The 57,811-nt window shown below is 28.2% G+C and overlaps 3 protein-coding genes across 5 annotated transcripts; 1 reads left to right on the top strand and 2 right to left on the bottom strand.

Annotated features, from left to right (window-relative positions):
- Window positions 1–5,374: 5,374 nt before the first annotated feature.
- On the bottom strand, window positions 5,375–23,212 carry LOC107446097 (uncharacterized). 2 transcript variants are annotated; one of them, XM_016060653.5, is made up of 2 exons: window positions 23,020–23,212; window positions 5,375–8,858 (listed from the first exon to the last, which is right to left on the bottom strand). In XM_016060653.5, exon 2 carries the CDS (start codon window positions 8,853–8,855, stop codon window positions 5,532–5,534), a length of 3,324 nt encoding a protein of 1,107 aa, XP_015916139.3. In that variant the 5' UTR covers window positions 8,856–8,858; window positions 23,020–23,212; the 3' UTR covers window positions 5,375–5,531. The 2 variants fall into 2 exon arrangements, with proteins under 2 accessions (XP_015916139.3, XP_015916142.3); XM_016060656.4 differs by lacking the exon at window positions 23,020–23,212 and adding an exon at window positions 20,962–21,025.
- Window positions 23,213–30,111: 6,899 nt separating this feature from the next.
- Window positions 30,112–50,096, bottom strand: LOC107446090 (fumarate hydratase, mitochondrial). Its single transcript, XM_043051680.3, has 10 exons — window positions 49,964–50,096; window positions 48,548–48,673; window positions 46,711–46,821; window positions 45,371–45,547; window positions 41,216–41,371; window positions 37,962–38,073; window positions 37,378–37,458; window positions 32,359–32,562; window positions 31,503–31,719; window positions 30,112–30,387 (listed from the first exon to the last, which is right to left on the bottom strand). Exons 1-10 carry the CDS (start codon window positions 50,087–50,089, stop codon window positions 30,180–30,182), a joined length of 1,518 nt encoding a protein of 505 aa, XP_042907614.1. The 5' UTR covers window positions 50,090–50,096; the 3' UTR covers window positions 30,112–30,179.
- A 138-nt stretch (window positions 50,097–50,234) lies between these two features.
- On the top strand, window positions 50,235–57,384 carry LOC107446070 (ADP-ribose pyrophosphatase). Of its 2 annotated transcripts, none has more exons than XM_071179643.2 (6): window positions 50,235–50,366; window positions 51,154–51,322; window positions 53,297–53,488; window positions 54,743–54,848; window positions 55,969–56,100; window positions 56,926–57,384. In XM_071179643.2, exons 2-6 carry the CDS (start codon window positions 51,162–51,164, stop codon window positions 57,154–57,156), a joined length of 822 nt encoding a protein of 273 aa, XP_071035744.2. In that variant the 5' UTR covers window positions 50,235–50,366; window positions 51,154–51,161; the 3' UTR covers window positions 57,157–57,384. The 2 variants fall into 2 exon arrangements, with proteins under 2 accessions (XP_071035744.2, XP_042907625.2); XM_043051691.3 differs by having other exon boundaries at window positions 50,359–50,600.
- The last annotated feature ends 427 nt before the right edge of the window (window positions 57,385–57,811 follow it).

Genomic DNA, 57,811 nt, shown 5'->3' with positions numbered 1-57,811 from the left:
TAGCTCATATTTTGAGTTATATAAACAATCTTTATTTAACTAACATTAAAAACAACTAAAATCCTGAAAATACAATTAGCAACTTCCTTTAAAGGAAAAAAAAAAAAAAAAAAAAAACGCTTGCCAAAAATATGGTTCCTGCATCTTTCACAGGAAACAACGTATGTATTTTCATTCATATACTTAAAAAAATTATTTCAGTCATGAGTTAACTGAATGTTATTATGATGCTGATGCCAGCAATTGATTTGACGTGCACAACTGACGGTGGTTAGGCAAATGTATGGAAAAGTCTAATATGTCTAATGTTGATTATTATATTATGTCTAATGATGATTTAAAGGTGTTTCTAACATTGCGGAAGTTGTCAACGGATTTAAAATGTTTGGAAAGAGATTAGCTCGGTAAAACGATTTATAATTTTTGTAATTTCATAAAGTAATAATAAGTCTTTAAGAAAACATTTATCTATAAACTTATTTTTTGTTTGAGAAAGTAAAAATAAAATCTTGCGGATTTGAATGCAATGCAAAATCTAAAAACATGTAAGATACTGACAAAAATATTTATTCCTACAATCGCTGTATATTCTAACAAAATCTATTGTAAAAAAAATGCTAAGATATATATTAACATCAAAGCTAATTAATAAAATTCAGATCACATATGCGAGTTACGTGTTCTGAATTCATAAAAAACAATAACTTTTCTTTAACTCTGTTTTTCGACTATCTGTCGCCAAGGAAAATAAAAAAAAAGCTGTAGTTTAAGTGCCTTACACTTGGAGCAGTGCGATAATTTTAAACTATATATATAGAACATATATTTAGTACAGACAAATACTTTAAATATTTTATAAATTATTAAACTTTTTTAAAAATCGCCAATTTGGCGACTTTTTTCACCTAGACAAAAATTATCAAAATCACTGCCTTATTCTCAGATTTTGCAAATTTTTATGAGCCCAGGTAATGCAGCATTGCAGTAAGTTTTTAAATGTTAAAAAATTAGATCGCAAACGCTTTTCATTTTCACAAAACTGTGACTTTTCTCCATATATGAAAGTTTTGCGCCATTTTTACGATAAGCGTAGACAGCGCTGGCTTTGGATAAGTTGAACGTAACCTAACAGTTATGAGTAATAGTTGCAATTTCACAGCATTCACAAAAATAGTATATTATCCGCCAAAAAGCAACATTTCGTATCATGACGGAGCCTTCGAAAAACAACCTTAACAAAAAGTATAAAAATTACAATCAGACTATTAATATCATGATGACGTTCACTTCCTTCTTTTTCAAATTTGTTTTCTTTTGCTAAGCAATAAATTATACTCTTAGAAAAGTTGTACCCCTAAAGGATTTTGTACTTTTTTTTTTCTTTTGTACGGAAGACACTTTTTACTTTTAACGTAGAAAAATGGCACTATGGTAAAATATAGTCTATTAATTGAAAAATGTTTTGCTTTATCGAAGCAAACGAAAATAACAATAAAGAATGTATATTGCAAATAATTCGAAGCAATTGTTAGTTTACGGTCTACATATTTACTTTCTAAAATATTTGATCGAAAATTTTTGATAACTAATAGTTCTGAAAAAAATTAAAGCACACCTTCCAGGGCCAAAGCTGACTAAAAAAAATTCTCTATTAGAATTTTTTTTTTCTCCAAATATTTTGAAATTATACGATATTTTTTTTGGGATGCTCACTTTTGGGAAAAAGGAAAAAAAATATTCTGCAAACATTTAAGTTTCAATGTAAGTTCTACAATTATGTTATCAAATATTAGGAGACATTTCATGTAGGTCTAATTTGGAGTAAGCGAAGATTCGTAAAGCGAACCACATGACAAAAAATTACGGATCTAATTCCGGTTACAAGTACTGCTACCCTGAATGATGAAGCATCCGTTATATTCATTTTATTGTAAAATCCATTTTTACCGTAAAATTTTAAGTCGTAATTTCTACATTAATATTTAATTAATTCCAGTTATTCAGTGATTCACTGTAAAAACTTAGGTGTATCTAATTTTCTGTTTCGTGAAATTGTACCTTAATTTGATATGTAATTTTTTTTTTTAGTGCGGTGCATACAAGATCGTGTAGTAATCTTTGGAGATTGGCGAGCGTGTTTCTTCTGGGTTGGATCTGACTAGTGTCTAATATTCTTCAGTTAAATGCGTGTATGACAAAAGAAAGGCAATTTTTAAATTTTAAATGATGTACTAGAATCTTTTTAACCGTTATATGACAATTTTTATGAAATCAACGTTTATGCGATTTGTTATTAGTTATTCCAGTTAAACGAGCACGAATTATTAACTTTTTAAATTTTTCATCAAATTAAATAGAGTTCGTCTACATTCTTAAATTTTTTTTTTTGAAATTCGCACATTTAAAAATGACGCAATTATTTTTATAATCTAAATAATATTCAGTTGTTATTCTTACTAGAGCATGTAATTTTGCGACTGATAAACCATTATAAATAAATTTAGTTTGAGTAAATGTGTATTACGTTTCTTAAAATTCAACTGTTTTTTTTTTTTTTTGAAGGGTTCTACTTCTGAGAAAATATTTTCTAAATATTAACAGGCACAACATCAAGCTTAGTCTATCTAAAGAGATTAGACTAAACATTTTGCAACTTGAAGAGATTCTGTATAAAGTTTAAAACTGAATAATGTATAACTGAAAGACAAACGGGAAAAAGAATTTTAAAAAGATATTACTCGAAAGCACTTAAATTTTGACTCTCGTAAATACATATTTTTTTTCTTCAATTATAGCAGAAAAAGATATAGTTTCCCAAAAAATATTTAACATTATTTTACTTGAATGTATCAAATCGAAATCAAAAAGCAAAATCTTTTAAAATCGCTTAAGACTACTAATGTTGTTGAAAACAAATATCTATTTTTCCCTTAAGTGAATGAAAAGATACACCTTAATAACCATAAAAGTTTTAAAAAGAAAGAAAGAAAGAAAAGAAGGAGAGATAATTTCGTGAACTAATGTCTCAACTATTTCCTGCAAATAATTATAGTTATGAAGTAACACATTTTATGTCCATAAACATGTTAAGCACTTCCTTCCTCGACAATACTATGTCCGTTACAACGACTTAAAACCTGTTCTTCATTGAAAATAAAGCATCCGTTGAAAATGAAGCACCCTCTTCGTCAATTGTTTTATTATAAAGATATCCAATTCAAAAATAAATAAGTGGTATGAAAGGATATTCCTAAGTTTATTAAAAAAATGTGAGTATATAAATATATATAAAGAATATACAATAAAGAATATAATCGCTCAGTGGAACGTTTAATTTTTCTCAAGTCTATTTTTCTACTCAAGTCTATTTTTAAAATGGTATTCACTGATTCTCATTAGTCGTATATTTTCTAAACACAGCAGTCAAAATTAACTTTGGTGCTAAAGTGGCACAAACTGTATCGAAATGAATGTATGATATATAAACATATCGAAATATATGTATAAAATATAAAAAAAATTGTTCCGCTGAACATTTAATTTTTTGAGTTGTATAGGTTTTTTTCTTTATTAGTTATATCATGGGTCGCCAAACTTTTTTCATCATCGACCCCTATATAATTATTTGAAATCTCCATCGACCCCCATAAAAGTAATTTTCCGTTAATTAAGATAAAACTCTATTAGATACTGTGTTTGTACATTTATTTTATGATTTAAACATTTATTAAAGTAATAGTACATTGTGTAACAATAGTTTTATGAAAAATATATTAATGTTGAAATATAAATACCTTAATATTTATTAAATAATAAGTAATTATAAATAATTGGAAGTAATAAGAAACTACAGATTTATTGCTTCTTAACCAATGAGATGAGTGTGCCTGGTGTTTTTTTTTGCAAGGTTCGCTATATTGGGTTCAAAATTGGTCAATTTTAATTTTAAATCCCCTCGTAACTCCACATTTAATTTATTTCTGTACTTAGTTAAGATTGAATTTACGTGACTGAAACCGGCTTCAACCATATAGGAACTTGGAAAAGCTAGCATAAAAAGGCTGAGCTATTTCATAAAGTTCTACATATTTCTACATTCTTCAAAATTTACTTATTGTTAAATTTTTAAAAAGCGTCTTTGCTTCAAGATCCGATAAAATCTCAGCAAACTCATCTTGCAGGTTGATGACCACGTTTTTGATGATGCGTTTATTAATTTATGTTCTATAAAGAAACTGATATTAAGTCAATTATTAAAAAAAATCACAAATTTTACATACTCAATTAGATATTTAGGATTTACGTTTTAAGAACTGTTTTTTTCTTCGACCCTTCCGATTCGGATCGACCCCCTGGCTCAGATCGACCCCCACTTTTGTTAAATAGACCCCTGGGGGTCTATATAGACCACTTTGGCGACCTCTGAGTTATATCATGAAATTCTTGAATATATGATACGGCCTATGTAATTAACTAGTTAATATTAATAATCGCCGGTTTTTATTAATAAGAATCAAGTGAGTCTTTTCAAGGGAATAATAAAACAGAATTTATCACATTTACCAGTTATTATTAGTAATTACCGATGAAGTTTGTTTAATGTAATAATTTTCAATGCATTTGTTATTATTAAGAATCACCGGTTATTATTAATATTATTTATTTTTCATTACTTTAATAGTAAGATTAATTACTTTAACAGATATACTGCGTGAAATGTACAGATTTATTACTTTAGCCGTAACATATATAGAATATATTTAATTGAAGTGCATTGGAATCAATCCACCAGTTGTTTCGAATTTTATGCAACTTATTAAATCTATAATTGGTGGAAACGTTATTAAAATTTATGAACTCAAGATTTCAGAAATTATCATTCATAAATAGATATGATGATTTATAAAAACGAAAACAAATTGGACTATAAAAGCTATTATTTTAAATTAAAACATTAGTAAAAATCCGTGTTTTATTTTACGTAATTTTTTTACTCTTTTAACATTACTTATCTCTACTACGGCAGATTTATTATTATAGCACAAAGACGCATAAAAATTACTTTCGAGTTGAAGTTTCAATAAATTATCTATAATTAATCACACTGTATCAAACTTCTTTGGCAATTATTATTAATCTGTTCGTGTGATTAATGGGCATAATTTTTCACACTTTCCAAAAAACGTGGATATTATTAATAATCACCGGTTATTAATAATAATCCTTAGTAATTATTAATAATGAACAAATTATTTTTCTTTAATCATAACATATATACATATCGAGTTTATCCATTACAAGTCAAAACAAAAATAAATGCCATTGCATTTATTTTAGTGTAATGAATTTAAGATTGAGATTCTTGCATTAATAGTTTGTATTTTAAAATATTTATTTCAGTACAAAGCCTTATAAAAAATATTAATGTCTCTGCTCCAAAAATAACCACCGTGTACAAAAGAAAACTATAACACTGCATAACTGCTGAAAAAATTGTTCGTAGTTCATGAGAAATATAAGGTAAATAGTTTTTACAATTCAGGTTTCCTCATTAAAGCTCCGATGCCTGAAGTAGGTGCCTTTTTAGCCTTCATTTTAGATCGAACGCTATTTAAAAATTTCTGGGATTCTTCAGTTAACATAGAAGCGGTGGACAAATGCTCCAATTTTTTTACATCAGAGCGTTTTAAGGAGAAAGAAACGTAAGCTTGTTTGGCATTTTCATCGTTGACGGATTCGGCCTCCTTGATCATATCCAAAAATGCTTTCACTTCTTTCAGTGGATCGTCATCATTTGGTTTCGCTTTTGGTTTCTCCGCTATGGCATCTTTTTCGGCTCTGATTTTTTCCAATAATGCATGTTTGCGAGTCTCAACATCTGAAGACTCTGACACATCATCTCGCTTTTCCAAGGCCTTCAAGAATTTGGCCTCTTTTTCTGTTGAATAAATACCCTCCGATACGCATGCCATGAGCTTGGCCTTCCTCTTTGCTTGGATCCTGGCTAGGAATTTCATTTCTTTGTTTTGAGTGGTGCGCTCGAGTGGATGGCGGGTTTCATCATCGCAAACTTTCCTCTTTGAGCGAAGATCTTGCAAAAAATTCTCCATTTCATTTAATGTAGTATCGATAGTTTCTGGATCTATTTCAGGCTCTGGATCTAATTTAGGCTCGATTCTCTCCTGCTCTGGTTTAGGCTTAGCATCTGAATTAGGCTTAGCATCTGAATTAGGCTTAGCATCTGGTTTGGGCTTAGCATCTTTTTCTTTGTGTGGTGGTTGATCATTATTATCTCTTTTCATATTTTTCGCTTTTTGTGGCTTTAAAGCTCTTCTTCCACTATGTTTTCGTTTCCGCTTATTGCTGACTTTTTTCAAAAAAACTTCATTGTTTATGACTTTTATACAAAATTCGTTATTCATTGCAAGCCCATTGTCATCCAAAATAACAACTTTTCTGGATAGTAAATCCTTAACCAACGATTCAGCGTTACTGACTATAGTTTTAACATCTCGTGTGTTGCAATCGGTTGGAGTTGGGTTTTCATCCGATAACCTCCGTGCCGCGAGGTACTTGGTGACCTTTTGTTTTTTGCTGTTTTTTTCTTCGTTTTCGTTCTCTGATTTTTTTAAATTGGCGTCTGATAAATCTTCCCTTTTCCGTTTAGAATTTTCTTTTGTTTCTGCAGAAATATTCTGTGCTTCTTCTGACTTATGGGGCTCAATTCTTTCTCTCTTTTTGATTTCCTCCTTATTTATGTCAACAGGCTTTAGGTTGATATCTAAACGATGATGTGTTTTCTTGTGTTTTTCGGTTTCATTCATAGAGCTTTCTGATTCTTTTTGATCAGTACTCTTAATCAAGTCCATTTTCAAACGGGAATCACGATTCGGATCACTTATTGCACCAACCTTTTTGAAGTGATCGTCGTTTTTATGACGAGTAAGGTTATCTAATACAGCAGCAGTGGTGGTATTTTTTGTCACGTTTGTTTTAATTTCGTCAACTCTCGGCCTTATTTCTTCTTCTCGAAAATTTTTATTTAGCTTTTGTATAACAGTATCACAGACTTCTTTGTTTGAATATTGTTTAATAGCTTCTTTTGAATCTCTTGATCCTTTAATGGATGGCACAGGAGGCGTGTCTTGCACGACATGTTTTTCTTTCCTGGACGAGAACTTTAACATACCTTTCGATTTTTGATCATTCATATACTGCTCGCACAGCATTTTATCTTTCTTTAATGAATCCAAGAATGCTTCCATATCTTCTAACGTCTTCAGTTCCTTCAAACTGGCCTTATCATGGGGTTTCTCTGTTTCTAGCTCGTCTTGTGAATGAGAATGATATCGTCTTCGCCTTCTTCTCTGAGTTTCATTTTGGTTCGATACATGCCTTTTATCGATTTCTTTTTTCTGAATAACATGCTGAGTAATTAAATTCATTTGTCTTTTGAACAGCGATTGCACTCTTTCTATTTCCTGTTTAGTACCCAGTTTTTCTAATATACTTATTTTCTTCCTGTTAAGGAGATCAGCTTGTGAAGGTTTATCCCGACTGCGCTTTTCACGTCGATGACTATGCCTCGAAATATTTTCAGAATACCTTTTCTCACGGTTTTCTTTCAGTTGGCGATATAATTCTTCGACATCATTTTTCAAACTGGAGCTCTGTTCTTGTTTATCATGTTCTCGTTTATTATCATTCACTGTAGAGCTAGATTTAGCAAGACGTTCGGACTGTAATCTCAAATTGGAGTGGCTTCTATGCTCCTTCTTGTTTTCTTTATCTTTTTCTCCTTTCTCAGTATTTTTAGATTTTATAAGAAAAGCAAGTTTTCTTTTAATGTTGTCCACATTTCCCATTGTCCGTTGTAAATGGGCCAGCGAATAATCTGGGGTAGATGACGAGTAGAACTCCCTGCATTTGTCGTTAAGTTCTCTCAAGCATTCGTTTATTTTGTTGAAGAACTCAAGGGTAGCTTTCTTCTCACTGAAACTTGGCTCTTTTGCCTTATTCAAGTCTGAAGATTTGTGGGGTGCTTCGGGTGTGAGTTCTCCTTCTTCTCTATCTATCGACAATCCTTTCTTTTTAGTTGAACTTATTTCATCTTCATCTACAAACATATCACCTATGAACTTGTCTATCTTACGTTCAACTGTTTTGGGAAGTGCTGGCTTATTATTAGAACTTCTGTTGTCGTCCTCAAAGTCTGGTTCAAACATTAAAGGATCATCTGTTAGGAACGGATCTGCATCATTCTTCTTTAGGGTTAAACACCTTGGTTCCCCAAGGATAAGTTCAGTTTTTGATCCTGAATTTTTTTCGCCTTCTAAAACTGGATATGGACTCGAATTCGGTAGTTCCATTGTAGATGTGTTATGATTTGTGCTTGAGTTATTTTCTGTAGTTATGTTCACAATGTTTTTTTCATTTAAAACACTCGGAGACACTACATTGCTTTGAAGATTCAATTTTTCATTGTTGGAAATGTCATGATGAATTAGTGCTTCACTTTTATGTGAAGTTGCTTTTCTAAAATCAGTATTTATATTTTTCAGTTCACTGGCGATGTCTGATTTCTTTGATTTTGAAAAAAATGAATCAAAATAGGAGGAATGTTTTAAAATGTCATAGCTTCGATCTTCTGTTTTATTTCTTGTCGGGTAAATAAGATTCGTTTCGGATTTGCTTTTCGATTTTGTGAATTCCTCTGTCGTCGGACGACTACTACTAATAACTGTTTCTGAATCAGAAAAAGACCTCAAACTAGAATTTTGGGAATCTTTCCACTCCATCAGCCTTAGACTTCTAAAACTAAGACTCTGTTTCAGCTCAGCAACTTTCAAAGACATTGGCTGAAAAAAAAGGGAAGCCATTAAGAAACAATTTTAAAGATAAATCTAATAAAAACATGTTTTTTTTTCTCATTTTATACACAAAATTATGCAGAATGTTTCTTTATTCACCGCTTTTAAAGAATAATTTTTATAATTTTTATCAAAATCAAGTAAAAAAAGTTACACTCATTAGGAGTCACAAATGACTATTTAAGCGAAAAGGAAACATGTTTTCAAAATATCTAATAATATAAATTAAATTGGTATAAATTAAAATCTCTAATAATATAATATAAATTTGTGATCCCTAACTTATATACTTTTTTGATTTCATTTTTGATTTTAAAATAATATATTAAGAGAGGCATTTCGGTAATCCACTCTGCATAATAATAAAATTTTATTTGTTAAATCTTCCCTTCTGATATTAAAAAGATTTAAAACTGTAATGTATTATTAAAGTCGACACTAATATCTTATTTTTTCAAAATAAATTCTAATAATTCAATTATTGGGTTGCCAATATTTCAAAAAAGTTTTTTTCTTAATGGCTAACTCCCAAAAGGAGAAAGTTAGCTTAAAAAAAATTGCGAGCTTAAATTAAATAACGATAATAAGATTTCCCTATAAATATGATTTTGTTTTCAATTTACCTACTTTCCTTAGATTTAAATTAAGTTCTTTTTTTTTAAAGCAAGGAAATCCATAATAATCTAGTGTGAATTACCTAGATTTCCTTCAAAGGAAAAAAAATCTTAGCCAGGCTTTAAAAATGGTTAAAATGATTTTTCTTCTTCTTTTAAGTGGACAATACTATAGTTTTTTTTTTAATAGTAGGATTTAAAACAAAAATGTTTGTTTAAAGGCCGCAATATGTGTTTATAAATGTGATTTTGAAAAAATCTTATATAATTTATTCTAAAAGAAAAATATATTAAAAGTAGCATACAAATTAATAATTTTTTTACTGCCAAAAAAGAAAAAATTCTGCTTCTTAAAAATCCAATAACTTGTAACATTTAAAATTATGAAAACAAAATCAACCAAAAAAAGACAATACCTTATCTAACGAAGAAGAATCATCTCATATATCGGCCTGCCAAGTTTAATTTTAATCTCAAATCAGTATTGACGGCTTTATATTTGAATATAATAACATTCACTTTGTCACTATATATTTAACAATTCCTGAATTAAATAGTTATAGAGTACTTCGTAATGGTCACCGAATATATATAGAATTTTTTTGAATTGTGTCAATATTGAATTTAGCAAAAGTAGGCACGCTGCAAATTAATATTTAAGAAAGAAAGAAACAAAAACGTCATTGAAATCTGTCGGTGAGGAAGGCGAGATGAGAACATCAAAAGCAGTTTCTCGGAGGTGTTTCTTTCAATTAAAATTAAAATCCTCTTTGTTAACTGCGGTAATAAAACGGGCTTTGATTGTTATAATCTTACCTTCTTTAGTAGTGATTCTTTTGATTTCGATGGCGTTTTTGTTTTTTCTTTGCTTTATTAATTTGCAACTCTCATAGTACATTTTTGAAAAGGATTCTTGGAAATTTTATACTAGGCGGTCATGACAAAGCACTCTTCACTAAAACTGAGTAGTTAGTTTTATCTCAAATACTTCTTCATCTTTTTTCCTACAAATTTTCCGAAATTTATACTTTTAGCTTGAATACTATTCATAAAACAAAAGAAATATAATTCAAAATTAATAAACTTAAAACTATCATTAACTTTTCATAAATGGAGTAACCTTTTTTAGACGAAGAGAAAAAAAAATGTTTCGGAGCATTAAGCTGAACCAACATTATGCAGTACAGATTTAGTTTAATGTTTTTACTTATTCATAATACGAAAGATTTAAGCACACTGACAATTTTCATATTAAAACGTAAAGTGAAAGTTTTGTTAACTGTTACCATATCAACGTGATTGGAAATAGCATCTCATCAGTTAATAATGGATGACTTTCCGAATTAAGCACTAGAATAATTTATAAAGATTATAATTGCAATCTCTTTTGACATCCCTTTAGTAATTAATGTTATATTAATGCACGCAGGAACGCTATTATTAAGTGTAAATTACGTTTCACCATTGTTTCCAACTGACAAATGGCTAATGCTCAAAATCACTGATTCATTTGAATACAAAAATTATTCGAATGTATTTCGTGACAAATAATTGCATTTCATTAGTTTGAAAATTTAATTTGTAAATAAACAGTTATTATATTTGCTCTCAGCTAAAAGAATGAGAAATAAATTACTTAAAAAGATTAATTTAATCAAAAATCTGATATTTACTAGATTTATTTAATTTTTCTAAATTTTACATTTAAAGTGCAGGGAAATAATACAGAAATATTAAATATCATATCTATAGGTTTTTAATTATTTAAAAAAATGAAAGAATGGATTAGAAAATAAAATGAAATTGCTACTATGATTGTTGTTAATATTTATTAATTATTTACTCGAAGAAATTATTTACTTCAAGAAACTGGGTATTATAGAACTATCGGGCAGTAGAGAATGCATTATAGCTGCTTTTCAGATGTTAAAAGTTCGTTTTACAGTGAGCCAAAAAGAAAAGAAAAAGATATTAACCTGTGTAACGTTTGTTTTCGTGATCAGGTTTTCACGTTTTAATCAATGGTTAAATGGTTTATTAAAATTTAATGGTTCGAAAGTTTAACTCAAAATATTCTAATAGCGCTAAAAATTAATTTAGCTACGAAATCACCCGAAAAAACTTACTATCTCTGAATAAAAATAGCTTCTTTCGAGATTTTTTATCATTCTATCGGACTGGGGATCTGTAATCCGGAAAATATTATTGCAATCCCGTATGTAGGAGAGTAGTCGAAAAATAGGGTCACCCATTTCGTTGATCGCAAAGTAATTAATTCTATACAAAAAAGTTTTTTTAAAATTAATTTTGCTGTTTCTTATTGTTTTATAATCCACAAAAATTTTTGAATTTTAAAGTTAGCAAATTTTTACATTATTATTGTTATTATTTTTTTATTTCCGTAATTTAAAATAGAAAGTACACATGTATATAATTTAAACAAAATTGGTTGCACTGTTCTTGGGAAATTAAAGTTCGATGATTAGAACAAAATATATTCAGGGGGATATATTTTACTTTATTAAATATTTTCTTCTTTTTTTTTGGTTCACTGCTCACTTTAGCTACGATGGCTAACGCCTTTGTAAATGGTCTTATACCTCATTATGACTTATTTTTTATGAGTTATTATAAATTATTACTTCAAAATTTAACTCGTCAGATAAATGTTGCTTTAAGAACAGGGTGTAAATAAATTGTGATCTTTATAAAACTAGTTATTATTTCATTTTCGAAATTTTTTTTAGAATAATATTCAAAATGGCGGTTTTGAGTAATACATATTATTAAAAAAATTTTATACAAAAAATTTAGTGTTTATAAATATGGCTTTTTATTAGTAACCTTCTGCCGGCACAATTATTTAAAACGCAATTCGTACTATTAACTGATTTTTATTTGGTTGTTGACGCCACACTAGAACTACAGTACACTAATGGGCAGCGGTCTGGGATCATCCCTAATGATAATTCGAAAACAATATTGCTACATGCCCACTCTATACTAATTTTATTTAGATTAGACTGTTGTTGATAGTAATCACCCGGCCTCCGTAACTTTGCATGAAATTCTCCAACTTTGAAATCACCGAGGATATTGTATTAGAATGTATTCCGGCATCATAAAAATAATAGGCTTAATGTATTAAAAAAGATTTAATTTTAATAGATAATAATCTAAGATTCCTGTAGGGAAGATAAACCACTCTTTTCAAAAAAGCAGTTCTTTTATCTTAAAAAAAGGGAAAAATCCTAAGTTATAATTCCCCTTGATTGAAGATTAATATGATTTTAATGTGTTAGGCGAATGGGGTACTGGAGTTAAGTTCTCTCTTCACGGTTAACTAAGTTCACTCCTGTTACATACAGAAGAAATTTGACAGTTGGGCGAATGGACTACTGGGCAAACTGCTTCTAAGACCGGATTCAAACCTCAAAGACAAGATTGGAGTAAGTACACTCAGGATCAGAAAACAGTCTTTAACACATAATGATTTTAAACTATCTTTATTATTAAATCTTGCCATGAAGAATTATCTGAGCTTTAGAACAGATAAATAGCTCAAATATTTTAAAAATTGTTATACTTTCTTAAAAATCGCCAGTTTGGCGATATTTCAGTTTCTGCACATTTTTATGAGCTCAGGTAATGCAGCATTGGAGTAAGTTTTTAAATATTAAAAAATTAGACCACAAACTCTTTCATTTTCTTAAAACTGTGGTTTTTCTATATCTTGACGTTTTGCGCCATTTTCAAAATAAGCGTAAACAGAGCTGGCTTTTGATAGACTAAACTTGACCAAACAGTCAGGAGTTGCAAACTCACAGCAGTTATAAAAATAGCATATTATTCGCAAAAAAGCATCATTTCATATTACGACGGAGCCTTCAAAAAAACTACCTTAATGTAGGGGAATCGAATCCTGACCTTAACCAGTGAAGACTTAACTCACTATACTAATTGGACAGCACTCCACTAAATGGAAACTGAGAATAAAAAGAAATCCTTTTTTATAAATGCTCTCAATATGTCACTGCACGAAGTAATCTTGGAAATAAAATTTTTTGATAATATGTAAGCATTCATAGATTGTTTATTATGAAACATTTTACTTTTCATTTAAATTTTGTTCAGCGAAATAACGTATGATGATTTTAATCAAGAAGGTCGGAGTTCGAATCTGAATCTAGCAGAGTATGATTGAAATATATTTTGTTGTTAACAATGAGTTGAGAATGAGATGAATTTTAATAAGTAGAATAAAATTGCAATTAAGGTAATTTTCCTTTTTATATTATTCTGTTTTGCTTTTTTTTCTTTAAAAACTTCATTTGAGTTTAAATAAATAAAAGGCATCATTTCCCTTAATTTACATCACAGCATTCGAAACTACTTCAGTACTAAATTGAACTATCTTTAGATGATGATTACGAGTTATTGTTGACGCTTCAGAAACACAAAGGAAAGTTTTTGTTATACGTTCAAAAAGGTGGGCATTTTTTCATTTGGAAGATTTTCAAACGCTAAGGGGAATCCTAGATCAAAAATAAAGCGAATGGAGGATGTTTTCAGATAAATTTAAACTTTACATTTGATTTATTGGCTAGAAAAGTTACGAATATCTCTCATGGTTAACTTTATGGAATGGGGGGTTACGTAAATGGGATTAATGAAACGTCTGCTAGTGCGAATATTTGAAGATCTCCTATGTAAATAGTGATGACCCATATATTATAAAAATTTCCCCCCTTTAATGTAAAAAAATATATTTGCAGGGTGTAAAAAGAGTCTGGAAACGGTCAAACGTTTTGAGTTATCCAAAGATATCAAACTCGATCTTCCACCTCCCCCAACTTCGAAATCTGAAGAGTTAACTCTTATTTTTTTATTGCAGATTCGGATTCTCCAGAAAAAATGACTCTTTATGCAATTTGCTTCACAGATGGCGTTATAACCGAGAAAATTTAAATAAGGTACAAGTTATGTAAAATGGAGAATCTCGAGAGCCATCAGATTAAGAACAAAACAATAAACACAAATTTTTTTGATCGATTTTCTTAAAAAAAAAATTTTTGAAAACGAAAATATCGATTTTTTTTTTATTTATTTATTTTTTAATCGGACGGGTCTTGAAATACCAATATTTTATACACCTTGTATCCTATTTAATTTTTTGCCGTTACAGCACCCTCTGTGAAGAAAAATGCATAAACCTATAGATTCATTGGGGTTACTTTTTCTGTAGAATCCAAATCTGCCATAAGAAAAATAAGGATTTATATTTCAGATTTTATAGTTTCCCGCAAAGAGTGGGGGTGGAAAATCGAGATTGATATCATTGGATATTTTTTTTAAAAAAGCATTTTTTATAAATTGTAATTATAAAGTAATACGAGTACGAGTCTCAGTTGAGGGGCGGCAACATTATACTGGTTCATTTCCATAAGTAGCCACGCATCTCTACAGTATTTGTCGCAAAAACATTTGTTTAATTTATGAATTTGTGGGTCATCAATTTTTACACAAGAAGTCTTCATATTTTGTCAGCACCAAGTTAGCGCATATCTAGAATCAGATATGAATCTATCAGTTATGGACCCAGTATTGAACCTTGGTTCACATATGTGTAGAAAAAAAAAGAATTTTATAAACCATGATATTCTATAAACCATATTCTGCCTCTTTAAACTCCTTTTGTGTTACTTTCTATAATACCTTATTGATACTTATTGTTTAGGTTATTAAATATGCTACTCAGAGCTTTAACAAAAAAGTGCAAAATAAAGCATTCCTGTTACAATCCATTGCGTACGTGGAGTTCCATAGAGGCTTTACGTTACGCAATTTCGTGACATTCTGCATAACTGTTGCAATTGCGTACAATGACCCAGAGAAGCTGGTACCCCTCGATCTGAAGCTGGATGATCTTCAAGTCGCCACTGAGAATTGAACCCTAATCCATTACAGTGGCTGCTCAGAGTCATTTATCCCTTAACCATCAAACAACGAAACAGTATGAGCAAAAAAAATAGTGCGTGGAGTCCATCCGCGCGGAAGAAGTTAAATTTCGTAACCTTCGACGTTAATTGTAGAAGAATCAGCAGTCGTAGAAGGATCACTAGTTCTATTCAACGACTCTTTTTCCTGCTCCGCTCGCTTCCGTGCTCTGTAATAACGGTAATATTGTACATTTTTCCCTCGTGGACCTCTTGAACCAGTGGAAGTGCTTGTGGTTGCCTCATCGTCTCACCATGGAAAATGTATTTGTATTAATAACGTATGTGAATGCGTCATAATGTAATTTCAAAAGAGAAAATCTAACAATCAATTGATATTCACAAGAGACGTCGCAGAGTCCGTGGGATTGTTTTCACTCATTTTTTACAATTGTTATCCACTAAATTTGAAAATAAAAAATACTATCCTATTAAATTATATGTGTATCAAATCAAACTAAAAAAATATTTATAGAAAAACAATACTTTTATGACTTTTATAATTTTTATGCTAGTGAGAACCAAAACAATATGGAAATGAATGAGGGAAAACTGGATCCTACCACGTGATTTCCCGGCCAATAAAAATGTAGCGTTAAACGTTTAACGCAACCTTGTTGGAAGTCGCATAAGAAGTATAACTTCAAAAAGCGTGCCCTGTCATATAATTTGCATTACATTCTCAAAAAGTTTTATTCAACGTTGAAGCATAACAATAACATTTACTGTAACTATTTTAGGTTTGGGTTAGGTTTAGGTAAATTCAACTGAGTATCCGTTCAAATTGAACAGGTTGTAAGGTTTAATAAAGATTAATTCACTCAGTAACATGGTTTAACTTGTCAACATCTAAAAGGAGAAGCGAATTTCAATATTAAGATACAACATGTTTAAAAGTTTTCTTACAATAAACGTTTGCCTGCTACAGAAAAAAAAAAGAAGAAAAAAAGTCTTATCTGTCGACTGTTTGTTTTTGATTTATATGAAATGTAAATTTCCTTTACATAAAAATTTACATTAAGTTATAAATAAAATGCTTTTAACCTAGGAAAATTTTTTTAAAAAAAATAATACTTGTCGTATAAGACTGTTTTAACTTAGAAATGTAAACATATATCTCCTTCAGAAATCTATTTCCACTAAACTAATGTATCACGTATCTATTATTAACGGTGAATTAGTTTTATCATCATAGAAATTGTTTGAACTACGAGTATGTATAAGAGAAAGAAAAGCATATCCATAGGGAAACTTTAAAATAAAAACAAAATGTTTTTAACCAAGGAAAACAGTATTTTAATAATAATATTTATGGTATAAGACTGTTTTAATTTAGAAATGAAATTAATTTTCTCCTTCAGAAATCTGTATTACTTAAAATAACGTATCACATATCTATTATTAAGGAGGAATGAGCTTCATCTTAATAGAAATTGTTAGATCTATGTATAAGAGAAAGGAGCTTCATCTTAATAGAAATTGTTAGATCTATGTATAAGAGAAAGAAAAGAATCATGACCACAGGGTAACTTTAAAATAAAAACAAAATGTTCTTCCCCAAGGAAAATAATTTTTGACTTTTATATCTATTAAGATTAAACTAATTTATTTGGCTATGTAATTATATAGCATTTTAGAAAAGACAAGGATTTTAAAATATTTAAATTACCTACAGGCAAACTATTATTTTCCTATTTCTTAGAATAGAAAAATAATCCCTTTAAATAAATATAGCAATAAATTTAAACATTCAAAATGCATTTAACGCTTTTAAATATTAACTATTCCTGAAGTAAAAATCAAAAGCTTTTTTATTCTAAAATTAAATATGCACACTCTTTTAGAGGAAAATATTAAATCAATATTAAAATGATTTAAATTTTAAGTTGAGCAAATTATTTTAAATGAAATCACTCGATTTCAACATCAGTAATTGAACTAATAAAACGGTTCTTAAAAACAAGTTAAATATTCTTTTAAATATCATTTTCAAAATTAAGTTCAGTGGCTATTTTTTGTCAAAATATTCTCCTTATTTTATGCGTCGCGGAGAATGCCTTGAAGGAGAGAAGATGAGACATAATTATTTGATTGAAAAATCTACTTCGAGAAAAATTAAACTTTTCTTTAAATTTTACTTAATAAATTGAATTATGTCTATTTACTTATATGAAACTTAATTAAAGCTATACTTCAAATCATAGCAAGAAATATAAATTCAAATCTAATTATCTGCACATGTATGAAAATTCCATATGAATATTTACATTGAAAATTAGATTTTTGTACTAATAATTGGATTTTCAAGTAGGAAATAGTTAATTGCTGCTATCAAAGGCAATTTCTTTCAAAAGGGGAGTTACAAAATTAAAATAAAAATGTAACTATTTCTATTTTTTTCTTCTTTTTTTGCATTTTTGAGATTTAAGTATTTAATTCATTAAACTTTTTATGCATTTATAAAGTACATTTATGCAGGTGATTTTGATATAGATTGTAATTATGTCAATTTTGTGATATTTGTTTAAGCATCTGAAAGGCTAAAGGCAATCCAAACGTTTTTTCAAAGGAGTAATATTTATATCAATCTCTTCCTTAGTACTGTTTCCCGATAAGTACTGTTTATGTTTCCAGAATTTTCACTGGATAACATCACAATACACAGAAAAACCCAATTGCCTACTTGAAAATCATGGTGATTTTCACTAAAACCGTTTTTAAAAAATGCTCTCCTGAGCATTTTTGAAAATGTGGCTTATTATCATTATATTGCCACAATTCTCGGAATTTGACTATAAATTGCATTTAGATTATTAATTAAATTGAATCTAGATATTTAAAATAACACAATAATCGGCTTAGTATTTCTCTAACAATTTAAAAATAAATGACTATATCTAAATCTGAATATAATTATAATATAGTTTTTATGGAACGGATATAATTTTTTTAAACATGTTCTTTCGGTATCCTTTTCCAAAGTATGTTACCAAAATTTCATTTCGTCGTATGTATTACTTGAATATAGTTTAAAAAAAAAAAAAAAAAAAAAAAAAAACATGTTCCCTAGGTATTTTTTTCCTAAGTATGTTACCAAAATCTCATGTCTTCGTATTACTTGAATAAGATTTTTTTCAAAGAATGTTACTTAAATACAATTTTGCTGTGTCTTAATTTTTTTAAATTTTATAATACGTTATTTGAATAAAGTTTTTTGAAACATCTTACTCGAATATCATTTTCTACATGATACTTAAATTTTATTATTTCACATATTATTTTAATATCTTTTTTTTAAAGATATCAGGTGAGTATAGTTAAAAAATTAATTTTATTAGACAAACATTACTTGTAAGTTAATAAAAACAAGCAAATTTGAAAGGAAAGGAATAATAAACTGACTTCATAGCTTCATACTAAGACAGTTTCCACCAATGTTAAAAGATAAACAAATTCTTACAATCGATTGTTTAATTACCTGGTATCTACACTGGTGGACAAAATTAAGAGATGGAAGACATTTTCCCAAATATCTCAAAAAATAATGAATTTAAATATATGAAATTTGGTATGGATATGGCTTATTCCATGATAATAAAGTATGCAAGACAAAAATGAAAGTGCCATACACTGGCAAGACCTATTGCCTATAAATCCAATGTAGTCTGAACTTAAGGATAAAAGATAACAAGAAAAGTGAGGCTTGTACAGTGTGTGTTGCCTCTAGTATGGTGTATGGTCACCCCTGACAGACAGATAGCATGCACAACGAGTATGCATGTTGTTAATAAGGGAGTTAAGGAGGACTTGTGGAAGACCCTCCCATTCTTCCACCAGATCAATTTTTAACTCCAGAATGGTTCTGGGGGGAGGTTGGCGCATCGCAATAGCTCTCCCAAGAGCATCCCAAGCATGTTCAATAGGATTCAGGTCAGGGGATTTGGCTGGCCAATCCATTCGTTGAATATCCTCGCTTTCCAGATACTCATCAACCATGAGAGCCCGATGTGGTTGCGCATTGTCGTCCATAAAAATAAACTCAGAGCCAACTGCCCCCCTGAAAAGACGCACATAGGGCTCTAGGACCTCCTGCCTGTACCTATGGGCATTCACGGAACCATTATCAAACACATGGAGCGGTGTGCGGGTATCTTGCATGTGCGAATGAATGTGCGAAAATGCTTTCCATCTCTTAATTTTGTCCAGCAGTGTAAATAGAAACTATGGCATGAGAATGCATGCGATGCTTATATTTATTTTTTGACATTTATTTGTAATAAAAATAAAATAGAAGATGTATATATTGTACTTCTAAGCCTTATGTTGAGTATTTTGATAAAAAAAAAACTATTTTCCATTATCTATTGTTCACCAGGGAAGTGTAAGCGAAACTTAGTTGAAAAAGTGAAAAATTTAATCATAACAAAGAAATATTTTTCATTGTTTTCCAAAGTATGTTTCTTTGTTTCAGAGGTGTAAATGAAAGTTTTTTTACTTTCAATTAAAGAAAAGGTGTTTCACCCTTTCAAAAAAGGTTTCTGTGAAAATATTGCATTTATTTAATGTTTCTGGATTCCTCCGAGCTACACTGTAATAAAATTCTGGATCAAATTCCGGTAAAAAGTATCGGCACTTAGGGTACCGGTACTTTTTGCCGTAAGAACTATTTTTACAGGAACATGTTACGGAAAAAATAATCTGATATGCCATAATTTTTACAGTAATAATTACCGTAAAATCACTCTAATTAGATAAATATTACTGTGAAGATTACTTTATAATATTTAACGGATGGATTTTCCGATAAAATGGATTTTACAGATCATACACCCAAAGTGCCTGTACTTATATCGTTCGCAATTTTTTTACAGTCCACATATTATAGCTCGATGCTCAACTGTGCTTTCTAAAGTAATTTGACAAATATTGAAAAAAGATAGATAAATATGTATAACTTCTCACTAAACAAACATGCACAAATATTTTCACTTCAAATAATTACTTTTTTTCTGTGTAACTTATTCCCGATTTTAACTAAAGACAAGTTTTAAAATGAAAATATACAAGAAAATAAAAATTAATTATTAAATACAGTTACTAAAATCACAGGAGTAACGTGAGGGGGGGGGGCACACTTCTTGTTTTTAGAAAACGGCTCGCTCATTTTAAGTTTTATATACAAGTGCATATTTATTTTTCATTTGCATGTAAATTCATATATAAATGTATGCACAAAATTTAAAATAGACTAACAGTTTTCCATAAACAAAAAGTGTACCCCTTTCACGGCACGCCTATGACTAACATTCAAATTTAAATAAATAAGAAATGATATTTAAAAAGGGCTAAAAAGATGATTCAAACGTTATCACAAAAAATAAGTTATCACGATTACATGCATACCACAGATTTAAAAAAAAAACTTTTATTCATCTTTATTTTTAATATATAACTTTCTAGACATATATCTAAACTAATTACCTAAGTATGAACGTGCTTACAAATATCTGTCTAATCTTCAAATACATACAACAGAACCTTCAAAGAAGTACTTCAAAAAGAGATAAACAAGTTGTTCAAATATTCTGAACAGCAACAAAAAATTGTGAATAAATCGCATGTGGAATAAAAAAAAAATAAAAAAAATAGATGTCTGTTGTCTAGAAATGATATGATGCAAATGAATGAAAATTCTCTGGAAAAGCCGATTCATGTTTTTAAACGATTGCAAATCACTGAGAAAAATAATTCAATTTCGAAAATATAGGTTACTACTTTTCAGAAAAAATCGAATTAAAACAACAAAGGAAAAAGTCATTCAACAGTATTCTCAGAAAACAATTATGAAATTAAAACCTTTTCGGTAAAGTAGAACAAAATTCTTGTAAGTTGTATTAAAGAATATTTTTTGGAAATAACATGCGAATAATTATAATAAATAACTATTAAATTAATAAAATTTATACAATAAAAAGTGTTAAAATATTTTCCATAGCAAATTATTTAACCTCATTTTCTTACTTAAAAATGGGATGCAAGAGATTTATGATGATGATTGATTGATTTTGTTGAAATTATTTTTAATAAAATAAAGATTAAATTGTTTTCTGTTTTTAAGATTATTATGTTAACTATATATCATATAAATATCATAATGAAATTATTCTAACTTCGCTGAGGGGATGATTCTGTCATGATTCATTTATTCTGTTATCCTGTATTAAATAAAAAATATATATTATGTATTAAGATGAAATATACTATTTACATTGCTGATCATTACATTATTTGATCAACCGAAAGAATTTTCTTGATTACATATTTTTTAAAAAGTCATTTGCAGACGATTTTATAAAAAGTAACCATCGATGCTCATTTATTGATCTAAATCATATTATTTTGACCAAAACATATGGTTATATTGTTAAAACATTATTAAGATGAGTTTGAGTAGATAGGGGAAAAAATCACCGAGTCATTTATGTTTAAAAATTCATTTGTACCTTTAAAAAATTCAATCTGTCCATTAGTTTATTATTTCTCTGATGGAGCTCTGGCTTCCCTTTTTAAATTAAATAAAGTAACACGTTCAGTTTTTTAAATGTAATTTTGACTTTTTCTAAAATAATGTTTTTAATATTTGTTATATAATTTTAGTTTTTTTCTATATTGGAACTCAATTTCTTTCAGACTTTCTATAGTACGTATAATATGATGATTAAATAAATACTAATAAAATTAAATATCAACTTGCAAATTAATCTAATTTTATTCTTATTCTATATAAAGGATAGAACTAAGAAAAGTAGAAAGGCGGGTTGATGATTTCTATTACAATAAAGCACTGTCATATATCTAGTAAAGTATTATTACTAGAAATTTCTATCAATATTTATCATTGTTGGAATTATGCATGAGGACAGAAAAATTGCATTTTTTCTTTAATTACGATATTTCGATTTATTATTTTGTCAAATACTTTCTATTGTACACATACTAGAACAATTAAATTCAATTAAATTTGCAAATCTATCTATTTCCTTAATTCTGTGAGTAAAACAGAATTCATGAATTTTAACGGGATTTAAGAAGAAGAAAAAAAGAAACACAACATTTAACAAACTACTTTACAATTGTTTCATTTAAAAAAGCGTATTGTGTATTTTTAAAGTTATATGAAATCTGGCATGTTTTGAAGTTAAATAACTTAATTTAATTTATTTATTTAAAAAAGAAAACAAAGTTGGTGCTATGTAATTTCAGCAAAAACATATTGTTATATTGTTAAAAAAATTATTATTGTTAAAATATGATTACTTACATTATTCACCGTGTGTTTAGGAAAAGCATTTTCTTGACTACATATCTTTAAAAGTCATAGATCATTTTGCAAACGATTTTTTATTAAAAATAACCATCTATAAGCTTAATGCTGATTTGTAATTTTCAATGGTCAAAAAATGGCTTTTTGCCAAAACATATGATTATATTGTTAAAAAAAATATTATTGCAATAAATATATTTATTTACATTACTTACCACGGGTTTAGGAAAAATTTAAAGAATTTTCTCGGCTACGTTTCTTTAAAAAGTCGGAGAACGTGTCGTGAACGATTTTATAAAAATAACCATCGATAATTTTAGTTCTGATTTGTAGTTGTAAACTCATATCCTTTTAAGTTTTTTGAACTTGATTCCCACAAGCAATGCGCGTTCTTTTGAGATCCAGAATGAGTTCTTAGTAATAAATATCGACTCACCTACAGTAGACACCTGTTCATAAATAAATATAAGAACTAATAAACTTCATTGCGACATCATGACCATACCATGTTGCTTTATTCTTTCAAAGGAAGAATTATTATTAACTTAATAGTTTTCACAATTATTAAAAAAAATTATGAGTTCGATCTATACATTTATAATTCACGCACGTTAAAAATAACACGCAATGATTCACGATGGAAAAAATGAAATAGCCTTGAAATTTCACTTGTTATAGGAGTAGAGTGACTCGATATGATTCATTTTTTAAAATTTTTAATTTTGTTTTGAAAAATTAAATGCTTGTAATAGAATACGTCATAAAATTCGGTCAATCCAAAGTTAGTCAATTCAAAATTACGGTATGACGTAGGAATTGGGGATATGGGGAAGGTAATTCCCTGTTTGTTTGGGTGATAAATTCGAAGCAAAAAGTAAATAGTGGCAGCTGTATGAGCAGTTGGAGCCCGATTAACGAACCTCTATTTATCGAATTTTTTGATTATTTAAGGTTTTTCTTATCTCCGATTAAAAGGAAGGCAAAGCCACTATTTAACGAATTTAGAATTAATTATTATAAATTATTCCCGAATTCTGAATAAATTATTTCAGCAGCTGAAAAAAAAATAGTTTTAGTCTTTTATGAAGGAAATTAATTTTTTTTAAATGTTATTAAATTAGTTTATAATGTTACAAAAGAGGTTTGTCTTAGTTTATTTATCTATGTTCTGCCCATAAATCAATTTCCAATATGACCAAAAAAATCGAAGTTGTGCTTTTTTTCAGCAGATTGAACAAGAATGCTTAATTTACTAGACCTTTTGCAAAAAATAATAACAGAAAATTTTTTATCAAAAATATATGAAAAATGCTTTCAAAAGCGGCATTTTTAGTACAAACTTAAAGAATTAAGCAATCAAAATTCGTAGTAAATTTGGTTGCTGATTGAAAACTATGGAATTTTTATTTATTTGTATACACGTGCAGGGAAAAACATAATTGTCATTAACGATAATTTATAATAAAACAAGGGAAAAGTAAAATAATACAAAATTTTGCAAAATTATGTTATTATGTTTACAATTATGCTTGTTTCATACTATTATGCAAAGATAACTGTAATTAGGGCATAAATCCTCCTCGGGTTGAACAATGACCTTGATTGATTTGGTACGAGTAGTAAACGTCGCACTTGATTTGGATTCATCCTTGATGATGATCCAAAGACAATACTTGTTTGTACTTTATGACAATATAACATGAGCACACTACACTACCACAAGATCGGAGATAACTTCGACTAATTAACGATAGCAAATATGATATTTTCAAATATCTGAATTAACTTTGATACACATCCGATATTTTCAGTAGCAAAGTTATCCTTACTGTCGATGGATGCAAAATAGAATCGGAACACGAAAAAAAAATTCCTTTTTTATGTATGTTTAAAATAAAATTTAAAATTCCTTTTGCATTTAATAAAACTCCAGGAAATAAGGTTCTCAAAAATGCATTTGTAATACAGTCAGACTTCTATTTAACGAACTTCCTTTTTGCGATTTTTTTCGAGGAAACAAGAACATTTTGGAAATTTCTTCGCAAAATAACTTCCGAATAGCGAATTGAATTTTCAATGCAACGAACTTCTCTTTAAGATCCACTTTCCCAAAATATTTCAGGACATTTCAAACTTGTTAACGCATTTTATGGTGGAAATTCAACGACTTTTTCATGTAAAAAACTTTTTGTCGGGACTTAGCGACTTCGTTAAATAGAGGTCGGACTAATACAAACTCTATTTATTTTATTGATATTTTTAAAAAAAAACTGAAACATTTCGCTTGACTGCTATAAAAGTTGAATCCTAACAAAAATATAAAAAGACAAAAAGCATTATTTATATTACTTGTATTACATAATATTTTTTTTGGAAGGTTACGTTGAAATTCTCTTGCAAAGTGGGCTGAGATCCATAAGAGTTTGGGAACTTCTTGGCCTTGGGACTTGAAGGTATCAGTGTGACCCTTCAGGGAAAAAGTTTGGTGACCCCTAATATATATCAACGATTTCTGTGACTAATACTGTCATTATTTCAATCGATCATGTTACCACAAAATGTTTCAACCCATCTTTTAATGAAAATGCATTAGGTAAAGTATTTCATGCGTTAGAAACTTTATGCATACAAACTGTTAAAACTATTTAGCGATGAGTAATAAAGGTGAAAGGTGTAGTATAAACCATGCAATTGCGAGGTGTGGTTTGTTCCTTGCTCATCAAAAAAAAAAAAAAAAAAAAGACTATGAGTCACTTTTGAGGTTGAAGTCTGAAAAAAAACCCTCCTTCAAAACAGTTAGTATTATCATTACTTAGTTTATACCTTTTAGCTTTCACTTCTCAAAATTTAAAGAAAAAAAAGTTAACGGGCTTTCTTTTGCTCATTGTACTTATGATAATTATAATTAAGGTGTAATTTGATATTATTACCAGCGTCGCATTTGCAAATAGTAATTACATCTTAGCGCTAATTCATTACACTAAGCAGCCTTAGTTTTCAAAATAAGAACCTTAAAGAAATGTTTTCCTAAATATTATTCAGTTTACTTAAATGAAGTTTACATTTTTTTGATTAAACATGTCACAGTGATTTTAGGTCTCACTTTAAAGCATTTTTTCTTCTTCCTTTTTTATAACCTCGTTTAATTTTTTATCGGGAGTACGGATTATCATTTCAGTTTGACGCAATATAGTCGATTTAACTCTAAGTTCAATCCAACCCAATTAAACAGTGTCTGAAGATTTTTCTCAATTTTTGATGATAACTTTATAAGAATAATATATAGATTTCTTTAATCATGAAAATTGGTTATTATTTATTAAACCAAATTTAACAATCTAATGCAACGTTTGTATCAGATTTTCTGAAATATTGATATTCACCCAGCTTTATTTTAGAGATGTTTTGGCATATGAGACTCACTCAGCTTTATTTAGAGATGTTTTGGGACACGAGATTCACTCAGCTTTATTTAGAGATGTTTTGAGATACAAAATTCACTCAGTTTTATTCAAATTAAAAACGAAAGATCACATGAAACAATATATTAGAATTAGCATTAATAATGTGCTCGAGTCAGCAAAAATTTTATTGATTCCGAAACAGCATACAACCTGAATCTTCCTAATTGTACTACTAATAAAACTTTATTTTAATATTTCTTCGACCCAAGTAGATAGATGAAAAAAAAAATCGAGTCATTTCTGTCAAACACTTCCAATTTTAAAAAATATAATCTACCTATTAGTAAGGATTTCGCGTTCATCGGTGAATTCGTGAGCAGAAACGTCTATTAAGTGGTTTGTTTATGGATAAGGTGAAGCGTAAGGCGGAGGCTTAATACTTCGCCAGTTCAGTATTTACTATAAAATTTACGTTGTGAATTCAAAACACTTCTTATCCTAATTTTTCTTCGTATTCATTTGAAAACATGTTGAACTGGATTCAAACAGGGTTGCAGTGAGGATTGCTAAAATTCATTTTGAAGAAAGCTAAAATTCTAACATAAATTTCTATCAGAAAAAAAAAAATTAGTTCAAATCTTTTTTATTGCTAGTTGTTACGATTTTACTTTCTGATTGCATTACTGAAAACTAGCGTTAGATTTTAAAACTGATAAAAAACGTGTATGATCCCAATTTTTAAAATTATTATTTCTCCTTATTATGATTGGGGGAGGGGTGAACCATCAGGGGAGTAGTAGAGACGGAACGCATTGGTTTTAAGTGAGACTGAACGTGATTCCAGAGTTTTAATGAACATATTAATTTTCACTCTATAGTCTAAAAATTTTTTTTATTATTTTACTTATTTACTTTTCTCCCCATATAATCTGGTCGTAATACTAACTGATTAAACACTAACTTTTTTGATGTGCTAGATTAACACAATTATCCAATTGAAAAATTAGCCACCTATATAACCTTACATTTCTATTTTTAAACTGTGATAATGATATTTTATTTCCTTAGAGCTGTTTTTAAGAATAGCAGTTGATAAAAAAAGAAAGCAACCACTGGGTGTGGAAATTTTTTAAAATTGTTTAAAGTAGTTCGATTCACGAAAAAAAAGTAAAAAATAAATAAGCAAATAAAATTATTTAGAATTGTTTTTTGATAAATGGAGAGAGAAATTTAGAAGAGAGACGAAAATTTTGAAGTGATAAAGCTCTGTGATAGTTGACTGCTCCAGACCCACATGAAAATACTTCATTAGTGAACTTAAGAACATTTCGGTTCGAATTCAAAGGGCGATAGTTGAAGCCTGAAACTGGAAATTTCTCGCAAAATGCAGCGAAGTTGCAGGTCTGAGTGCTAGCTCAGTATACACATAAGGACCCGGGAGTAGCTCATTCAACATGTGTAAAATGATTTGTGCTTTCGTACGATAAAGAGGACGGCATGCCGAAACGGATTATGGTTAAATGAATAGTGAAAACATTGAATGGAACACTGTGATAAACCAATCTTTTTGCGTAATGCATGGCGATAATAGACAAAACAAAGAAGAAATCTCACTTTGGAAAAATAGATAATTTTAACAAACATCCAATGAAAAAAACACCTTTAAGGGCTTTAAAAAAACGAAATGAATTTTAAAACGCTATACATAGCGTGATTGCACAACCTTTCTTTAGAATACAACTAAACTGTAAAGTATGTCAAACATTCAATTTGCTGAAATAATTGAGAATTCAATTAGATGAATAATCATTTATTTTATTTTTTTCGTAAATGAGATTTTGTATAATCTGAGCGAATGAGAATTAGCACCATTTTGAATTAGCAGCTATATAATATTTTACACAGATATATTAAGTGTACTAATAAAAATAAACAATGATAGAAATGCTTAATGCCAATTTTCTTTTATTATTTATTTAAGAAAAAAATCTTACACTTGCTATTTTTAATATTCTTTTGTCATTAAAATAAATAAAAATTTCTTTCATAAACAGTGTTTTTGTAATAAAATTTAAGGTGATCCTATTACTTTTTTTATTTTTAAAACACTATTATTTACAAAAGAAATCCTTAAAATATTTGACAGATCTTGAGCTTAGAGGGGCAAAAATAAATGAGGATGCTCAAAATGCCTAATAAATTTTAATAATAATTTTCTAAATATTTTTTTTTAGAATATAAACAATAAAAGTAAAATCAAGTAATTTTATAAGATTTCCTAACACAAAAGATTTTATTTTATATAAAATATCAAATGTAATTCCAAAAACTAATGTAACTAATTTAAATTATTAATTTTCAAATAGTTTTATATCAGGTATTTCACCAAAGTGTTCAAGATTGTTTTAAATTTTTTAAGCTCAACACCAATAAAAACATAGAACAGGGTTCTTGCACAAAAATTTAATTATATTAAAAATATGAAATGTTTTGTGGCTGAATACCGAATAAGTAGCATGCAGCCAGTTTAACCTCTTCACTACTGAAGTATAACAGAATATTGCAAAATAATATTTCACAGGTCCAAATTTCTATTCTACTGGTATAATAATTATACTGCCAGGGGGGTAATAATTTTACATATCTCAGGCTTAAATGAAATAAAAGAAAATAAATATTTCAAATGTTAAATTACAAAGTAGGAACAAACATGCATATTGTTATATTATGGTCTATTTAAATACAACGATGAATAGATTAAATAATAATTTAGAAAAAAAAATGTTTTTTTCCTAAGAAATACTGCATATAATCTCAGTTTTAAAACTATTTTAATTTTGCAAACCATGCAAAATAAATAATTATTGAAAAGAATAGAAGATTAATTTTTAAAAAAATATTTAATTCCTGGGGTAAAATTTCAAAATTATGAGAAAAAAACACGAAGTTATTAAATATCTGTATGTACCTTAACAGAAAACAATTAAAATACTATAAAAATACTATTAAATCAATATAATCTCTCTAAATAGACATATCGTGTATAGATTTCATAATACTATGAAATTTCTCTTGACTGTTACGCTGTCATAAATTACGGCATACGATACCAAGGTACACCTGCATGTTGACTGTATTATTTTTGAATATTAAGTAAGTATAATTTTAAAAGCTTCAAACAAATCACAGAACTACTAAGTCAAAAGAAAAATATTATTTTCAGAATAACTAAATTACATGCTAATATTTAAAATAACTATCGTTTTCAAGCATGTGTATTCTGTGTCATTCTTCGAAAATCACTTCTGCTTATGTGGAGTTCTACACAAATAACTTACATTTTCTGCATCTCTTGGAATCCCCAGAAGGCTTATACGTCCACGAATGTTTCAGTGAGGATACATATGTATAAATTTTCTTATAGTGTGTCTTTAGAAGCTAAGAAGCAATGGTCCATGTGCGTGGACGGAGGTAAATGGTAATTTGTTGCATCCTTAGAAACAATATTATCTAAAATGTGCATGAGATTGTTTACTTAACAGATTGTTTGTTTGTAGAGATTTATTTTTATTTTTTAAAGATCATTCCATAAAATTCAATTAAAATTTAAACAACATGAAGTTCATACGTATAATTTCTAAGGATTTTATATTCGCAAATTTTGCTGCTTGTATGTTTTAGATTAAGCTGATATAAAAATAATCTCAGTCCGACTCTGCTGAGGTTGCATACAAATTTGGATTTATGAAGATATCATTGCAGATTCACAACGTAAATTCTGTTACTGGGTTAACACACATGACCAACATGTGCGGCTTTCTGAATTTTTCAGAACACATCTAATCAAATTTCAATCTGTTGTGCTAAAAAAGAAATTTATTATAAAAATAACTACTAGAAGCATTTCTTGAAACTATTTATTACAAAACAATAAAGTAGGTATTGTGCAAATAACTTCTTTGGAAACGAGTTTACTTTGGTCCTAACATATCACCTGGTTGAACCCATTTATCGAATTGTTCTGATGTTAAATATCCTAATTTGATTGCTGTTTCCTTTAACGTTGCCCCTTCCTTGTGAGCAGTTTTTGCTATTTTGGCAGCTTTATCGTAACCTATGTGTGGATTCAATGCAGTCACTAACATCAAAGATTCATTCAGCAGTTGGCTGATGCGATCTCTGAAATTTTAGAAAACAAACGTTAGTTATGCAGAATTTTAAATAAGATTGCAATTTTTTAAAAATAATTATTCGCGATTTGATTAATAAGAAATTTTTAAAGAGCTCGTACTAAATGGAACTAAACAGATTCTAATAATTTTCTTCTGTAATCTTAGTTTTATATATCAGAGATTTAAATCTATCCAAAATTCAATAAAATTCACTTCAGCAATTTATCACTGTAGTGATAAGTTAAAAAAAATTAATAGTGATACATTATTTCCGGTAGCTGTTGATTAAGTTGATTTTAGCCAGTATAATAATTTTATCCTAATTATAAGTATAATTATTTAATTTTATTAAGACAATAACAGGGTTGCCACTCAAATCTGGAAAAAAAATTCCCTGTGTTTCCCCTGTACATATTATGAGGAAGCAACAATTACTGTGCTGTTGTGTCAGCTATATTGGGTTAACTATATTTATAAGTTTTAATTGCTGGAAAAACAGCTGAACATACTTAAATAATGCTACAGTAAATTAAATAGTTTGGTATAGCTGAAATATCATGGTTAAATATTCCATAGATTACGTTTTGAGTGGTCGCTATTTTTTAAAAGATAAAAATGAGAAACAAAATTCCCTGTATTTTCCCAGTTTGTAAAGAAAAAATCAAAATTCCCTGCATTTCCCCTGGTATTTAAGGTGATTTTTAAATTCCCTGCATTTTTCAGGTTTTTCCCTGTTCTCCCTGTGGAGTGGCAACCCTGAATAATTTTTTTAAAACTTAAAATGAAAAAAAATCTATATTTTAAAGCACTAAATATCATGCAATGTAAGCACTTGTAATGGGAATGTAAGATCTTGATATGATGCATTTTCAATGTTTTAATAAAAGCAGAATTTATTTTTTACGACAATGTCTTATTATTCAATGATTTAAAAGTCAATTTATCATTAAATATTATTTAAATAACAATTCAAATGTACATAGTGAAATACAAATCAAATTTATATATATTTCGCTTATTTTTAAAAATACATTTTTAATTTTCTTTTTAATTTCTAAACTTTCCTATACCAAAACAATTTAAAACAGTATCCTTTTTACGTAAAGAGAAACCACTACTTACTTATTTGGAATAATTCCTTTAACACAATTATTAGTAAAAGAGACAGAGCTGTCAGCAATTAGTCGCACAGAACGCAACACATTTGCAACCATCATAGGTTTAAACACATTCAATTCAAAATGACCATTACTGCCCCCAACTGTAGTTGCAACATGATTTCCCATAACTTGTGCTGCAACCATTGTAATGGCTTCACACTGGGTTGGGTTGACTTTGCCTAAAATAAAAATGCTTTTTTTATTCAAAAATCATAACTTTTATTAACATCACAAAAATAATGACAATATTTTTGAGACAAATTCTAGAAGTTCACAACATATTTTTTTGATTCTCCAATATGAATGAAAAAAAAAAATTTACGATAAATTAATAAATTTCTTTTAAAATTTAGTTTATCAATTAACTTGAAAATTTGGAAAAGCTTTAAAAACTGTACATCCTTGTTTGCTCTTTTTTTTTTTTTTTTAAGTGTATGATTTAGTCATACAAATAATTACCTATTAAAAGTTTCTTTTTTTTTTAGTAAACTTGAATTCAGATTTGACCAGTAACCGGATTTAATTAGAATTTTTCTTTTTCTTGAGCTTCTCATGATGTTCCTGTTCTACTCCATATGTACTATATAATGTGCGAGTGACTTTTCAGAAACAATTGTACTGTCCCCCACCTTCTTAAAAGATTCTAGCACAAGACACCGGCATCGATGATAATGATGTTTGTAAACTGCATCAAAACAGTTAAATGCTTCTGATTTTCTTTATTTGTTCTTTTTTGGTTAATTTGTTTAAAATTCTTGATAACTTTTAAAATGAATTTATAAAGCTAAATTAATAAAGGTGCAATGACATTAACATACCTGGCATTATGCTGCTACCCGGCTCATTTTCTGGAAGGATTAGTTCTCCTAAACCGCATCTAGGTCCTGAACCAAGGAATCTGATATCATTGGCAATTTTCATTAAACTACAAGCTACAACATTGAGTGCACCAGACATTTCAACCATAGCATCATGAGCAGCAAGGGCTTCAAATTTATTTGGAGCAGATACAAATGGCAATCCTAAAAACAAAATTGATTAGTTAATTTTAATGGTAATAAAGAAATACAAAACCATATGCTACTGGAATAAACTAAAAACAAATGCATACGCAAAAAAGTGTGTTACAAGGCTCATAAATTCTTTTTCCTTAACCTAATGTATGAAATTTAAAAAAAAACCCTTTTACTTATAATGTCCTTCAATAACTCACCTCTTTGTGGTTGTACATTGATATTGTCTTAAACATTATTGCCTTGAATGATAACATAGACAAAGTCAATGTAAATATATAACTTTGTCCCTCTTCGTTCTCACTCATAGAACTTTGTATTTTCCCTGTAGATTAATTTCATACAGAGAAATGAAAAAAATTTCCATGACCCATTTAGAATATATAATTTAAGGAAGTAAAAAATCCAATCAAGATGGCGTGCAAATTTTTATTAAAGCATTCATTAGGCCTATGACCAAAATATAATTTTTTTAAAAAAGCATTAATTAAATTTGTTTTCTAAAAAAGTTTAAGAGTCTCTGTTACCTTGGAATAATTTCATAATTTTTTTTACTTAATTATCTAATACAGGGATGCTACTCGCAAAATATCAAATTGTCTCACCAGAAATTGCATTTCGTCTCAGTTAAAATCTCTTTTTGGTTCAGTTTGTCTCAGCTAAAATTATTTTTTCACTCAGTTTATCTCAGCTAAAATGATTATTAATCAGTTTGATAACAATATAAAGATAGTTTTCAGGATCCATAAAACCATTAATAGCATACTAGGAGTACTACAATTATACATACATTCACTATTGCTAGGATTTTAAAAAACCTGCATATGATTGATTATAAGAGTCCACAAAATTGTTTTATGGACTCTGTTGTTTTCATATATATTGCATTAATCATTTATGCCAACGAATAGTATCTGTTCCAGAATTTTACAAAGTAAATTTTAACTTTCTTATTTTTTAAAATATAATGGTGTTAACTTTCTAAAAAGAAATATCTATTTAGTTTCAGTAATTCAAAAGGGAAAATACCCATTTTATTTTGAGCTCAAATTTCATCTCAAAATATATAACTATTCAGTTAGTTACAATGGAAGGTCTACAGATTTCAATAATTAAAAGAGAAATTCAGTAATTAAGTAATAAGAGTTTAAGAAAATGCAAATAACACAAAAAAAAAAAAAAACACTCTTTGATAGAATTCAGGAGGTGCAGTGAAATTTTGAAATATTTTAGGTAGGAATTTTTCAAGAAAATTTTAGGGAGCACTTAATAGCCAAAAATTAGCATATATACATTTTTATATCAAAACAGAAATATATAAAAACTATTATAAACAATTTAAAAAGACACATATAAATATAATTTTCTTTCTAAAATGACTTGCATCCTTTATTAAGTATAAAAGTAAACTTTTTAGTTAATTGGCATTGACTAGCAGATTGTACTTTCTTGCATTCACAAGATCAGTTAGTTGACTATGTTCTTTTAATTTATATAGCTAAATATACAATCATAAAATGTGATTATGAATGCACTTAGTAATTGTTTAAATGCAACAACTGTAAAAAATATATCACATCTTTACAGTAACTAATTCAAGAAAAAAACTTAATTCTACTTCTTTCTAGAATCGTGATACTGGATTTTAAAATTGCGTGAATATGAATTGCGATTTTGGGTTTTAAAATCGCGATATTGGATTACAAAGTCGTGTGAATATGAATAACGATATTGGATTTTAAAATAGCGTGAATATGAATCGCGATTTTGGATATTAAAATCGCGTGAATATGAATCGCGATACTGGATTTCTATATCGCGTGAATATGAATCACGATATTGGATTTTAAAATCGAGTGAACATGAATCGCGATTTTTGATTTTAAAATCAAGTGAATATGAATCACGATATCGGATTTTAAAATCACGTGAATATGAATCGTGCGGTTGGATTTTAAAATCGCGTGAAAATGAATCGCGATTTTGGATTATAAAATCATGTGAATATGAATCACGCTGTTGGATTTTAAAAACACGAAAATACAAATCACGATATTGGATTTTAAAATCGCGTGAATATGAATCACGATTTTGGAGTATGAAATCAAGTGAATATGAATCGCGCAGCTGGATTTTAAAAACACAAATCACGATATTGGATTTTAAAATCGCGTCAATATGAATCACTATTTTGGATTTTAAAATCGCGTGAATATGAATCGTGCGGTTGGATTTTAAAATCGCGTGAATATGAATCACGATTTTGAATTTTAAAATCACGTGAATAAGAATCGTGCGGTTGGATTTTAAAATCGCGTGAATATGAATCACGATTTTGAATTTTAAAATCACGTGAATAAGAATAGCGCTGTTGGATTTTAAAAACGCGAAAATACAAATAGCGATATTGAATTTTTAAATCGCGTAAATAAGAATCACGATGAATAATTTTTAGATCACGTGAATACGAATAGCAATGAGTAATTTTTAAATAGCGTACAAATACGAAAAACGAGATCTGATATTACAACTGCGTGATAACGAATCGCAATATTGGATTTAAAAATGCGTGAATACGAATCGCGACGTTGGATTTTAAACTCGCGAGAATACAGATCGCGATATTGAATTTTTAAATTGAGTTAATAGGAATTGCTAGTAAGATTTTTAAACAGCGTAAAAAAAATCGCAACACATAAGTTTTAAATCAGTTAAATACGAAAATCGATGATTGATATTAAAATCGTCTGATTAAAAATCGCGATTTTAGCATATTCCAGCGCAGTTCCTAATATTTAAAATTCCGAAAATCAGCCAAACGAAAAAAAAAAAATCAAATATCGGTGGTCGAAACGAAACACTTAGACTCCTTTCCACTCTACAGCAGAAGTCGCGGCAATCCGACTATCGTTCCGGCGGCTTGGGTTTCTCTAATTGGACTCCCTAAAAATTTTAGTTTTTGGAACATGGTCGAAAATTTTAAAAATTGGGAGAAAAAAGCGGATTTCCGCTTTTTTGTGGAAGTCTTTCATCCCTTGGAGACGTGAACGGCAAAATGATCTCCAATGACTCACGGCAATGCGGATTAATATTTGAAACTGAATTCAGGTTTGCCAAATTTTGGACGTTTTGTCTCAGAATGGCGCTGCTTTGGCAGAAACTGAGCTGAATGTCGCAAAATGGCGCAGTTATGCCGTTTTGTCTCAGTTTGTCGCAAATGGCGCAGGCGTAGCATCCCTGCTAATATAATACAATGTAACATTTAATATAATACAATGTCGGCATTCAGGGAAACTATTAACAGGGTGCGTAGCCAAATCTTTGAATCAAAAATAAGCACTTTTTAAAAACTTTTCAAGCACTTTACAAAACTTTTCAAGCACTCAAAAAATTCATATTGAATCAATGATATTATGAAAAACAAAAACATTTTATGAACAGTTTTAGCATTAAAAAAAAACTTAAAAAGAAACGGACGTAAATCGAAACAATCAGTACTTTCCCACATAACCGAGTCAATTCAACTTGACTCTGAACTCAGAACAAAAGTACCCTTATCCCCTACATCAAAAAAGTGTTAGAAGTAAAATAAAATTATAAATTAAAAAGAAAAACATTTAATAAGGATCTGACTCTATCCGAATTGGAGCACTCTGGTTTCAGTTTCGAGTGTGCGCACATGCACAAGTCATAACGTGGTTACGACATGAAGTCCGTGTGAATGATTACGTAGCAAACACCCCATTTTTCGTGAAATGCAGGGGATCCGCCAGATATCACTGAAGGAAAAAAAAAATTTGGGAAAAAAAGCACTTTTTAAAAACGCCAGCTGAAAAAAGCACCTTTAAAAGCTTTTAAAAACGAAATCTCCCAAAAAGCACCTTTAAGTACTTTTTACAAACGCTACGCACCCTGTATTAAGTTTAAAGATAAAGATAAGTTCTGTTCAGTATTTTTATTTAGATCTTTACTTTTTCTATAAAATATACTTTATTTGCTCTGGTAAAAAATTTTATTGCTGTTCAGTGTTTAATTTAATGCAATTTTAAGTTTAAGAGTGCAATCCTAACATAATTTAAGTGAGGGGCAGTATTGTAGTGCTAAATTTTTTTTTTACAGGAACGCAGGTTATCCCATTATGAGTATGAAGGTATTTAAAATTATCAAAGAACATTAGCAAAGTTAGTTTTCAATTCGCTAGTATTAGGAGCAGATTTATACTAGCTTTCTTTTATAGAAAAATATTAAAATAAGTAATGAGTTCACTATAATTCTGGGAGCACGTTTAGCCTCACTTAAAAGCACCAGAACCATGTACCTGCACAGTCTGGCGCCACCACACCTGAGTGTAGGATGACCAGTAACCAAAATATAAATCTCTGATAGTTTCAAATAAAGAAACTACATATTTGACACGCATGTTCCATTGCATAGCAAACCGTGCATAAAACCATGTAACCAATAGAAACAAAACAAAAAATGCAAAAGAAAATTAACATACATTTTTAGTCCAAAAATAATTAAATAAACATATTGATGATAGAGCTAGCATGTTGGATGATTAAATTGCTTATAACTAGTAATTGATTGCTATAAATGTTTACGATATGTTATGGATGACAATAACATGAACATATTTGGATGAAAATAACACATTTGAATTAATTTAAAATATATAATAGATTATTATAGAATTTTAAATTAATTAATATTTTTTTAACTTTAAAACATAGAATGGGGTAGTATATAGATGTTAAAAAATAAAAAAACAAAATATGTCTCTTTAAAAAAAAGTAGCTTTAAAAAAAAGTAGCTTTGAAATACCTGTTATCTCAGCAACTTTAGCAGAAACCTTTTCAGCAAATCCAATTCTGGTGTTCAAACCGGTCCCAACAGCTGTACCTCCTTTATTGAAAATAGAATTTATTTATAAAATATCTAAAAACAAGGAAACTTACATAACAAAAAATAATTATCATTTCTAAAATAAACATTAAAAGGGCTTCATTTCAGCTAATTCTAGTGGCTAGATCACAAAAATTATTATCAGATTTTTTGCACTGCACAAGAGCAAAAATGAATGGTTTTCCCTCGTCGAAATGCCCTTGTTACATGCAGGATTAAGTTATCAATAAAATCAGAATTTAATAGACAAGAATAAGATCATGATTGTTTACTCTCTTAATATTAAACTAATGCATGAAACAGCACAGTAATTTTACTTTTATATTCCATATTCTAACAGTATTGAAAACTAATCTTCACTATTTTAAACAGAAAACTAATAAAAATTATAAACTTTTTTCAAATACTAAGATTTAAAAAATTTAATAGAAAAAATTTAAAAAAGACAGGAAGAGATTAAAGAATCTTCAAGTACGGAAACAGTTAAAGGTATCACTTCTTACCAATAGCGAGGTAATACACCCTGGGAAGAGAAGCCTTTATCCGCTGAATACCGTATTCTATTTGAGTTGTATAAGCACTAAACTCTTGACCAAGGGACAAAGGAACAGCATCCTAAAGAATAAGTGATGCTTTTCATTGAAAATGTAAATGCTCAATATAAAAAAAAATTTCTCTGAAGAATTTCAGGTAAGGGGTCATTTAAAAATTACATAAGAATATTTTTAGTGATTTTTGAAATAGTGTTTTAATATGATGAGTATTTATTTTGCAGATTTTACACTATTGCTAAAAATATTTTAACACTTCAGGGACTTAATCACTGAAGAATATCAAACCTCAACTGCCAATGCATATCCAATCATGTAGCATATTTCAATCATTAAGGCATAATGAAAAAAAAATATTTTTTGAAAAAGTTATTAAACAATAATAGTAATTGTGCAAAAAATGAAACATTATTTAAATTTTTCATTAAAACATTTAATTACTTTAGCATACATAATCAGGGTTCCTACACTGTTTTGAGAAAACAATATCCTGACTTTTGCAGGTTTTTCCTGACCTTTTACAATAAAATTCCTGACCCGCCGTTTCCCACCCCAACAAAACTTTTAACATTGCAGTTTCAATTAGTGCTAGCTAGTCATAAGTATCATATATTGAATAGGATAAACACTTATATATTAAAGTGGAATTGCGTAATAGCACTTTATATCCCAAACTATATTTTCAGAAAACTTGTGAAACATATTTTTAATTATCATGATTAGATTAAACCTTTAGTGTGTTTTTGTAGTTAGATACGAAAACTATTTAAATAAAAAGATCAAGAAAATCTGTTGGATTATGGAAATATTATTTTATTTAAAGTTAAGTGGAACCACATGCATGAGTGTCGTCAGGATATAAAGGGTTAATCAAATCTGCGAGATATATATCAGTATCCTCAAATAATATTTACTCTTAAAGCATACTAGAACATTTGTAACATTAAGTTATTAATTTTTAAAAATCACCAATTCACTTCAAACTGACTTTTCTTTTAAAAGATAATATTGAAATATACAGGGGAAAAAAGTCAAGAAAAGTTAATTATATACAAATAAAAATTCAGATAGAAAAATTATGCAACTTGTGAGAAAAATAAAATCAAAAATATCTTTTTTTTCAGTATTTTTAAATTTATTTCTGTAATACTGTTAGCTTCCGGAGAAACTCAGGGGCTCCTATGTTAGATATGTCTCAACATATTTTGTTGCTTGACAATTTTTGAATCAAGAACATCCAGTTCTGTTGCAGCAGTTTTCGTCAATTTAGATTTTCTTAATTTCAAATTATCTATCTTTTCTTTTATTCGTTTTCTAGAAATTTCAGCTTTTTCATTCTCTTAAATTTTTTTTTTTTTTTTTGGCTTCTAATGCATGTCTCCATCTTGTTCTAGATCCTTTTACAGCATCTAGCATTTTTTCATTAATGTCTATGTTTTTTATTCCATAATTGAATGAAACATAATCATACACATGCCTTTGTGAAATAATAGAGTCTTCATTGAGGTTTTCAACCAATTAGCTTTTATTGATTGAAAACCCCCCTTCGACTGTTGTGTTACAATGAGAAAGGATAAGAACAATTTTTATAATCTCCCACAAATTTTAAATTTTTTTTTTCTCAATGCAAATGTTTTGGAAAAAAATTATCTAATCTCTGTTGCTGTGGATAAAACTCTAAGAAACTCTTTTGCTCTTTTTTTTTTTTTTGGCAGCATCACAAACAGTAAAAATTCCTTTTTTTGCTTTTTCTGCTGCCGTTTCAGCTACCCAGATATTAACATGGAGAATTTCCAGACAGGTATCCATCCTTTGTTGAGCAGTGAATGGATGTTGAATGATCAATTTTGGAACTAAACTTGAAATGCCATGTGTCATACTATACAACAATGGACTTTTTTCGAGTATTATTTTGACCGTCGTCAAAAAGAATTTTCGACATTCTAACTTGAAATATCCCTTTTCTTTCTCACTAATTTTTATCATGTTCAGATATTTACTTGCTGCAAAACCTATATTCACATTATTAACACTTAATAGATTGTCATTGCTTGTTAAGTCAATACTTGCTATTTTTTTTTTTGCAGTTGTAGCAGTGTCTATAACCGACTTTTTTACACAACGCCGCAAAAGATTTTGTGTTAGTTCCAATATACTGGAATATAAGTATGAACAGAGAGGTTTCGAGGTCTGAAAATTTAAAAGAAAAGTTTGAAATTCTTCAGAAATTAGCTTAAAGAATGCTAATTATGGTAGGATTATCAGATCCTTAACACAGTCTTCGACATTTTTTATTGAGATTTTTTTCTCTTCTACATACCTTTTAATGTTGTCAAAAATTAATATGGCCCGCTCCACACAAGGAAGATTTTCCAGCCACTTGATTTGGCCAAACTTTTTTGGAAAAATTTTGCTACCAGATATGTTAGTATCCTTTGCTCGTAAATCAGTTATTTACACAAAGAGAAATAAACCTAGCAACCCTATCAAAAATGCCTTATCATTGGATAAACAGAAGAAAAATTGCTAACAGGACAGGTTCTACCAGGGATGCTATTATGAGGAAATTACATATTTTGAATTACAGAATTTTTCCTTGAAACTTTATGTTTGCCTGTCAGTCTTTGAATGAACTATAGTTTTTTTTATTTTCCTAACTTTATGAATATGTAAGAAAAATCCTTACTTTTTAGCTTAATTTTAGAATATCCTGACTTTTGCAGGTTTTCCTGACCATGTAGGAACCCTGATAATATTAATAATAATATAAATACACAACATTTGTTTACTATGGTAGTGAGATTTTGAGCTATAAAAGGGGGAAATAAAACTTGTGGCAGGGAGAACGATTAGACTTTTCCCCCCGAGAGGGAAAAACTGACAAGAATTGTTTGCTTTCCTTTTAGATTAGTAAAGTAGTGACTAGCTTGTTAACAATTTTCAGAGAAAGTAAAACACATTCAATTATTCTATAAATATTAAATCTATACAACATTATCTACTTTTAAATTATTGAACAGAATAAAATGAAAACACTTATTAAAGACTAAAAAGAAAATCTATGGACACCAAGTCTAAGTTTGAAATTTTACTAATTTTGCTGTATTGTTTACTTAATATTTTGTAAAAAAAAAAAAATGCAAAACATAATTTTACCATGGGTTGATAACATTAAGTAACTAAAAAATTAGTTTTTTTTGTTATACTTGAGTGTGAGTTCGTCCAATTTTCACGATGTCTGCAAACTCATGTTCTTTAGCTTTCAAAGCATCTAGAAGTTGCCTTAAAGAAGGCAACAATGCAAGTTCGACTTCCATCGCTACTGCTATATGCATTGCAGTTGGATAAGTGTCATTGGAACTCTAAATGAAAAAAAGAACAGAAAACTTATTGTTTAAAGTGAAACTCATAATTACACAATATTTCAAATTAAATATTAAAAGCATATTACATTTTATTAATCTTATTCAAATAACAATATCTATCTATCTTATCATCTATCTATCTATATATATATACATTGTATATATATATACATACACTCTGTAACAAAAAAATCGACGCACTAAGAAGGAGTTGTCCGATTGAAACGAAAATTGGTGGATAGGAAGACAATGTACAGAATAGTAAATGATTAAAATTTCAGAACAGTTGAATAATTTATTGCAGAGTTACAGTAACAAGTTCAATAAGGTGTTGACCCGCCTCTAGCCTGGATACAAGCTGCCATACGGCGTGGCATAGACCGATAAAGCTCCCGGATGGTCTTTTGCGGTATTTCCTGCCAAATTCGATCCAATTGTCGAACGAGGTCATCAACATTCCGTGCCAGATGCAATCGCCTTCCCATCATATCCCAGACATGCTCGCTGGGAGAGAGATCTGGTGATCTGGCAGACCAAGGAAGAGTTTGACAAGCTTGCAGACAGTTCATAGCAACACGTGCCGTATGTGGTCTGGCATTGCCCTGCTGAAAAACCAGCCCAGTGCGCTGTAAAAGGAACGGTAGCAAAACAGATCTTAGGATGTCGACGACGTACCGCTGTGCAGTAAGTGTACCTCTAATGACGACCAAAAGGGTCTGGCTGTCAAAGGCAATTGCACCCCAGACCATAATGCCTTGTTGAGGGCTGGTGTGGCGTGAAATAGTGAAGGCAGGATCCCCCCTCTGCCCTGTGCGTCTCCAAACACGTCTTCGATGATCGTCAGGACACAGTTGGAAGCGGGATTCGTCGTTAAAGACCATACGTCCCCAGTCGGCATCATTCCAGCCATATCTGTTCAAAACATTCATGCATACGAAATTTCAAAGCAATCGGATGATTGCTTCTTGGTGCGTAGATTTTTTTGTTATAGAGTGTATGCACACGATATATACAAGAAAGTTTTAAAATGAGAATTATTGTAGTATTTATTGAGCATTATGTGATTTTGACCCAAGAGATTTGCCAAATTAAGAAAATAATAAAATGTTACAAAAGATAAGAGTAAAATACTTTTGTCTCTTTTCACTTCCTGTATCAATAATGTAAAATAAATCCTGGTATTTAGAGCTACCTCTAATTCTATTTGCCTGAAATACTGACATTCCAAATAATTTTTTAACAAAGTGTCAATTGATCATTTTCACGTAATGTCAAGCAGTCACACATGTATTGTTATTGATTTCAGAAAAAATAGTTTTACGTTAGTTATAACCCAGGAGAAGGATAAACAAAAAATGTTAGATTTCTTTTTTATTAAATTAATGGAGGTTTTGTTTTTTTCTAAATAAATTACAATTAAGTTTCAAATTGTAGTTACGTATATAACAAAATATTATAAAATTTGTATGGATTGAAATTTTAGTTTTCATAGGAATTTTTCTGTCTCAGGATAAAGCAATGTTCAGGGATTTATGGTGTTTTTCACCGTTGATAGATCAATGAATTAAATGTGTGAATAGTGACGAATAAAGAACTTAATTCATATATTCTTTAAGATATAGACTAGGGCCTTTATTCTGATAACAAGCTTAAGTCAAAGCAATTACTTAGTCTGACTTTAGCAAGAGTTTATGCTTTATAGTTACCATTAATATTCAGAAATAAGTTGATACTCACAGGAGTCTGTCCAGACATTTTGTAAAATTGAGAAAAAATTACTCGTAATTTGTTAATGTAAAATAAACGTTAAGTCAAATTCTTTCAACCAGGGTCCTGCTTTTGTGAATTTGTGCAAATAGGATCCTGTTATTGCGAAAAACTTTTTCAATGAGTTTTTAAATTCTAAAGAGATACAAGATTATACTCAACACTGTAAAATTATAATGAAAAAATTTTTTTTTAAATAAACAGCAATTGCTGCTACTAAATTAGAGATGCAACATACAAATATTTGGTATTTAGCCTATATTGCTGAATGTAGAATATTCATTTCGGACGAATAAAGGAAGAAGCGTCTGCTGAAGACAAAACTTAGTTTGTTTACATCTGTCTTTCTTTCCCCCCACTCCCCCGGGAAAGGTTTATTCGATTAACAGAACAATAATGAAAATAAACAAATTTGTTAAGGGTCTGATTAAAAGAAATTAATTTGTAAAGGGTCCATTTTTATGTTAATATATTTTGTGAAGGGTCCGTTTTTATGAAGAGATATTTTGTGAAGGGTCTGTCTTTATGAAAAGATATTTCGTGAAGGGTCCGTTAACGGACCCAAATTTCTTCTAAACAGACCCTTGACTTATTTCTGAATCTTTGATATTTACTAAATATCAAAGGTATATAATTAATATTTGGATTGATGGATTGTACATTGATGATTGTGATCTATTATAACACATAATAAATGTCTATTGGCCAAATTGTATCAATATATCACTTAATAATATTAAAACGATAAAGAAAACAAGAAACTTATTATTACTATCAGCAGAAATTTTTTCACAAAAAACTCAAAAGTGAAAAAAAGGCAATGAATTATTTTTAAGTATTACAGTTTTTTTCCCTTTTTTTTTAAGTATAAATTATATTTAAAATATCTAAATAAGTACAATTTTATTGAACTTTTTATTAATTAACAATAACTTTTTTTATTTAAAAAAAAAAGATTTAAAATAAACTGTTATTTTAGATGAGTATTTTTTTTTCAATTTAAAATTAGACACTGTAAAATAAATATTCTTTAAATATGAGTAGAATTACATATTTGTTTCTATACTGATAACAGGTTAAATTCAAATAATGATTTTTTCAGTGTATTGTGGAGGTATAAAATTAAACCAATTATTTACAAAATTATAAATGATAAATGTTTTTCACTGTTAAGCAATCTAAGCAAGTAATAAAATGATGGAAAATAAAAATATAAAATTAAAAATAAATTTAATATGAAAACATATAGAACAAAACTACTCAGTCCATAGTATTTTACAGCTAAAACATTATTACATAAATTAAGCAAACTATGTATTACCATTGTTGACTCATAATCATAAAGTGAAATTTACCTATATAATTGAGACTTATTAATTTATTTTAACACAGCAAAAAAATTAATTTCTTCTTTAAGTTTGACTTTTTTCTTTCTTTTATATCTAATAATTATCTCGAATACACTTTTCTTACATATTAAAAATACATATATAATTAATGAAGTTTAATTTAGATCTCATGTTAATAACTAGTACATATTTTAATATTAGATTAAAAATTCAAAAATCTTGTAATATATAATATAATGAAAAATATATGTAATCTAAGAAGTTTAATTAAGCTTTTTGTTAATGACTAGTGTGTTAATATAAGGCCATGTACTTAATTATTAGTATGCTTGACGCTTTCAGAATGTTTATTTGATTATCCTCATAATGTAACAAATATGTACAATAGATGAATAGATATTTAGAAATCGAGACAAGATTTATAATTCAAAAATTTTCTAATAAAGAAGTTAGAACTGGAAAAAAAAATTTGAAAAAAAAAAAAAAATTTGATTGGAAAATTATTTGCTTAAAATTTTTTAAGGGGCGCCAATGAGGTGGTTAAATTTTTTACATTTGTTATAGTTGCCTAGAGGCAACTATAACAAATGTAAAAAGTAGAAATTGTGATAAGATTTAGACAGTTTTTAAGCTTTCTAACTCACAGATGTTAATACTTCAAATAAAATTACTTCCAGCAATAATTTTTTAAAAAAATTCATTCCTTGATATTTTACAGGTTTGGGATATCATACCATAAACTCGATGATATTAAATTTTAAATATACATGAATAAGTTGATAAGATTCTAACAGCTAAAATATCAAATTTCTGATGTATTTTGAAGAATTATTTTCAGCTATTAAAACTAAAAATAAACAGAGTTTTATATATCACTTACTTGACTTTTATTTACATGATCATTAGGATGAACTGGATCTTTGCTACCTAACTGACCTCCAAGAATTTCTATAGCTCTATTAGCAATCACTTCATTAACATTCATATTAGTTTGAGTTCCAGAACCAGTTTGCCAAATAACTAAAGGAAAATGATCTACCAGTTTACCATCAATGACCTATAAATTTTACACATTAATATTACATCTACAAATATAAACAAAGAAAATCCGATTGCTGACTAAATAGCTTGATTACATGTAATTACATTATAATTAGCAACATAATTTTGAATAGCATTTTAGAATTTTTTAAAAAATATTGTAGATACCTTTTGAACATTCTCATCTAACTAGGTGGCATAATATCTTAACAGTGTTCTCCCTAAGTGTTTTTAGAAGGGCCGGCCGCCCGCCCTTTGATCTCTATAAATGCATCATCTTTGCCCGTTAAAAAAAAAAAACACCATCTCTTTAAAACATTGTCTTTTTATTCAAATTCCATTTTTATAAAAAATTAATAAACTGTTAAAATAATAATTACATGCAAAAATTATTTGTGTTTATAGGTTTAATTCTGATTACTATTAAAAATATTTACTTCGTCAAGATTATTCTCAACTGGTTACGTTTTTATAAGTTTCTCTTTTTCCAAGGGGGTAAATTAATAATTTTTAAAGTGATTTTCAATTTGAAAATTATTTTTTAATTAAATATTTTTTTAGAAAAAAATGCACTTTTAAATATTCAATTCATAATAATTTTCGGGATAATCTATACAAAAAATCTTTTAAGCTATTTATCAAAAAATTTTTTTTTTAGTTTACATAAAAAAAAACATTTAGGCCTTTAGAGTAATGATGAGAGAACAATACTTCTTAAAATATACACATAAAATAGCATAAGATGGCAACTTAATTGTTGAAGATCAAATTCCCTTATTACATGATATTACACATTTTAATAAATTTTTACGCTGTTAAATGAGAGCCATTTCAAAACTCAAAGTGCCCTCTTCTGTGAAGAAGCACCTTGCTCTTTTTTATTCCTAGGGAAAACTCTGTCTTTACAAGAAAAAAAGACTGATACTCATTTAAATAACATTCAATATTTAAAGATTCAAGATTTAAAAATGTAGATAATAACAGCAATGATTATTAAAAAAAAATACTGGCACTTCAAATGGCTTTAACTTCCAAAAAGAAAAATATGTATGTGGAAAAAAAATCTAATACTCAGTCAACATTCAAACTTTGTAATAAAACGTAAAATTTTTGGAGCTTCAAAACTGTTAGGACATTCAATGATTTAGTTAAGTATCAAAAATGGAGATATTTACTCACTTCATCAGCAGCTTGGCATATTGCATCGGCAATTCTAGAATCCAACCCAAATTCCTTGTTAACGTCTGCAGCAGCTTTCTTTAGAATGCCAAATGCTTTTATAATCGGTGGCTAAAATTCAAAATATGCATCAATGAAACATTTTATAAATATTTATCAAGTATAGAATTTGTGGAGAAGACAATCTGTGGTAGAAGAGTTGCATAAAATGGTTATAGATTGTGCTGTTAGAAATTATAAAAATATTAATATAGTATTTCTGTACAAAATGGAACATTCAAAAAATTTAATGAAATAAAATTTAAAATATGCTCCTTTTTCTTTCTTATGCCACTTATAAAAAATATATTAATTACAATTTAATATGATACAGACAAAACATGAGCCTGCTAATCTATTTAAATTGGATGACTTAGTAAGCACAATAAGTCAAATTCTAAACTTAATTTTATTTCATTCGAAAAATTTAAAAATATTATTTTTTTAAATTTTTTTTATTATTATTTCTTAAGATATGTATCAGAAGGTATAAAGAAATTTTAAGCATAAAAAAAGCTAAGAATTCTTTGAATTTCTAATTAACATTAATTAAAATTTAGATGAAATAAAAAAAGCCTTCAGCAATTTCATATAATTCTTATGAAAGTCTACAGATAAACAGCCTTTCTTATATAGATATAAAATTATGCATAGCCTCGCAAGATTATATTTTCTATATAATTATATAGCTTCATAAAGTTAATATAATATTGCTAGTTTAGTTTCTAATATATAGTTTCTTATTCCCAAGAAAATCATTTATACAAGTATTTAAAATTTTTGAGCATCCAAAACAAAAATTTCCATTGAGAAAAAAATAATTTAACACAGAAGTTGAAAGAAATTTTTAGATTAAAAGAAATTTTTTTCAATTTCATGCAAAACATATCAGATAACACTTGAACATCTTGAAATCTCTTTTTCATGAAGAAAATGTAAAATTACCTTTCTAAATTCGTATCCCAGATAGTCTTTTGCAGTTTAATCTACAAATAAATTAAGTTGATTTTTAGATACCACCTTTAACTTCTTATAACTGGAACAGTAGCATCCTATGCTCGCCTCTTTACAAGCATTAGTTTGGGAAAATGCATAAATTTTTTGAAGTTCCAAATTAAGTATTCTAGAGTGACCTCATGCAAAAGCATCCATTTTCATATTGGATCATAACATCATTGACAGATAAAGATTAAAAAAAATATTTGCTATTTCATCCTTTTGGCAACTAAATAATAAAAAATGTAATAAAGAAGGTTTAATAATCACCCTGAGAAGGTCGAAAACCACTTTAAACAATCAAGATGGAAAATAAGCCTTTCTTAACTATAATGCAAGATACTGATAGTATCAAAGGGCAATGGCTGCAAGTCCCTCACATGCTTTGAGGTTGATTAAGCAAAATAGCATTAGATCAATTTGATGAAAGAAAATAGCATCTTTTAATTTGTTGATTCAACATATAATTTATTTTAATATCCTCAAATAGTTTGTTCTCAACAATGATTTTGAAGTTTGTCATTTTTTGTTAACTTTTTTAAAACTTGCTTAGAGTTTTTGTTGGCGATATTCAATAGCTTGAAAAATGTTAAACAAATAAAATAATGCACAAAAATTGATTAATTTGGGACATAGATCTAATTTGACAAAATGTGTCAGTTGTATTTTAGAAAAGGATATTACAATTTTAAACTAGAATAGTATAATATAAACTATATTTTATAGTCTGATTCACTTTAATTAATTTTAAGCAATTAGAAATCAGTTATAAAATCACTGAAAAAAACTTTCAAAACCTTACAGGCATTCGTTCAGATTCACCTCCGATGTTAAAATTCATCATAGATCTCATTGTTTGAGCTCCATAATATTTTTCAGCAGGAACATTTAATTCACCAAAAGTATCAAATTCTTTTCTTGTTTTTCCCTGAAAAAAAAAAGCAATTTTTAAGTAATTCAAAAAATTATTAGTTCACAAACTTTTAAGTATAAATTATGAGTAGTCAGAAAAAGACTGAATAAACAATCATGCAAATTAGAATTACAACATACCTGTAAAATTACTTTGAACAATTTAATTTTTTAGGTTCTTAGATACAGAAAATTTTCCTTTTGAACTTGATACTTCGATTTTTTTTTTTACCCGATGTAAAGCATGTCACATGTGACGTATGCAGTTACACTCACACTATTAAATAAAATAATGCTTCAATATCAACTTAAAAAAAAAGAAAAGAGATCTGTGTTTTTACCTACATTAGGAGACAGCAATGCAGGGGCACATAAAACAAAATCACAGAAATGGATCAACTCGAAGAGTTGGAAAAACATTTCTCATTAATTTAAATAAAACTTAATTCATATTTGCTTTGTTTCAATAGCATAGGTATATATATTTAGTTTAAATATAACTTAATATCATATTTATAATTAATTAAATATAACTTAATTCACGCTTGCTTAAATTTAATTATAATTAATCTTTTGGCAGCAATAATTATCAATTTTACTTAATCAATAAAAAGGTGCAATATAGAGAATTTATTCATTTAAAATTCAGTTTTACAGAGACAAAATTTAATAACTGGAAGAGACATAATGGCATTTATTACACACAGATGTGAATTTTTTTTTTCACTTGAGTTACTGATTAGACACTATTTTTCTGACCAACTTCCTTATTCACATTTATTATTAAACTGTTTTTAGTCAGTGAAAACTTTCATAAATTTTAAAATCTTGTGTAGTACTTATAATAAGATAACTTCCCTATCATTGTCAACACATAATTTAATGATGTATACATAATTCATGGCATACAATATATAGCTTTCAAAAATAAATAAATTTTAGTATGATTTAATCTTATATTGTATCTATCACCTTAATAGTATACACCTTAATAATGGTATGAAATTATAAAGATTAATAAAACCAGATTAGAGTGAAAAACAGTAAAATTTTCCAATCATAATGTGTTAACAGCTTTTTTTTATATTTAAAGCATAAATTCAGGGTCTATTAAATAAATAACATTAAATTTATAAACAAGTATACAACAAAACATTTTGTTTAGACTACACAGATGTGGCCACACATTGTTATCTAAGTAGTTAAAATCCCCATAAGAAATAAATGGTTTGTCTTTAATATGATAATGCTAAAAATATATATTAAAATAGTATAAGCCGGTACTTTAAAATATTTATTAACTTACAGAAGCCATATTATATGAACTGATAGAAAGAGGCCGACACAACCCTAATCTGATTTCTGAGGAGTGATCAGCTATTTGCCGAAGCAAAATGCGCGAAATTGATCGAGATAACATTTTATAAGACATTATTTTAAATACTACTGAGGAAATTACGAAACTTTTATTTTATCGACCTTTAAAAGACTTTATTTTTGTTTAGTTTCTGTTTTGCACTTTCGTCACGGATTCGATCAAAAGAAATTATTTATTGTTTATATAGTTTTTTCATGCGAAGGAACGTAAATTAGTTCAAAATATTTTGGAAACTTTCGTTTATTTATTTATATTGAAATAAGGAGAAATTAAAATAATAAATAGGAGAAATTAAAATTTAATACAAGTCCAATATTCAATTTGAATTGAAGTGAGTAAAAGCCGGCTCAGAATGAAAACAATCATAAGCAAAACAAAAAAACTGAATAAAACTTATCTTTTCAAATACATTATTGGTATTGTCACGGAATGAATTAATAGCTGTTCATTGCATTGTGATAATACTTTTACACACATTTGATGCTTTCACACTTAATAAAAACTAATATATTTCTGTCTTTACGATTTTGCAGTACTATTTCATCGAGTGTTAGTTCTAAAATTGGTATGAAATTAATTTATTCATTGCTTCAAAATCAGGGAAATATTTTTGTGTCTGTTACAGGAGAGTAATTTTTTTATATCTTTGATAATTAATATTACTATGTAATTTTTTTACTTCCCAATTTATACTTATTAAAATAAAAATAACTGAGAATTTCTCCCAATTAATGTGATTTTTCATACAATACAAATAAAAACTAATGTTGTTTTTGTTATCATGTCTGTATCAGTACTAAATGCTTAAAAAATTATTAAAATGATTAAAAAATTTTAAATAGTGGAAATATTGGTAGAAAAGTTGGTTTTTTTAACTAAACTTAACGGAAAATATTTTGCCCAGATTTAAAAATTTCTCCCAAAACCAAATGTTAAACATCACAATTTATTACTCTAATATCAGCAAGAAAAAACCTAGTAAATCTGTCATAAGCGTGTACCCATACGTGATCTAATTTGTATTTAAAGTTAATCGAATTTTGATTAAGACTGCATTCAAGTTAAATATTAGTTTGACTGCAATTTCACAATAACACTGGAATATGTTTCTTTTTCAGCGGGAAAAATGAATGCAGTCTGTCGTAAATCAGCTGTTTACCCTGTTGAGCGATTTACATTGCCAGATGATAAAGTATTATGGAAACAGCCATACCCAGACTATACTCCACCTGCATATTCTGCTCCATATTTAAATACAGCACCATGGGCTGATCCTGATATTTCTGAGTGGGTATATTATTATTATTTTTTTTTTTTTTTTACTATATAAATTGATAATTTTTAAGTTTCTTGTTATTGCAGATAATTTTTTATTCTTCAATATGAAATTAATAAATGTATGTTTTTCTAATCTTTTATATTCTAAGAGAAATGTGCCAAGTTAGTTTTTTTATTTTCTATACTATTTTCACACAAATATTTGCATTTTGTTTAAATTTTTCAAATTTTATCGAAATTCTGAAAATGCAAAGGTAAGTGACAACTTAGTATGTATGTAAATTTCCTCTTCAAGTTCAATTTAAAAAACGTTAAAAGTAGAGATTATTACGGATAGAGATCATATTTTTTTAAAATTCTTTATTCTTAAGAGAAATTCTCAAAGTAATTCTGAAATATTCAGTTTATGTGTTTACAAAGGGTATTTTACTTCTTTCCATGAAATAAAGTTTTTTTTTTTGTTTATTTTTAAGAACTTATGCAGATTAAATTAGGCACCTGCACAGGAAAAAAAGGTATTTTTATTTTTATCTTATCTAAAAGGTATTTATTTAATGGGCAAAGAAATAAAATAAAATTTGCTAATAACAATAATTTACATTTTCATTGATTAATGCAACTTTTTCCCAATTTAGCAAAAGGCCATTATTATTCTAAAAAGGCAATAATTTCCTTTAGGGGCCGTTCAAAAAGTATGTACACAAAAATGGAGAAATTTTAAACCCCTCCCCCCCTTCGTACATTACCGTACATAAGGTCTTACTCCCCCCCCCTTAGAGTACGTACATTTTATTAGTCTACCCCCCTTTTTCATAAAAATTAAAATAATTATGTTTTAAATAAAATTAAATATTTACTTAAGGAGGGTGTAGGATAAAGTCAAATTTAAATTTGGTGTATGTTTATAAAGTACGTACTTTGTATAATACCTCCCCCCTCCCCATCGTACAAAACCGTACATAATAGCAAATCCCCTCCCCCCCCCTTCGGGATGTACGTACTTTTTGAACGGCCCCTTACACTTTCTATTAAAAAACATTGTCAATTAGTAAAAGAAATTTATTTTATTTTTACTTTACTAAAAGTAGCAAAGCAATCATATTAATTACTAATTTTTATTAATAAATTAACATATATATCGAGTTAATGAGCTAATTAGCTTAATAATTTATTTAAAATGCATGCATACATTAATAAAATAATAAATGTATGTTTTTAAGTGCCTGTAGTTATGATTTAGTAATTATAATGATTATTAATAATTATGATTTAATGATAGTGGAAGTAACTGCAAACTTTTAAAGACAAGTGCAACATGGGGGTGTGATGGCTATTTTTCTTTTCCCATATAAATCTATGTATTGATAGCAACAACAAACTAAAGAGTTGAAAATAACAAAAGTTTAAGAAATCCATTGTAGAGTTTTGGGGGAAAATAAAGAAGGGTTGAGGAAAGGAAGGACAAAAAGGGTATGGAGTCTATTACACCAGGGTGCTATAATTTACTTCAGGGGCAACAGGGTGGATTCTTTCCCATAAAAGAGCAGCAGGGTGCTGCGCACTGTTTACCCTGCCTGGAATGAGCTTTGGGTAATGGTAAATGTTTGTCTGGGTAATGGCAAAGCTCTACTGTACTTTAATTAGCAAATAATTATCTGATGATTCTTATTTGTAATAAGAAATGGTTTTATATAACGTAAATATTTTCTTTGAAAAAAGTCCACCTGTCTTTTAATTATATCAGCTTATTTATAGATAAGTTTTAGTTGTTAATCAAAATAATGTATGAAATTTGAGTTCAATGTCATTTTTAAGCTCTAATTTCAAACTCAAATGGAATGCAGAAGAAATTGTTCTATATAACATAAATATTTTATTTGAAAGAAGTCCATCTGTCTTTTAATTATATCAGCTTATTTATAGATAAGTTTTAGTTGTTATTTAAAATAATGTATGGAATTTGAGTGCAATGTCTTTCTTTAGCTCTAATTTCAAACCTAAATGGAATGCAGAAGACAATGGGATTGATCGAAGAAGCTTTGATAATGACTTAGTTATTTCTTACAATGTTGTTGATGGATATCCTCTAAATCCTAATGGTAGAACAGGCTTAAAAGGGAGAGGAAGATTGGGCAGGTGGGGACCAAATCATGCCGGAGATGCTATTGTATCCAGGTTAAAAATTTTATACTTATATCTTCTTGCTAATTGTATTAAAATTGCAAATGCCATAAATAGTTTACCTATTTTTAAATATTGATACCTTCATTTTGTTTTTATGTAATAAATAATGATTAATTTATTAAAATTTAAAAAGTTTACTATGTTATATGCAGGGTGTCCGCGCACCTGTAAAGTCATGAAAAATCTTGGAAAGTCATGAATTTCGGTATTGGTTAAAATTTGTCATGATTTTTACTATTTTTTGAAAGAAAGTCATGGATTTAGGTCTCCGAAAAATCTAATTTTTAAAATGGAATCTCCTTCCCCCCAATTTTATCCTGTTCCAAATATCTGAATTTCTAACAAAATCACCACTCAGTCATATTTTATTAGAATATAAAATGATTTTATCATGTTCTTTTAAAAATTATGGTGTTCTTTCAAAAAATGAAGGAAAAAATATCATTTCTAGATCGAATTATCCTTTAAACTCTCTTCTGTGATTTAAGAATTTTTATTATTATTATTTTTTAAATTTTATAAATTTAAAATTCTAGTTGAAGCAAACCAGTTATTGGTGAATTTTTTTTTATCCCGAAATGAACAGAGAAATCAGGAGTATTTCTTTCCTTTCTGATGAACAAGAAAAGTATCTTTAGAATATACTTCTGCAGAAAATTTTTTTTTTTTTGCTTTTGTATTTTTTTAGCTATTTTATTGTTTCAACTCTTTTCTTACTCTGTTTTTTTAAGTTTAAAATCTATAAATATGAAGAGTATAATAGTTTTGGTTATACCTATTTCCAATAATGTTATTATAATGCTTTTTTTTAATTTATTGTTGCGTTTTTGTTGGAGAAAATAGCAACTTAGTTAAGTCATGAAAAATTTTTGGAATTAGTCATGGATAAGCATGAAAAGTCATGAATTTGAATTTCTGAAATGTAGCAGGTACCCTGTATATGCATAGAAAGTTTCTGAATAATATAATTATAAGAAAATTGCCCTACTAAGCTTATTCTCTATAAATGGTTTTAATTGCATATTTTATTTTTTTTTAATTAATTTCTTATGCGTTAAATTTCAGCAAGATTTTTTTTTCTTTGCTTTAAGTATGTTATATATTTAGTATATTTTGAACCATCCTCTGAAACAATATTTTACCTATGACTCTGAATTGGAATCTAATATTTCTCACTTTTTTTAGAAATTATATTATTGTAATTTTAAAACTATATTTTTTTAAGAAGCTTGATTCTTTGTTCAGGTGGAAAACTAAGAATGGCCAAAAGGAACTTTCTACCACTGGAAAACCTGTTCTACAATTTATTGCAATTCTGAGAAAAGACTGTGGACAATGGGCTATTCCTGGGGTAATTCTAAAATTTGCTTAATGATGTGTCTTCACTGATTTTTAAGGCTTGAAATTCATTTTCAACTTATGTTATTTTCTCTTAAGCTTGCTTGTTTCTTTCAGCAAATTTTTTTTTTTAAAGTTTTGCTTTTGTTTATTACCACAAAAAAATTATGTCTTTTATAAATCTGAGCTTTTTAAAGTAATAAAGCTTTTTATGCTGATGAACTTTGATCTATAATCTAAACCAGGATTCCCTAACCATAAGGTTGTGGCAAATTATCTTTGTGAATATACTTTTATTTTATTATCTGTGAGAATGTTTCATATTGAACTATTTTATGAATATAGCGTATAAAATTCAAAACCCCATACAAGTTAAGAAAGAATTTCCACTATGATTGCTATTCCACTGTAATTGCACTGGTTGCTAAAAATAAATTGTTAAAAGATGGAAATGCTGGGAAAATAGAATTTAAAAAAGTTATATAGTAATTAGGCTGAAAATAATTTTGAAAAATACATTTATTTGTTAAGCTAATTATTTCAAATTGTATGTGTTCATACTCATTGTTCAATTCATTATATTAGATAATCTACTTGTTAGATTATATAGAATGTATGTTGATATTAGATATTTTGAGATGGTCAATTTATTCATATATTTGGATGAGAGGGGTTATCTTGTATTTTAATGTTTTTCCTTTTTACAACTTTAAATAACACATTTTTAAAAATTCATATTTTTCAAACAAAAAAGAAAAAAAATGTCTAAAGAAAAAGCATGCTTTGTTATATTGTCAAAATCTAAATTCTAGAGAGTTCAGAATTGTATTGAGAGTTCTGAGAAATATAACTTATATGCTTAAAGTAAATCAATAAATTTATCATAGCACCATTATGATGAATTTTTTCTGATCTGTCAGATTCTCGCTGATACATTTTGTTAATTTATCATTTTTATCTTAACATTTGGAAAAAAAGAAAGAAAAGAAAAAATTTTATGGGAATTATCACAGATATTTCTAGTTATTATTTTTATTTTTTTTTAATTAATGTGAAAATTTTCTAAGTAAATCAATGTATCATATAATAAAGTATATCAATATATCATATAAATTCAAATTATCTATTTACAGGGATTTGTTGACCCTAAAGAAGCTTCATCATCTGCAGTTTTACGAGAACTATTTGAAGAAGCTATAGATATGAAAAAGTTATCTAATGAGGTGCAAGAGGCCTTAAGAAGTTTTTTCAAGTGTGGAAAGCAGGTATTATTTTTATAACGGAAATTGTTTTTAATATTACTGGACTTAGTACAAAACAGTAATTAGTTTTATTTTAATGTCCAAAGTAATTACTGATTATAATTTAGTCTTGTAAAAGTTATTTTTTTTTTCTTCAAAAATTTACCTATACTTTCAATTAACTTTTATTGAGAATTTTTTACTTTCATAAAATTTTTGCTGTATTCATATAATATATTTTCTCATAATTAGAGAGTTATTTTTACCTTGCTGAAATGAAGCTATTAAATTAACTATAGTCATTTCTATTAGTTCCCAATTATATTTCTTAATTAACAAATTGACTGCCTCCTCAAAATTTCATTTGGAAACAAAATGACTACTACTATTAAAATTGGCTGCTTTCTGAAATCAAATCTGCAAAAACAGAATCATTATAATATATAAAGCATGTTAAAACTATTCTGTAATAAACCCGTTACTGCTACATTTTAAAATCAAAGTTTTTGTAGTTATATGTTTCCGGATCATATTTGTATTTAATTTTGCCTTCAATATTTTTAATTTTTTATATTTAGCATAAAGTTAAATGCTAGCTTCTTTCAAATGAGAAACATTGGATTATTTTTGGAAAATTGGAGGAACAGAATCGAAATGATGCAGAAAGTGCAAAGTGTTGATAAAGAAACTATTGATAAAGAAAAGGAAATATTGCATACTCTTCTTATTCAATGAAATAAGCCATAAAACTAGGAGATATTTATTTATAATGAGATATTTATTATAAATGTTTGTTGAATCAGTTTTTATTGAAATATGATACTAAATGTAAATTTATGCACATTTTAGGTTTACAAAGGTTATGTTGATGATCCAAGAAACACAGATAATGCATGGATTGAAACTACAGCTATAAATTTTCATGATGATTCTGGAAGTAATACAGAAAATATTATATTAGATGCTCGTGATGATGCAGTTGATGCTGCATGGATTGACATTGTTCCAGAAATGTCCATTTATCCTCCTCATTATGCTTTAATTGAGTGCCTGAAAAAAATTCATGAGAGCTCTCTTTGACATTGTTTTCTGATATATCTGTGATAATAAGTTATATACTCTTTTTGTGATTTAACATCGCTAATTAATTTTTTAAATAATTAAAGAACTTGTTAATTATAAATTCTAAACATTCATGCCTATGAACATTATACATTGTTACTTTTTTTTATAGAATATGTATTAAATTTGTTTATTCCATTGTATTACAAATTTGTAAATAAATTTTTCATGATACATTTTTTAAAATATTGTTTAATTTGTTTTGATCTTCAGTTTGCTTACTAAATCCAATAAAGGCAAATGTTTGTAATATGAAACAAAGGTAATCGATCAAAAGGAAGTTTAAATTGATAGCTGAAAATTTGCTATACTAGCATAGTTTATCTTATAAAAAATTATGCTTTAAAAATAAAATGCTTAAAAATTCTATCTTCAAAAAAGATGAAAACTCTGTGAAGATGAACGTGTCAAAAATCTTGAACTTAATTTTGTTATCAATTATTTCTGTACAAATTTAAAAGTTTGGTAAATTTATCCTCATTATTATGAGTGCAATCCTCATTATTTTTTATAATTCAGAACAATGAAATATCTGGCTGTTCTGCAATTTTCCTTTTGTATTCAAGTCTCTGGTTTGTTTGAGATTTTAATGTGAAAGGAAAAGTAAACAGTG

The sequence above is a fragment of the Parasteatoda tepidariorum genome, chromosome 3 (genome assembly GCF_982258835.1).
Source record: "Parasteatoda tepidariorum strain Cologne lab strain chromosome 3, Ptep-v5.0, whole genome shotgun sequence".
In the NCBI taxonomy this organism is placed as follows: Eukaryota; Metazoa; Arthropoda; class Arachnida; order Araneae; family Theridiidae; genus Parasteatoda; species Parasteatoda tepidariorum.
Note: the sequence above shows the minus strand (reverse complement) of the source record. Positions and strands in the feature narration are given on the sequence as shown.

Coding starts and splice junctions, on each gene's coding strand:
- LOC107446097 (XM_016060653.5), bottom strand. CDS start 8,855: ATGTCTTTGAAAGTTGCTGAGCTGAAACAGAGTCTTAGTTTTAGAAGT.
- LOC107446090 (XM_043051680.3), bottom strand. CDS start 50,089: ATGTCTTATAAAATGTTATCTCGATCAATTTCGCGCATTTTGCTTCGG. Junction 45,548..46,710: donor TATGCCAAGCTGCTGATGAA/GTGAGTAAATAT, acceptor TAAAATTTATAG/GTCATTGATGGTAAACTGGT. Junction 31,720..32,358: donor GGGTAGCAGCATAATGCCAG/GTATGTTAATGT, acceptor TTTTTATTTTAG/GCAAAGTCAACCCAACCCAG.
- LOC107446070 (XM_043051691.3), top strand. CDS start 50,516: ATGCTTTCACACTTAATAAAAACTAATATATTTCTGTCTTTACGATTT. Junction 50,601..51,153: donor GAGTGTTAGTTCTAAAATTG/GTATGAAATTAA, acceptor TTTCTTTTTCAG/CGGGAAAAATGAATGCAGTC. Junction 56,101..56,925: donor TTTTCAAGTGTGGAAAGCAG/GTATTATTTTTA, acceptor TGCACATTTTAG/GTTTACAAAGGTTATGTTGA.